We start from the raw sequence: 72,089 nt of genomic DNA, 5'->3' as shown, positions 1-72,089 counted from the left end.
AGAAACTCTGCATGTTACTACTCATTTTGAGCTACTGACTTTTTTAATCTGGTTTACATTAAACTGATTCTAATGTTTTTGCAATAGATTACTAATTATGCTTTGGTTTCGCACTACAGATTATGCTCCTCTTCTTCGTGTCTGCAGCCTATGCTAGCATATGGCGCAACAAGCCACTTATTTAAGAAGGGTAATGGAGTAACCATATATTATAAGCAATAAAAAACCGTCTGCTGTATGTTAAAATGCAAGTCACCTCGGATGCTATGACCTTATAAAGGAACTTGCTTTACGTCTCTTTCCTCTGTATCGTCACAGAACCCCTGGTGACTTGCAATATCCTTATCAAGTACAACAGGGCGTACTTTATTCAATATACAATGGAGCATATTATTTATAACTACATGAAGTATAGGGCTAAGAAGTCAAAGAGATACTAATCAGCCACACAAAGTTGGAAACAGGCACAAGTTAATTAGGAAGACGCCGAAAACTCATTTCTACGACCGTAAGCACCACTCTGTTAATTCCTAAATACCACAGAAATAAGGTGGCTGATGGTGAGGATATATCTCTACATATATGTCTGTACCACCCTATGCCCCTAGGATTAAGGTATTCACAAATTATTTTCTCTCACCTTTCCAAGCAGGCAGGCAGATGATTGAAATGAAATCTCCCGTCAGTTCTTGCAGATTTCTGCAAAAGGATGGCTTGAGCACTGATTTTCGTCCCTGAAAGCCGCAGCTCCAGAGATGTAAGGACGTTCACCCATCCGCTGATACCAGGTGCACCAGCTAGTACTGATTTCTTCTTGCAACATAGCAAACACATTTTAATATCTCTAGCGCGTGCGTAAGCACCCTGAGATTGGCCCAGTGTTATCTCATGCTGCCACGACGCCTAGACTTCCTCACACAACAAAAAGCCGCGTGCCAGCTGTTAGCTATTAATGAACAAGAATACATATTTATTTGCAATTGACTGCATATTTTCTAGAAGCAATGCTGGAATAGCCTCGGTTCCAGCCGGATTCCGGATGTAGCAACTATTTCTGACCCGGATGAGGATTCCGGGCAGATGGCAATAACTCGTCCCATCAGTGCCCTGATGCAGGATTCTGATACTGGGGTGGATGGTGCAAGTGCACGTTCACTATGTCCGTCACCATAGCCCCCAGAGGGATGCAAATACCTCCCTTAAAGGGGAGTCAACTTCTTTGTGTCTAAGCTGGGTGTTGGCTGGACCTCACTTCGAGCACAGCTGGGTCTAAACACATTTGCCATAAGCAAAACTTACATACACGGAACATGTCCTTTCAGAAATTGCCAAGAGACAAAATCTGATCGGAAGGTTTTTGTAGTCTAGTCTTTCCCCACTTGGCATTACATGTAAGTAATACATGTAAGACATGTAAGTCTATGCCTGCTTTGTCAGAATGGCAGTTATATGTGTCTATGAATATAAGCACAATTACAATAAACTAATTAGCGCCAAATTCACAAAGGAAAACAGAATTTAGTCTAAGTTTATTTCTTTTGGGTATTCAGAATGGTAAAGTTACGAATGGTAACTTTACGGGGGCGGAGTTTCTGACCCTATAAAGTTACTACTAGTAACTTTACCTTTGTGAATACCCCAAAATGGTAAACGTAGACTAAAGTCTTTGTGAATTGGACCCTCAGTGTTTAGTATTACCCCGCAGAGCACATTTTATCAACCACGAAATAACAAAGATTGACTTAATACCCACAAGGTTAACATGTCTTGAAAGTTACATGGAGGTGTTTGAAGTGGTACATTACCAGCTTTTTAAGTTGTGACCTGCAACACGATCATTCACCTACTGAGCTATCTTCCTTAGAGTACAAACATCTACCTACACATTACAAGCTCTGAATCAGGCATATTACCTCTCTATGATATTTTATGATGCATTTATGATGCTTCATACCTGGCACAATTGGTGATCTACATTTCATTCCAGCAAATTCATTAACCACCAGAGTGAACTTACCACTCTTATACCCTGAAACATGTTGGGTGTACATAGATCCCTGTAATAGTAGCCTTAACAGCCAGTGCGTTCAGTGGGTGATTCCTCCCGGTGCTGAGGCAAAAATAAATACTTGAAAGGAAGGTTTTTTTTCTGCTCTCTCCTCAACCTACCATAAAAATCAAGCAGCTTCGAAAATTTGATGAGTGACCATTGGCGCCTCCTCCACTAAGGCAGAGGAGCGCCAGCCCATTACTTTAAAACAGGGCAATGGAAAAAAATGATAATAACGGAAGTTATTGCCATTTTATTTTTTGCATTTTAGTTGCCGCCAGGTTAGTGTGGGGTGGGGCTGGGTTTCCATGACGTCGGGGAGTAGGAGTGGCTGATGCTGCACCTAAAATGCACATGAATGTTTGGCTGATCGTCTCGGGATGGCCAAACAGTCATGCACACTTTGCATGTTCTCCACCCAGGTTGATTACAGCTTGGGAGGAGAACATGCCCAGGCTCACTTTCCCTCTCTGAGCCCTGAACTATGATGCTCAGACCAATCACAGTGCTGCTATCAGCAGCATTGTGATTGGTCAAGGGATTCTGGAAGCCTGGTTGCTTCCTGTTCTTGGTTCCTGTGAGGAGAGGCGTCGGCTAACGACGGCGACCAGCTGTTAAGTTTTCTTTTTTAAACATCCTAACCCCCCACGACCCCCCCCCCCACAGTCCCCTACCAGCCACCATTCTGAATGACAGGCTTAGTGGTGACGCCTGGGGAAAGCGAGGAGGATGATCAGGGTCACCAGCAGAACTTGCAGAACTCGGATGATCAGGAGAACTAAGGCCTAGACGACAAGGACCAGAATGATGAGCACAACAAAGAGTAGGAGGACAAAGACCAGGAACATCAAGAACAGAGACAGGAGGAAGCATAGCCAGGAAGACTAAGAGGACCATGAGGACAAGGACCAAAGGTCCCAGGCTTGAGGAACAGGACCAGAGGACCAGGACAAGAACTCCTAGAGGCACCAGGATCTTTGGAGCCAGGAGGACCTGCATCAGGATGGCGAGGACTAAGAGGAGCAAGAGATGCAGGAACAAGGCTAGGACTCAAAAGGCTCGGCACAGGAGCACTGCCAGGAGGGCTGACCACAGAAACAGGACCATGAACAGGAAAACCAATATCTAGAGGACAAGAGGAGGGCAGGTCCTGGGAGGAGATCCGACATGAAGTATCTCTAGGGAAGTCTGGGAGGCCTCTCCGGCTTTACCGTTTCTGTAAACGTAAAAAGAAACTCTCGCTTACATCCACAGATATGTCTTGATACTGGGCACAAGAGAACAATTATTTCGGCGAGTACATCATCATGGACCTGTGTGATGCCTGCCCTGAAGTTAGCTCTCCTTCTCTGTGATTATCATGTTAAAATAGCCACTGTCATGAGTGGCCGAAGCATCGTTTAGCAACAAATGGTTGCCGTGCCGTTGGAGGAGGCGGATTGGATGACTTCAAAGGGAGAGGCCAGAAAACAAATTCTAGTGAGATACATCACGGCAACTCCACACCAGAATAATATTCTGGGCCAAGAACATGTTAGTGCAATCATTTATATGATGGACCTGCCTTCTGATAGGGAGGCTTGGAGTCCAGGTGCAGAGGTAGTGGCTGACTTGTAAGGTGAGCTATGCTGTGTCCAAGTGAGAGTTATCCCTCATTTTGAAGAGTGCTGCATGTGAGGCCATGGCTGGCCCCATTTGACCTGATAAGGATCAACCTCATGGCTCACAACTTTGTTGGTGGGTTATGAAGTCAGGGCCACAGCAGTGCGGATGGCTCAAAATTTCAAAAACAGATGTACTCTGATACTGGGTCTCTGAACTATTGCAATCATTTGACACTGTCTCTGAAGATTGTCTAAGCTATGTCAATATGTCAATAAATATATATGAACTATTCCCCTCTCCCAGAAATGGTTAACTGTCTGGAGGATTATTGTTTGTCAGCATTGGCAATATCAAGAGCGAAAGGAGTGAACCACAGTCTATTAAATACCTGCTTCAACTGGCGTGCCAAGGGGAGAATATAGAGCCTGCTGGGTCCCCAATATTTTCATTATATGCAAGGCAAAGCAAGATCATTCATCACTCTTTGGGGAGAGGATGTGGCCTAACGGCTAGGGCAGTTGTTGTATTCTCTTTACTTGTATTTTGCTGTATCGCTTTAAGACCCACATTCTATGTTTCTGATGTCATATGGTGCTTTGCTTTGTCTGGATTCTTCCTTGTCAGTTAGCTCCCTGGCTTTCTGATGGGAACACCAGTTATTCTCTGTAGTACTTAATAAATGTACTTTATCCATTACTACTTTGATATCCGCCTCTCTACTTCAATTACAACACATGGCGACGATGAGTGAAGGGAGCTGAACAACTACAGAGGGAGGAGAACTCCACTGGTGAGAAAAGAACCACGCAAGTTTAAATCGTTTACTTGGCTAAATTTCAAGCAGGGAGAAGCTGTGGCCAAGAAAAGAAAATTTCAAGCAGGGAGAAGCTGTGGCCAAGAAAAGGAAATTTCAAGTAGGGAGAAGCTGTGGCCAAGAAAAGGAAATTCTGTCGTCAAAACTTGGAAAAAAGCTACAATAGAAGTCTGTTTCTTACTCCAACAACTGGTGAGTTGGAGAAAATATTTGACTCTGCCTGCTTGTACCTTGAAGTGACTGATACCATAGTTTTATTTTCCTTTTGGATTTGACTGAAACTGTGAGCTTGTCTCTTTTGAAATTGGAAAAAGTGTAACTCGAGCAGAAGAAACAGAGATTGTGAGCTAAAGCGTCTTTTTCAGTTAAAAGAAAGTGTGGCTCAAATGTAAAGGGAACTGCAACAGGCTCAAATGTAAAGGGAACTGCAACAGTGAGTAAAAGTATCTTTTGAAATTGGCCCGTAGCTCGAGCAGAAAAAACGGAGACATCAAACCAAAGCGTCTTTTGAAATCTGAATCGAGCAGGGAAACGCAAGCCTACTCACCGTTGGAATCTTCTTGATGACATCTTCCGAATTGAGCCATTGATACTGGTAATTCTGTCGACACCAGGAAGCAGGAAGAGGAAGCGAGCGTCACCGCAGGAAGCGGCAGTGACGTAATGACGCTACGTGGCGGCCATTTTGGGACAGTGTTTTGTTACTAAGCAATCCGTTTTACCGGAGCAACGCGTCTTGAAGAGACATCGCGTACATCGTGTTTCAGTGAAGGAACACCTTTTTAATCAAAACGGGGTGAGTGGAGCGGTAACAAGTGCTGTTTACAAGAAGTAAGCAACGCGTTTTGGTGGAACAACACGTCTTGAGGAGACATAGTGTCTCAGTGAAGGAGCACGATTTTAAATCACAACTCGGTGAGTGAAGCGGTAACAAGTATTGTTTACAAGAAGTATCCTACGGGAAGCAGTGTGTACAACGCTGTGAAGAGTGCAAGACTTATTTCTTGATTGAAAAAAGGGAAAGTACCTTATATGAGGAGGTTACTCAAGTGTTTGCCTTAAAAAAAAATAAACTGGAAGCGTGTAAACAAGGGATAATATCTGTGGTATAACCTGAGGATTATTACTGTAGAAGACAAGAAAAACTGTAATTGCAATGGAGAACCATAATGTCATTATGCCGCCTATGTTCTTACAAACAAGCGGAGATCCACCCATTGAGTGGGACGAATGGATAGACATTTTCGAGAACTACATTGAAGTGCTGGATGGGAAGGATTTCAGTGCTACAAGAAAAAAAGCTCTTTTATTAAGTGCATTAGGGAAAGAGGGTCAGCATTCTTTCAAATATTTACCAGTGGGGCTAAACCAGGATGGTAGAATGATAACTAATGTTTACACTGAGGCAAAAGCACGAATGAAAAAACAATATTCAAAAGAGGTGAACATCATTATGGCGAGACACAAATTTTACACGCAACCGCAAGGAGCAGAAGAATCAGTTGACCAGTTTGTAACCAGATTGCGTGAACTGTCTATTAAATGCAATTTCGGGGAAATAAGAGATGAAATGATAAGAGACCAGTTAATAGTACAGTGTAGGAATAAAAAAATGCAGGAAAAATTATGGGCAGCAAAAAACCCTACCTTGCAGATGGCTATTGACATAGCAAAGGTAGTTGAGGAATCGAATGCATGCATGAAAGAGATGGAAAAAAAGGATAGTGTAAAGGAGAGTGGACAAGGAAATGGAGTTTCTTGTGTTGAACAGGAAGAGGTTGCTGCTGTGAATAGGAAAAGTGTAGACTCAGGAGAGAAAGGTGCAAGGAGATTTAATAGTGGGTATTCCAGTAGTGAGAGAAGTAGATATCAGGGAAGGATGTGCAGTAGGTGTGGGAGTACGTTTCATACCTCAGATTACAAAAAATGCTTTGCCTTAGATAAAGTGTGTAGGAAGTGTGGGAGGAAAGGCCATTTCTTTAAAATGTGTAAAGGAGTGAATAGCGAAAAAGTAGCAGTTGTGGAGAAGAGAGAGATAGGGAGAGGCGAGGATGGTGTTGAGGGCGCCAATAAGATATTGTGTTTGGGTGAAGATGGTACGTGTGAAGGAGAACGAGGCAGAAGGGAGAGGCCTAAAGCTCAGTTCTTTATTGATAAGAAGGAAGTCCAGTTAATGGTTGATCCCGGGTCGTTTTGGACTATCATTCCAAAAGAGATGTATTTAAAAAATTGGAAAGATGTACACTTGTTGGCCAGTGATATTAGCCCCTGTGGATATCAGGGAGAGAGTATAGAGTTGATTGGATACATGGTATGTGAAATATCATTTAAAGATCGCTCTGCAAAAGGGAAGGTTTATGTAGCCAAGTCAGGACCTGTGATTTTAGGTTGGGGACAACAGTATGACCTCAGTATTGTTATTAACCCTACGGCTGAACGGCAAGTGATGGTAGTGGACAACATAACTACTGAGTCAATAGTTGAAGGAATGACAGGTTTGTTTGATGAACACATTGGGGAATTGAAAGGTCACGTGCATAAGATTGTACTGCGTGATGATGCCGTACCTATGCAACACAGGGTTAGAAAGGTTCCGTTTATTGCAAGTGAGGAGGTGAAGAAAATGCTGAAGGAGATGTTAGATCAAGGGGTGATAGAGCAGATTGAGACTTCACCCTGGATTTCTCCGGTCGTTTTCACGACCAAATCCGACGGCAAATTCAGATTTTGTGTGGACCTTCGCACCTTGAACCAAAACATTGTTGTGGACAACTTCCCACTGCCGAATATCAACGAGTTAGTCTTGTCGCTAAAGGGTGGGAGGTATTTTTCTAAGCTGGACCTCCGCAGTGCTTATCACCAAATTAAATTGCACCAAGACTCTAAGGCATTGACTGCTTTCATAACAACTGAAGGAATTTATCAGTTCACTCGTATGCCTTTTGGACTTGCGTCTGCGGCAAGGGTCTTTCAACGAATGATGGGTGTTGTGTTAAAGGGGGTGAGCAATGTAGTGTATTTTCAGGACGATGTTTTGATTTTTGGAGAGACTGTAGAAGAACACAATTTAATTTTGAAAGCTGTTTTGGAAAGGATGGAACAGGCAGGGTTGACATTAAAGAAAGAGAAGTGTAAGTTTGCGGTAGAGGAAGTGGAGTACCTTGGCTATACTCTGTCTGTTAATGGGGTGAGACCAAAGAGAGATTTGTTGGAGTCCATTAGAAATGCACCAGCTCCGTGTGATAAAGACCAGTTGAGGTCTTTCCTTGGCCTCATCGAGTACTATGCGAAGTTCGTAAGGAATTTTGCAGGGAAAACTGAAAAGATTAAGGTGCTATTGAGGAAAGGGTGCAAGTTTGTGTGGGATGTGGAACAGGAAGATTGCTTCCAGAAGATCAAAAGAGAAATATGTGAAGCTGGTATCTTAACACCGTTTGATACCAATCGTAAGTCTGTTTTGACAGTGGATGCAAGTGCTGTGGGGGTTGGTGCGGTGTTAGCTCAGATGCATGACTCCGGGTTGAAGACAGTTGCTTTTGCGTCAAGAACTCTCACAACTGCAGAGAGGAATTATTCTATAATCGAGCGGGAGGCTCTAGCTGCAGCATGGGGTTGCGAGTATTATAGAATGTATCTGTTCAAGTTTACGTTGTTGACGGATCACAAACCTTTGGTTAAAATGTTATCACCTGGCGGGGCTGGAAAGGGATCAGCAAGGTTAGCTAGACTGGCTGCGAGAATTCAGGAGTACTTGTACACTGTAGAGTATATTCCTGGTTGGAGGAACAGCCAAGTTGATGGCCTTTCCAGACTTCCACTACCTTGGGAGATGGTGGATAAGTTGAGAGTTGAATCACTCAATTCAGAAGGGTCTGTGGCAGCTGTGGATGAGGTGGTGGATATGTGTGCTGGGGCGGTTAGTAGGAGTTGGTGCAATACCTGTATGGTGAAGGATGTGGTGTTGAGAGAGGTGAAGGATCTAATTGTGAAGGGTTCAAGGAGAGAGAGTTGTTTATCTCCTGCTCTTCGTCCATATCTGAAGGTTGTGGAGCATTTGTCTATCTTGGACGAAGAAGGTCTTATTATTCTGAAGGAAGATAAGTTTATTCCCCCACAGGAGGTGAGGTTCACTTTATTCAAGTTAGCTCACGAGGGTCACCTGGGGCAGTCTCTCACCAAGAGGAGAGTGAGGGAGCATCTTTGGTGGCCGGGCATGGATCTGGAGATTTCCGAGTGGGTGGAAAGGTGTACTGATTGTTTGGAGAGTGAGAAGAGGCTTAAGGTTGGTGGTCAGACTGGGTGTGGAACAATAGAAGAACCAGGCTGTCCGTGGCACACTATATGTCTTGATTTTATTGGTCCTTTTTATCAGTTGAGTCAGGATATGAGGTTTGGTTTGGTGGTTGTGGATGTTTCATCGAAGTGGTTGGTGGTTAAGTTTATGAAGGAAATCACTACGAGTAGCACGATTATTATGTTGAAGGATATTTTCAGGGAGGAAGGTTTTCCCATGAAGATCATCACTGATAATGGGACACAATTGACTTCTGTGGAGATGGCTAGTTTTTTGGAAAAGTGTGGTATTGTACATTCGAGGACGTCATTATACAACCCACAGGGTAATGGTATAGTTGAGAGGGCGAACCGAATGGTAAAAGGAGCAATCCAGATGGCCCTCTCATCTAGGGTGAATGTGAGAGAGTTAGTTAATGATCTGGTTTGGGCCTATAGAACTACTGAGAATGGTGTGACTGGGAAGATCCCCTTTTGTATGATGAGAGGGCGTTCAGCTGGTACCAAACTTGTTACGGCATGGATGAAAGAGTGTTTGGGTACTGGAGTCTTCGAGAAGCGTGAAGGTGAAAAAGAGGTGGTGAGTAAGTGTAATTTTGCGGTGAATGATTGGGTGAAGGTAAAACCTGGACGTGTTGGCGTTGGGTTGACGAAGTTCAGGGGCCTGTTCAAAGTCAAGTCTGTCCATAAGAGGTTTGTGACTCTATTTAATGGAGAGAGTTGGAACTTGAGGAGGGTGGCACTGTACAAGAAAGCCGAAGAAGGGGTTGATTTGTCTCAGTCTAACCGGGTGTTGGAATCAAACAAAAGTGGTTGTAATGGTGCTGGTAGAGGTCAGAGGGAAAGGAGACCTCCGAGTTATTTGCAGGATTTCGTTTGTGAGTGATGTTTGTTTGTGTAGTGGTGGGCATGAGCTTCTTCTTTTGTTTTTTTTAAATTTTTTTTATTATCATTCATTTTCTTTTATGCGAAGGGAAGAGGATATGTTGTATTCTCTTTACTTGTATTTTGCTGTATTGCTTTAAGGCCCACATTCTATGTTTTTGATGTCATATGGTGCTTTGCTTTGTCTGGATTCTTCCTTGTCAGTTAGCTCCCTGGCTTTCTGATGGGAACACCAGTTATTCTCTGTAGTACTTAATAAATGTACTTTATCCATTACTACTTTGATATCCGCCTCTCTACTTCAATTACAACAGCAGTCAACCTCAAATCTGGGAAACCGGGTTCGAGTCTCGGCAACAGCGCTCAACATCCTGTGATTCTGAGCAAATCACTTAATCTCCCCGTACCTAACAAAAATTAATGTGTCCTTATGTAAGGCAACTGGTGCTCATGTAAAGCACTCTGATACCTTCGTGGCAAGATTGCATTATATAAAACTTTGAAAAAAAAGTCCTCTTTTGCTCCTATATTTTTGGTATATACTAGAACTCCTCTTGGAAATATAAAACAGCCCTCACTCACATTTTGTGGCATACTTCAGTATAGGGCCTATATTTCTCATGACATCATTGTGTCGTGGAGGAAGATAGACCCCAAAAATAAGTACCAAAAATTGGGAGCTCTTGATAGGATATTGGGAGGCTGGGTCACTTTATTCAATATTAGAGAAAAGTCAAATGTTCTACTCTAACCTACATAGTAGTTTAATCGTGGTTGCTCTGGAAAGATGACAAACCTTCAAAAGAGTGGATGGTTGTAGGACTTAATTATCGTTATCGCAGGCAACACATTTTCAGCCACAGAGATAGCCCCTCTGGCCAGTAGGCCTTCATCAGGACTAAAATGAACCCTGTGTTTTTGTGCTGCCTCATTATTCTAGCATTCAGATATGCATGGGTAGGTGAACGAACAAACACAAAACATGCACTTGATAATCACTCAATTTCCTGTGCTGACAAATACAAAACATAGACAAAATAATGAATGTCCTTATCTATAGAATTGTAATCACACGCAGATAAGTGATACAAAGCAAACCACAATATTCTGCACTCAGCACTCTGCACTCTGGTGAAAGGGTTGCTTTCCATAAATCCTCATTGCATAAATGTATCAGTAACTTGAGACTTACTCTAGTGTCCTCACTGCTGGCTTGAGGCAGTGATTCACTCTGTGGTGTCTTAGACAAGATATGTGAGGCGACTCAAAGTCATGCAAGGTGACTTTGCGTGGCTTCATAAATGTGATTTAGAGTCCAGTATCACGCAAGTACCACTGATGGAGCAAGGATTCAGGAAAACGAAACTTGCTCAGAGCAATCCCTCATTAACAGTACTAATCATTTGAATTATAAATAAAATGAAAACGAATATACACGGAACATCAACATTTGGGGAAAAAAGCTTTTTGCATGCTTCACTAACGTGGAATAAAATGCAACGCGACTAAAACCCACTTTAAATGGGAAAACGCTTTTGCACATGTGCAAACCACAATTATGTAGATAGTAACGTGACTAACCCGGTTTGAGAAGGAAAATTCTCACGCACGTGCAAGAATTACTACCATTAGGTCTTGAGGAACCGCATTCCCGGCATATGCTTGTTTGAATTTAAAAGAGAGCTATTACTGCTAATGTTTCTGCTTCAATAAAAATTAATAACATGGGATTGAGGAGAAGTGGGTGGTGAACAGTGAAAATTATATATTCAAGAAATTAACATCTGTTTTTGATTCCTTTAATAATGGTGTACGTTTGGGCCTACTGATGCACGAAATGAAAGAAAAATGGTGACGAAAGAGAGGCAAGCTACGCATACGTGACAGCCTGCCAAGATTCAAGGTCGAGAGTTGTGTGAAAGAAGCCCTCAACTGTGGAACTGTATTGAGAAAATGTTATTTAATTTGCAACAATAGATTATGGGAATTAAGTAAAATAAATTTTGTAAATGAGATAAAGGGGAAGGGGTTTGCCAGACAAAGAAGGACTAATAAAAATGAATCTGTCAGCATGAGGTGACAAGAACTCCCCTCGCCCCGTCCAATCATATTCAGTATTCCATCAGTATTTGCAACTTTTGAGGGTGGGACATGTAAAATAAAGACTATAACTAGAGTGACTTAAGTTAGCAAAAATAGTTAAGGAAGGAGACATTGATGTTGAGAAAGAGAGAGAGGCGAAAGCTGCTAGAAGAAAGGAAGAGAAAGCAGACGGGGAAGATTCAGATCCAAATGATAACCTGACTAGATTTGAAGATTCCGGAAGAACATCGATGAGGGAGAGAGTGTAAGAGAGGGATGCGCCTCAGAGCCTCGATTTTAAAGAAAAGAATAGTAAGTATCTGTCCTGTCCTGATCCTGCCCTATAGTCTTTGTCACCTGATCCTAATTCAGGGGACCCCTACCATTCCTTTGGCCAGAGGGGTGGTTTTCAGTATTTCTTTAGGTAATTATCATTTGTCACAAATCCCATATTTCTTTGCAAATTTATTTTATCTATATTTCTTTTGTCTCTAAGGCCCAGATGTATCAAGATACCCTTCAGCGATTCTCAAATAGGGATTTTTAAGAAATCGCTATTTGAGAATTGCTAAATGGTATGTATCTAGAAATTCGCAATTTTTTAGAGATTTCTTAAAATTCCATAATTGTGATTAGCAAATTGCTAATAGCAATTAAGGAATAATTTCCCATTCATTTCTATGGGCCAGGAGGCCCATAGAAATGAATGGACAGTTATTCTCAATTAGCGAATTCGCAATTTGCTAATCGCAAATTGAGAATAATTTCAAGGGTGCAAGGGTGTATTATGGAGACCCTGCTGCACCCCTGAAATTGACATGTGTGCGCATATGGCCCACATACATGCCCTAAGGGCGTCACATGGCACCTTTAGACATTTCAAAAAGTGCTTTTTTAAAATAATTCGCAAATTACTACCAACTACAAGTTGGTGGTAATTTGCGATTTCTTAGCCTAAATTCGCAAAGCTTAAATGCTACATACATAGCATTTAAGGAATCGCAATTTGCGATTCATTAAATGCTTGCGCAAAATTAAGGAATTGCAAATTTTGCGATTCCTTAATTTTGCGGTGCGATTTTTTGATACATCCCATTTGCCGATTTTTTTGTTGCAAACGCTGCTTTTTTGCGATTCGCAGCGTTTGCGACAAAAAAACGGATGATACATCTGCCCCTATATCTATCCACTCTTTTGCATTTTGATTTGGTGAATGGATTTTGTATTAATGAATGTTCTTGCTAAATTAATTTTTCTCTCCCATGATAAGAATGATAGTGCTTGAGCTGTGAATCTGCAAATGAATGTTCGATTTTATGACTCAATTCTTGGATAAAGCTTATGAATCATAGCTTGAACCTGTGGTTATTTCACTGAGATCTGTGAATTAGTTAAATAGTTGACAATATCACCATCAACTAACTCAACTAATGGTCCATCGACCAAAGGAAGAGTGCTGATTCGTGAAGATACGTTAGGCATTGAGTTTCAGTTCTAAAGTAATATGTTTTCTCTGGAGGCTAACTGATCGGAACTTAAGTTAAATATAAAACTTGACCCCCGGCGGATTGGCCAGGGAGTTTGAATAAAACTTTCATATAAATGAATATGGGCCCATTGAAATCTTTGGTTTAGTGAATTTTCTAAACTAGGCCGTCCACTGGATCACCACTTTATGTGGTGCCAAAGTGATGCAGGCCCTAACCTTCCCATTTATTACATGTAAGACACCCCTAAAGTAGGCCCAAGGTCCCCTTGTGGGCAGGGTGCAGTGTATGTGAAAGGAAGGACATGTACAACATGTACTGGTGTGCGTGCCATGTCCTGATAGTGAAATACATGGCATTTCGTTGTTCACTACGGAAAGGCTATCTGTCAATTAGGATAGAATGGGAGTTGATTTATATTATATTATGAGTATAATTTCCCATTGGGACCAGATCGGAAGATGGAGTTTAGTATGCTTGACCTCAGAATATAAAAATGCATCTTTTAGTAAAGAGGATTTTTATATTGTGTGTTTTAAAATACCACTTTTAGAAAGTAGATATTTTCTTGCTTAGCCATTATGGGTGACTCTGCTGGTTTGTATTTTGACTGTCTGACTTTAGAGTGACAGGGGCTGGGGATGTGCATTCTCTCAGACAGTCACTGGGGCGGTTGAGGTGTGTGCTGCCTTTCCTGGATAAGTCAGGGCTGGGTTGCAAAGAGCTGCGCTGCATTTAGAGTAGCAAGAGGAGATTTTCTTGCACCTGAATAGGCCTGGTCTGCCTTCAACAATGCTGTCTCCACCTCCTGCCAGGAAGCTGGACCAGAGAGGACAGAACTGGTTTTGACTGAGCACAGAGCCTCTGTACGACAAGAGATCAAAGCGAAAGCTGCTAGAAGAAAGGAAGAGAAAGCAGACGGGGAAGATTCAGATCCAAATGATAACCTGACTAGATTTGAAGATTCCGGAAGAACATCGATGAGGGAGAGAGTGTAAGAGAGGGATGCGCCTCAGAGCCTCAATTTTAAAGAAAAGAATAGTAAGTATCTGTCCTGTCCTGATCCTGCCCTATAGTCTTTGTCACCTGATCCTAATTCAGGGGACCCCTACCATTCCTTTGGCCAGAGGGGTGGTTTTCAGTATTTCTTTAGGTAATTATCATTTGTCACAAATCCCATATTTCTTTGCAAATTTATTTTATCTATATTTCTTTTGTCTCTAAGGCCCAGATGTATCAAGATACCCTTTAGCGATTCTCAAATAGGGATTTTTAAGAAATCGCTATTTGAGAATTGCTAAATGGTATGTATCTAGAAATTCGCAATTTTTTAGAGATTTCTTAAAATTCCATAATTGTGATTAGCAAATTGCTAATAGCAATTAAGGAATAATTTCCCATTCATTTCTATGGGCCAGGAGGCCCATAGAAATGAATGGAAAGTTATTCTCAATTAGCGAATTCGCAATTTGCTAATCGCAAATTGAGAATAATTTCAAGGGTGCAAGGGTGTATTAAGGAGACCCTGCTGCACCCCTGAAATTGACATGTGTGCGCATATGGCCCACATACATGCCCTAAGGGCGTCACATGGCACCTTTAGAAATTTCAAAAAGTGCTTTTTTAAAATAATTCGCAAATTACTACCAACTACAAATTGGTGGTAATTTGCGATTTCTTAGCCTAAATTCGCAAAGCTTAAATGCTACATACATAGCATTTAAGGAATCGCAATTTGCGATTCATTAAATGCTTGCACAAAATTAAGGAATTGCAAATTTTGCGATTCCTTAATTTTGCGGTGCGATTTTTTGATACATCCCATTTGCCGATTTTTTTGTTGCAAACGCTGCTTTTTTGCGATTCGCAGCGTTTGCGACAAAAAAAACGGATGATACATCTGCCCCTATATCTATCCACTCTTTTGCATTTTGATTTGGTGAATGGATTTTGTATTAATGAATGTTCTTGCTAAATTAATTTTTCTCTCCCATGATAAGAATGATAGTGCTTGAGCTGTGAATCTGCAAATGAATGTTCGATTTTATGACTCAATTCTTGGATAAAGCTTATGAATCATAGCTTGAACCTGTGGTTATTTCACTGAGATCTGTGAATTAGTTAAATAGTTGACAATATCACCATCAACTAACTCAACTAATGGTCCATCGACCAAAGGAAGAGTGCTGATTCGTGAAGATACGTTAGGCATTGAGTTTCAGTTCTAAAGTAATATGTTTTCTCTGGAGGCTAACTGATCGGAACTTAAGTTAAATATAAAACTTGACCCCCGGCGGATTGGCCAGGGAGTTTGAATAAAACTTTCATATAAATGAATATGGGCCCATTGAAATCTTTGGTTTAGTGAATTTTCTAAACTAGGCCGTCCACTGGATCACCACTTTATGTGGTGCCAAAGTGATGCAGGCCCTAACCTTCCCATTTATTACATGTAAGACACCCCTAAAGTAGGCCCAAGGTCCCCTTGTGGGCAGGGTGCAGTGTATGTGAAAGGAAGGACATGTACAACATGTACTGGTGTGCGTGCCATGTCCTGATAGTGAAATACATGGCATTTCGTTGTTCACTACGGAAAGGCTATCTATCAATTAGGATAGAATGGGAGTTGATTTATATTATATTATGAGTATAATTTCCCATTGGGACCAGATCGGAAGATGGAGTTTAGTATGCTTGACCTCAGAATATAAAAATGCATCTTTTAGTAAAGAGGATTTTTATATTGTGTGTTTTAAAATACCACTTTTAGAAAGTAGATATTTTCTTGCTTAGCCATTATGGGTGACTCTGCTGGTTTGTGTTTTGACTGTCTGACTTTAGAGTGACAGGGGCTGGGGATGTGCATTCCCTCAGACAGTCACTGGGGCGGTTGAGGTGTGTGCTGCCTTTCCTGGATAAGTCAGGGCTGGGTTGCATAGAGCTGCGCTGCATTTAGAGTAGCGAGAGGAGATTTTCTTGCACCTGAATAGGCCTGGTCTGCCTTCAACAATGCTGTCTCCACCTCCTGCCAGGAAGCTGGACCAGAGAGGACAGAACTGGTTTTGACTGAGCACAAAGCCTCTGTACGACAAGAGATCAAAGAGAAATTCAGTATAAATATTGAGGCCCAGGCCAAAGAACTTTAGAATACTTCTGTACTCAAGAGGACGCTCTGCCAGCAGGAAAGCTGGAGGAGTATGAATGTCCCTTTGCTGTGTGCTGTCTGTGGTTGGCTTGCAGTGGTTGTTTCTGTCAAGGAGAAGACAAAGACTGTGCTGTGTGCTGTGTATCCTGCTTGATGAAGATCTCCAAGGGCTTAAAGTAGAGCTTGCCTCCTGTTCTGAAGTCTCAGGGACACGAAGACTTCACCACCAACTCCCCTGAACTCTATTGCTGGGAGTTCCGACCTGCCAAAAGGTGCATGTTACCGTGTTGGGCCTCTAGAGGTTGTTCCTGCTGCTCGGAGCTGAGAAAACTTGAAGCAACTAAAGAGCCTGGAACCAGCCATGCCGAGACGCCGAAACTGACAACGATAACCACAGCACTGTACCCACCTGTAACAAATACAACCAGGGACGGGTAGTTCTTGAAATACAAGAACGATTTCGGACAAGACCTACAAAGTCCACGATACAAAGAAAAGATAAGGGAAGAGAGATACTCCAAAGACTTTTAAAGAAATAGGCTGAAATAAAGAAATGACCCGAAGAATACCAGTGTGACTACAGAGGGACTGTACAAAAGACAACTTACCGGATATACTCGCAGCGCCCTGAAGAAACTCCTTGGTAGGGAGTGAAACGCGTTGGCTGATCTCACTACTTATTTTATTGATATGCCTTTTGTTGCTGAACAAAGATAAATAAAGAACATTTCTCTACTTACTTTATTTGGACTCTTACTTTGGTGCGCCCCCTTGAGTATCTAAACTGTTTAACTGATCTGGAGAGCACAGCGACGCCAAACAGCAGCTGGTGTCGGGGTTGGCAGCACAATATCGAACTGATTTGAACAGAAATCTATTGGCACTGGAGTTTAGGTGCGGCATTTTAAGGTCCGCTGCTGCTTTTTCGTACAAACAACTAAAGAAGTGTGATGCATCCACACCTGTTTCGGATGCAACACTGCCATGCAGGAAGAAGTTCCACGCATCGCTGGCGTGCCACTGAAGAAACCGACATAGCGCCTGTTCAAGGCTGGAGAATTCACACCTAGTCTTGAGCACCACCATCTGAAGTCCGAGCTCACCGCACCAACTCTGTGCAGCTGCAAGAACCGATGCATTGTGGAACCGCGTCTGGATAGATCAACATAGCACCGTTGCCACATTGAGACCCAAAGCCTCCCGGAATCCCCACACATTGCACTGGGGTGCCAAGTTTACAGCAATGTCAGGGCTGCATTAAGAAACTGATGCATCACCTCCCCGCACAGTAAAAACATGGCGCTACACCTCCTCTTCAGTAAGGAACCAGCGCATCACCTACACGGCGTGTCAGTAATGAACAGATGCATAACCTGCCCTGTGGCTGTTTCTGCTTATGATTTTGATGCATCAAGGTACTTTGTGTTGAAAGTGTCACATCTATAGTTCTACAGAACAGTTTTTGTCTTTTAAAAGTCATATCTTGATAATTGTATGTTGGTTTTTTGTAGGTTTAGTCTTGTTTGGTTTAGCGCCATGAAACCGCTTGATAAGTGTGCGCTTAATAAATACTTTAACATAACATAACATAACATAACATAACATAACATAACATAACATAACATTAGATAAAGATTACTTATTTTTCTAAACTGGTGTGGTGTCCATTTGTAGTGTTTTCACTGTTTGTGTGCAAAAATGCTTTACACACTCTGAGATAAGCCTGTATGCTCATGCCAAGCTACCCAGGGGGTGAGCAGGGGTTGTGTAAGGGCGTTACTCTCTTAACCTGACTGGAAGCAAGGAACCCTACGTGGACTAAGGTGCAAACCATTGCCAACTAGAGACCCCCATTTCTAACAGTTTCTCTTTTTTTTCTTCCTATTAGTGAGGTAAAGAAAAGTTATTTGTTTAATTGTATTGTGTTTGTTTTTTTAACAAAAACGGTTGAAAACAAAAATATGAAATACATTCTGTAATATTTTAACTAGCACCTACCTAGGTCTGCAAAGGTATCGTGGAAAGGCTACAGCTAGATCTTTCGCTGGAGATCGAAATAACAGAATACACTCATGATCAATCGGCAAGTGGGCTCACCGGTTGTTTAGTTTAGTTTAGTTTAGTTTATGGCATTTATTAAGCGCTTGGTTGCACAGAGAACAGTGCGTCCCCGCGCTGACAACCCTACCTACAACTCTTCGGCCGGGCTCAAGAGGCTGGACACAGGGGCAAGAGTACGCTATGCTGAGTTTAACCTGGGAAGAGATGGGTTTTCAACCTCTGTCTGAACCTGGTTTCAGAGGGCTCCATCCTCAGTTCGATAGGAAGGTTGTTCCAGTTGTTGCTGGCGTGGAGTCTGAAAGAGCGTCCTCCCATCCTTGCTCTGTGTATCCGAGGTACCACTAATTGCATGCTACCCATCGACCTCAGGGGGCGTGTAGGGCGATATACTGGAAGCAAGTCCTGGAGATATGGAGGTGCTTTTTTGTGGGCTATACGGTGGGTGATGCACATGGTTTTGAAAATGATTCTTTCCTTTATTGGGAGCCAATGAAGGGTGCGTAATGCATGTTTCCCCGAGGCTCTCCTAGGGAGGTTGAGGACCAGCCTCGCTGCAGCGTTCTGGACGCGTTGAAGCTGTGTTAAGCCCTTTTTACTAAGTCCACATAGTAGGGAGTTCCCATAATCTAACTGGGAAGTGACCAAGGCGTGTACCATGGTTTTTCTGGAGCTAGGGGGCAATAGGTCCAGGATTTTCCTTAGGACCTTCAAAAGTCCGTAGCATTTTCCCGCAACCTTACCCACATGATTGGTGTAGGCCAGGTTAGAGTCCAGATGAAAGCCAAGGTTCTTAACTGTGTCCACTGGGACCGGGACAGAGCCCAGTTCGATGGGCCACCAGGCAGAGGTCCAGATGGAAGGACGTGGACCTACAATAAGAACTTCCGTCTTGTTACCATTAAGGCGGAGACAGTTTTGTTTCATCCAGCCGTCTAGAGCCACAAGGCAAGCCGAGAAATTCTCAGCATCCACAACTGGATCACGGGACAAATTGATCACCAGTTGTGTGTCATCTGCATAGGAGACTATTGCCACACCATAAGACTCTACCAGTTTGGCAAGGGGTTCCATGTACAGGTTGAATAATGTAGGGCTCAAAATAGAGCCCTGAGGAACCCCTTGCCTGAGACATCTTACACTGGATTTGCATGGTGGGCAATGCACTTGAAATCTTCTGTTTTTCAGAAAGGATACCAGCCACTCATGAGCGGGACCGGTTATTCCCTTTTCCCTCAGTCGGTTCAGTTTGTTCAGTTTGTCAGTACAACGCATGCTTTTACCCCGCATGCCATTACAACGCGGGGATTACAACGCAAGTCGTTACAACGACTTGCGTTGGGGGGCGCTGGATAGTGGAATAGGTTAATTTTCTATTCCAACTCCAGTGCCCGCGGATAGTAGGGAAGGTGTTGTATAGAAAATTAAACTATTCCCTATCCAACAGCGCCCTCCAGCGAAAGTCGTTGTAACGACTTTCGTTGTAATCCCCGCGTTGTAATGGTAGTGCGGGGTAATAGTTGCGTCATAAAGGATGTTGCCCGGGCTCACCCATATCTGAAGCGATCATTTAGGTTCACATACAAGTTCTGATATTCCCATTAACTATTGAGGCTGTTCCGCTCCTCTGCTTATTTCTCATTAAGGTGGTTGACCCCTCTCTCTGAGGCACATTGACATATTATATTGGACATTCTCCGATTCCCCACAATAGGGCTCTGCTTGGATCCATAAAGTCTCACATCTCATAGCCCAGTTTCAATCTCCACTTACAGTCCTTTTCTGTGCCTCCAAATCGCAGTCTGCAAGAGCAATACTCGCGTCTTTCCACAGGGAGACATCTAGTCAGATGATAATATATTGCTTTAGCCTTCACCATCTACAGCTGTTTTGCTGCGCAGCAATCAATGACAAGGCATGATGTGCCTTGCTCTGCGTTAACGTTCTTCAAAAATTAACCATTAACTCTAGAGGGCGGTAATTTTATCACCGGGCTTGATAATATGGCCCTTGGTGTTTCATTTGTACTGCCTTTAAGAGTTTTCGAAAATGTATCAAACACGAAGATGTTTCTTATTGTTCTGGTACATTGTAAAACTTAGGTCAATTCACAAAGTCAAAAGCCAATTTTAGATACTTAAAAGTTAAATATATTGTTGCTTTTCTCAACATTACTTTTTAGAAAATTGATTGCAAATTATTCAGATCAACGATCTAATGTTCTAACTCGTCTGTGAAAAATGCAGCACAATGAGTCCGCATTTCGCCATGATTGTTTTCGGTTTAACAAGAGCCTTCTGGTCCAATCCAGCAGGGCTGTGGTGTGATACTTCACGGACACAACCCTCCCCCTTTTTACATCACCATAGAATTACATCACTTGTGCTCAAGGCAAGTGGATGAAGTATTTCCCATTCCCCACAGGCTGGGTGCCCACTCATCAGTTTCATCAAATAATATCGCTTTTAACAAGAAATCGGGGGCACACTTCTTGGAGCACTTTTGGACCATTGCTGCTTCTAAAATCTCATTAGGTTCAAATAGGGCCGGCTTGAAAATGAAAAAGAAATCCAGCACAAGATTTTGCATAATTTCTGTTATGAAAAAAAATACAGAAACACCAAAACCAATCATGTCCTATTATTCATGTATTGGATGAAGCTTCCTGGGTATGTATGTCACCTAATATAATTTTCCAAAATGTTTAATATTAACTGCTCATGCTGCTTCAAGTAGACTAGCCAACATTTGTTCCTGACATCTAATTTCTTGCCCTTGAACATTATCTTATAACAATATATGGGATTCTGCAATCAGTGTATGAGTTCAGGTGTCAAATTTCTTTATAATTGGTGACATGTGATTCACTCAGTCGTCGATTAAAGTCAGAAATCTGTAATACGGTATTACAGTCAAGTTCTGACTTCACAAATCATGCTGCCAGCAGCCAAAGTGAACAAAGGTCAGGTCATGGAGAAGCTGTTCAAAGCAACAAAAATGAAACATTGCATTTCTTTCTTCTGCTTTTTTCCTAGCTACAGTGACTAGTAGAAACATCTTGATTATTTTGTGCATTCTTTAGGTAATAATGGAAAAGTTTGAATCTGTCTTCATGTTTAGACAAATTCTGAGTTACTGCAGTTTTAAAAAAACTTACTTGTACAGAACTCATTCTAATTTCTTTTTGTAACAACTATCTAACAGGTTTTTGATGTGTTTAATTTTGCACTAGAGGTTCTATTTGTATTCTTCATATTTACAAACATGCTCTCTATTTCTGAAAGAGCTGCACAGCAGCTTGACATGGCAGTGGAAAATGTGCGCAGACACTGCCATGGCAGGTCTGAGACCCTTTTAAATGGCTGCCTGCCTGGGTGGCACAATCAGTGATGCAGGCCCACTAGCAGCATTTGATTTACAGGCCCTGGGCACATACAGTGCACTTTACTAGGGCATTAGTAGTATGTCAAATAAGACAATCATGGAAACATCAATCCATAAACACAATTTATATGGAAAGCAAATGCACTTTAGCACTGATCAGCAGGGGTAAAGTGCCCAGTCATACAACCAACAAAAACAGGTCAAAAACAGGAGGGAAAAAAGCAAAAAGTCTGGGTATTAACCCTTCAGTGCTGATGACAAAGCCAGCTCGTCATGGGCGTTACCTGCGCTACGCGCATGACGAGCTGGCTTTGTCACGTAATGCGCGATTTTCGAATCTTCAGTGCGCAGCGGGAAAACCCGCTAGCGCGCATGCGGTTAAACATGCTGAAAAAAACAGGTCTAACAGATACACATTAAAGACAATGTAGTAAAAGAAACTACCATCCAAACTGCATCTACTAACAGATAAATCTTTCCTGGGTCTCCTACCTACTACACAATGTTAAAGCTACCACTCACCAAACAAGAAACACTTACAGCTCGCTCTTTAATTCAACCTTGATTATCACAGTGAGAAGTAGGAGACTACTGTTAAGAAATTATAATGTTTGCCAACCCTGTGTTCAACACAACCTCTTTCGCATAATCTACAGCTAGCATAACCCTACACATTTATCATTTAGCATTTCTCTTCTCCTCTTCCTTGACACCTCTGCCCCACCCCATGCTCCTTTGGTACCTTAAACAGTTTAATGAAACCTGCTGCACTGTAATAATAATAATAATATTAGTATTAGTAATAATAATAATAATAATAATGCTGATATTCATGATAGTACAAATAAATCTCTCCAAATGATCACACTGTCCCTTCTTCCCACAGCTACCCAGACGTGAATCCTACATTTTCATAAAGAGAGAGAAAAGGGGTAGTGATGGGCTGGAAATGTACACCTTGATGGAAAATTGAAAGACTAAGCACTGTCGTACAGATTTCTACACGTGGAAAACAACCACATTTGCACCTGAGAGAAGACTACAAATCTGGTGCAAATTGAGGGAGTTAATCCAGTATTTTCAGTGGTGTGCTCCTGATAAACCCTGCAGAACAGAAGGGGCTTATTTATGAGAGGCTTAACCACCTGAGGGTCACTTATTTTGATGTTCCAGTAGCGCAATCCTCTCAATTATATTTTTGAGGCAAAGCAAAGCCTCTCTGCGTGGCTTTGCATGGCCTCATAGATATGGAGTAAAACAAAGCAGTGCAAATGGCTGCCTTTCCTTACTCTTCGTAAAGGAGGCGTTCTATGGGCGTTGTGGGTTTTCCCACCCAACACCCATGAATTTTGATGCTGCCCAGATTTACTTAATCGTGTAAACCTGGGACAGTGCAAAAACCTTACGACTCCTGAGAGCAGGCACAACGTGGAGAGATAAGTTTATTTGTCCTCATATTTTCCTCTTTCCTTGTGTGCAGCAGCACATGTAGAAAGAGGAAAAGGCCCTGGATTGTTTCTGTGTGGGGAGGTGCCCCTTCCTGCACATAAACAATCATGCCTGCAACTGAGGCACCCTTGCACCATGGTACATTGTAATTCAGGATGCATCTTCACTGACGGCCAAAGACACTGGTGGCACAATGAATTTACAAATTGCAAATCCAAATATGTGGTCTACGCTGTGACATGTTGTGCAAAAAGATATATATTGGAAAAATATCTCAAGAAGTGTGAAATCGTATTGTGCAACATCGTTCGCGATTGAAAAATAAGATCCTCACTGCCCCAATGGTTGAACATTTTACAAGTCTGAATCACAGATTCGATGACTTCACGTGGACTGTATTATCATTGATAAAAAGAACAACCAAAGTCGCGGCGTCCCCGATGTATTGCTGGCACAGAGGGAGGCATTCTTAATTATGAAATTTAACACAGCTCTGCACGGCCTTAATGAGTTGTCTGAAGTCACAAAACTCTAGAAGGCTACATTCTGAACCAACATGGACTACATGTCCCAGAATGCCCTGAGTCACCTGACCTTTCAGTTCCCTTTGCAGTTCGTATTAAGGAACCAGCCCTGTGATTGCTTCATAGCTGCCGGTTTGTCAGCAGAGGAGCAGGTTGGAGAGAGAAAGATCTACAGGCAAGTGACACGCTGCCACTGGGGGAGGAATAACTATACAAGAACGCTCAGAATCTTACCTTAACCTTGTTTACCTGTACCTTAGGAATCAGACATGATTTGGGAGCAGCTGTTAGGCTAAAAGCATCCAAACCAATTAAGGCATTTGCCGATTTTAAAGGTAACAATGTAGCAGAGTGAGTGTGTCAATGTCACGCTGCACTATGCACGCACATATTTCCTTTCACACGGAGCGTTTAAAGTCATTCCATTTATTGTTTACAGATAATGGTTTGACACTACTGAGTTTTCCTATACGCCATATTCATTTGAAAATGGGAGTTCCTCCCTTTGGTCCTCTGGTGTACTAAGAGCTGTCCCATTCAGTATGTTTTATTTCTAATTCCCTTATGTTTAACTTTTTGTAGCTTCGATTACATTAAAAGATTTGAAGCAACAATTTTGGACATCAATTCCAGTGGAACAACTCCACTCTTTAACTAAGGTACTTTAAATACTCTCTGTCCATAATGTGATGGGGGCACACAGGGGTGTCAGATTGAAGACCAACAACATTTCTTTTAATCTTGCAGAGCCCATATAGCAAGTTCAAGTCCTGAAGAGAATCCCATATGTATTAGGGATTCGAAAAGCGTTGGCTTTGAGTATGGGGGACTGTTGACGGGGTGTGTCACGAGGAATGTTAAATAATATTTCCCTCAGCATCTTTGGACAACACCCACTAGTATGTTTGGTATCCCTAACCTCTCACAGGCAGGACAAGAAACATGTGTTTCATAAATTATTAACTGTCCGTCTGGTGGTAATATGAATGTAGGGCTGGTTTAATTTTAGGCTGGCACACATGAGTTCTTGATGTTTGTCTTGTTATTATTGATTTGTTTTGTAATTTTTGTTCGCATTAACGTTCTGAATATTTGTGTTCACAAAAAATGTATGCACTACATAAATGTTGTATATAGCTCTACTACAAACGTTTTTGTATTGTGCGATTTACTAATGTGCTGTTTCTTTGAAAAGACATAGTCAATTGATTCATGAATGTCTTTGTTGAAATATCAAAAATAAGCTAAATAAAGCCTAAAAAACTTTGGAATTAATTGTTTAAGGTTTATCATGACTCCAATTAAAAGAAAAACTCAGACACTCTGTTTGCTAATTTCAATATTCAGGTGGTCTATTCTGGGGAGTTACGGACCCAAGCCTTGCTTGATCACACATTGGCACAAAGGCAACATATTGTGCGCCAGCACAAGGGGATAGAACAGGAATGCACTGTATTTCTTAAATACAGTGCATTCCTACAATTTCACATTGCCGTAAAACAGCGGCGCAAGAAGACCTAGAGTGCTGCCCTATACCAATTCCTCATAAATGAGGCCCTAAGGGTGCATATTGCACGGAATTATGCACCCATTCATTTCTGCATGCCACAGTAGCAGAAAGTAGCGGGTGCACAATTTGCACCAACGATTTGTGCATGCCCTGCAACCGGAGACAACATCTTTTTTTCTAGTCTTTCCCCCGCCAACCTCGTTTTCAATTTGAACAATGATGTCATGAATATTTGGGTCACATATTAAGTGGGTTTCTGCTACATTTCAATAATAAGTACTTTCTAACCCTAGTCATCCAGAAGGGTAAGAATTAGTTGCCTTCCCCTTTAGTTTAGTCCTCTGCGCAAATGTTTACCAACCAGAAGCAATCACAGACAAGAGGTTTCTCATTTCCAGCAAAAAATAAATGCAGAGATGCTTTTATCGAATTCTAATCTAGAAACATTTATTGTAAAGCACAGTTTGCCAAGCCTATAGACATTGAAGTATGTCTAATTTACTCTGTCGATCTAATTCACCTAGGAATAATAATGCAGGTGCTGAACCACAACAATTTAACCTGTTTTGTGGTAGGGTCGTTTGGGTAATGAGTGTGCATATTAACTAAGAATCCTGCAGGAACACAAACAAAAACACCCCCATCTATGGTGTGGGGCAATGCAATTTCTTTACTCCAAAAAACAACCACACCTTGAAATTCATATAGGTTAATAACATAACTTGTATTTGTAAAGTGCACGCTCACCAAAGGGTATCTTGGTGCTGAGTAACAGATATTTATTGTTCCCCAACTCAATAGCATTCATTTTACCAACCTCAGAAGGACAAAAGGCTGAATGCCCATTCCAGGGTTTGAATCTGTGACAGTGAGGTCGATTAAAAGCTCCTACAGTGGACGTATTAGTCTAGTAAGACACCAGACCTGGCTAATGACTTCCCTCCTCCCATCTATGCTGCCGCCTGAGAGAAACCACCATGAATTATCTAGTTATCCTGAACATTTTAATAGCATTATAATGTTGTTTGTGTGTGTGTGTCCCTGAAAGTTCAACCTCAGGCAGCTGTTTAAATAAACAAAATAATCACATCTGCAAGCACGATTTTGTAGAATCACACAACCTCTACCTAATCAAAACATGTACTCTGGCTGCCAACATGTGGGCATAGCCAAAGCCGCCAGTTGCGGCCCGTGGAGGAAGTTATGTGGGGTGGAAAGGCGGGGCGGGGGAGGGGCAGGGTTGGGGGTAGTAAACACCGGAATATTAGATGATTAGAGGTAAGTAAACAATTAAATAAATAAAACTAATTTCGTTGTGCGCCCTGCATCACAAAATGCGATGCAGGGCGCGCTATAATGCGATGCAGGGTGCACTACGAAATTTGTTTTATTTATTTAATTGTTTACTTACCTTCAATCATCCATATTCTCTTGTTTACTACTCCCTCCCCTGCCCCTCCCCCGCACTGCCTTTCCACCCATGGAACTCCCTCCACGGGCCGCAACTGAAAGCCGCTCTCTTGGTGGTTCTCACATAATTATTTGGTGACAGCTGCGATGTCAAAGTCAACAAAAAAGAGAGGGGGGACCAGGAGCTCGTTGAGGGTCACCCACTCAAAAAGAAAGGAAAGACATGGGGTAGAAAAGATTAGAAGAGGAGGTGGAAAAAGAGAGAGGCAGAGGTTCATCCCCAGTATCAAGGATCCAATCAGAAAGGGGAGAGCCAATTCTTGCCTCTTAGTTGCCCGCACACACCCAAAAGGAGGTCATGCTTCATCATCGGGCTTTTGCTCCTCTTCAGGTTGGCACTGCAATGCCCGACGGACCCCCGAATTGTCACTTTGACGGACATAATTTAAGAGAAAAGCCGTTTGGTGAGTGCGGGTGTGTGGGGTAGATCCGGTGAAAAAAAATGGTGAGATGCGTGCAGGGGTAGATAAAATTACCTAGGGGTATCCACAGGTGAATTCTTTAATAATGTGGTGCCCTTAGTAGGTTAAAAAACCAAAAGGTTGGTGAGTTACTATGAGGCCTGATGTGCCTGTGTAATTTAACAAAATGTTGACATGTTTCACGCCTTAGTTTTCTGACTGATCAATGGCGTTTCTTTAGGACCTAACTAATGCGGTTAATGTGCATGAAAGAGAAGGATGGGGTTCCAGAAGTGTGATGGTAACCCGCGTGGGTGAGAGGTGGCTTGGGGAAGGCCACAGGGGTAATTTCCCTATTTTGTGGTCTTCAATCCCAATATGTAGATATGCCCAAGCACAGAATTTTTTTAATTTTTTTTTTATTTTAGAAAAGTTGTTAAGCGCACAAATACCCGAGGGTGTCTCGGCGCTGGGTGTCCACTATGCTGTCCATGAAAAGATTACTGTTTAAAAAGCCAAGTTTTTATCTGTTTCCGAAAGGAAAGAAGAGAAGTGCAGGTTTTGATTTGGCTAGGAAGACTGTTCAAAAGTTAGGTGGCGGTCACTATAAAGGACCTGTCACCCCAGGAGACTTTCTTGGTCCTTGGGACCTGCACTAGACAAGCAGTAGATGAGCGGAGGGATCTTACAGGGGTGTAAGGGCAAAAGGCATCTTTTAAGAAAGCAGGTCCTAGGGAGTGAATTGCTTTATAGGCAATACAGAGTGCCTTAAATGTAGTTCTTTGCTTTACTGGCAACCAGTGAAGCTGTTCAATAGTGCTGGAAATAGGGGCAAACTTGGGGGACGCAGCGATCAATCTGGCCGCAGCATTCTGCACCAACTGTAGTTTTTTTATGACTCCTTCCTGAGTATTGACTAAGAGCATGTTACAGTAATCAATGCGAGATATCACTAATTCACTGACCAAAGTCCTGGCCATACTCATGGGAAGGTAAGTGAGGAGTTTTTTGATCATTCTCATAGTATAGAATGAGGATGACACCACAGCATTAACATGGTGCATGAGTGTAGGTTTAGTGTCCAGTATGACTTCCAGATTTCTTGCCTTGGCCACTGGAGATGGGGGTGGTCCAAGAACAGCAGGCCAGCAAGTGGGTGACCAAACTGGGGAGAGATTACCAAACACCATCACCTCCGTTTTATCGGAGTTAAGCTTCAGGCAATTTGTGGACATCCAGTCACTTATTGCTATCATTCACAAGACAGGGGAGCAATCTTCCAAGGCTAGTCATCGCTGGATGCCCGCACCCTATTGGGGTTGCATCGGGTGCCGGCTCCTAAGCACCTACCCTCTACCAACAGCTGCCTTCTTTTTGAGTGGGTGCCGCATTGCACCCCCTACACGGAACAGTGTCCCTTGTGATTTAACAGCTACAATGTCAAGCCAGGCTATAAAAAGGTAGCATTTATGGAGAGATGAAGACAATGGCATGGTTAGATTTTAACATTGCGTCTGCACACTTGAGAAAAGCTGCTCAGATGTGAGGACATCACACCAAGCACAGGTGAAAAAGGGGGTAATATCTTCAAACTATCGAAAAAGAATTATGTTGTTATAATTGCACAGTTTATTTGTACACATTTTGCAACAAGTGCCTCAGGTAGCAGAAGCACAGATGATCGTCAATATACATTCAGCAATTGGGGTGCTGTGGTGTATTGAACCTTCATGTCATCCACAACCTCCATCTTCTGGAATGTGGCGAAGGTTGCCAGGCAGTGGGATTGGAACTCCTGGTTTTGCCAGATAGCCCGAGTCGGTTACTGGATGGGGTCTCTGTATCTTCGTGTCTCAAATAAATGCCTTTTACTTCTGAACTACTTCTCTACAGTGTTTTATGAGGGGATCTACTTCCACATTTTGACGACGAGGCACAAGAAGGCTGCCCTGTACCATCCACAAAGTAATGGTGTTGTAAAATGGTTTATCAAGGAGTTTAAGGAGACCATGGAACAAGCCATTTCCTGTGGTGAAAGTTGGGAGTTAGCTGAAAGGAAAAAGGTCAGAGAATATAGATTCACTTCTCATTCCTCCACTAGTGAGTCCCCCTTTAACTTGTTTAAATGTAGGGTTGCCAAAGTGGAAGCTGTTCCATCATGGGTGACCTCCAAGAGGGCGTTGGTGGATAATGAGGTGGGCAGCATGGAGGACTGGAGAGAAAGAGAGAGAGAGTGAGGCAATGAGCAAAAGGAAGGTCTGGTATGATAAAAGAAGGGCGGTGAAGACCACCATGGTCAACATTGGTGACTCGTTTAAGATTAAATCTCTCAGGAAATGTGGGGGGTTCCAAATTGAGTCAGCCCTCTGAGGTGATTAAGGATTTCAAAAACGCTAAAAAGACCTTTGATCATATAATCGGGAATCTGGGCAGAGTAGTGAAGTGTCTAGCTAGATCTGCTCCTGATTCTGCCACTACTGATAGCCTGCCTCGAGTTCAGACGTAAAGGAGCCCATCGCATTTGATGGGAGATCTAGGTCATGTCACTTAAGGCATATTCCCCGCCGCTTACAAGATTGTGTTCCTTAAAATGTCTTCATGTGCTTTGTTTCCAGGAACACTGTTTCTTGCAAGTGAAGGGGGATCTAGGTCATGTCGCTTAGGGTTTTTTCCCCGCCGCTTGCAAGATTGTGTTTCTTAAAATGTCTTCATGTGCTTTGTTTTCAGGTACACTGTTTCTTTTCGTTTCTTTTCTTTCCTTGTGAGATTTGTTGGTCATATTGTACAAAGTTTGTAACTGTTCTTTGGAGTGCAAGGGGAGAGGAGATGTGGTGTCCTGAACCTTCCTGTCATCCACAACCTCCATGTTTTGAAATGCGGGGAAGGTTGCCAGGCAGTGGGATGGGAACTCCTGGTTTTGTCAGTCATTAGCCTCAGTCGGTTACTGGATAGGGTGTCTGTATCTCTGTGTCTCAAATAAACCCCGCTTACTTCTGAACTACATCTCTACAGAGTTTTATGAGGGGATCTACTTCCACATTTGCCAAAATCGTACCACTCAACAATAAACAAGCACTGGCAACGACAACCATTTTGGATGTAATGGGCATTGCACTGGTGACAGACATTGCATGCCTCAATGGGCCTAGAAACGAACACCAATTGTACCACACAGTGCATGTATCTATGACCTTAGCAATGAGTGTCAGCTGAAACACAAAGTGACTGCCTCAATGGGCTTGGGAATCAGTAGCAGTGGCCCTACCGTGCATGCATCAATCTGCTTAGTAATACACATTTGTGGGGTCCAAATTGCCTGTTTCATTGGGCCTGGTGCTATGCATTAGTGACCACATACATTGCTTCATCTAGGGGTCTGGTGACCAGTCTGAGTGTCCACAAACAGTGTCTGTGTCTGTGGGCCTTTCAATGCAGGCATGCATTAATGGGCTATGTAGCACACATCAGTAGCCCTACACAGTTCATGCAGCAGCAATGGGCCTAGGAATGAGCATTGGTGGCTGCACACAGTGCATGTATGGTCGTTGTCAGACATTATCAGGGGGCCATTGGGCAAACAGTGACTACTGGGTCTTAACCATGGGGGTTGATGTTGTATATTTATAATGTCACTGAGTAAGTCCTACTATGACTCTGCAAATCAGATTGAGTACAACCCTTACAGCACTTGGTACCATTGGAGAGCAGTCAAAAGCTTCTTAGGGAGGTAGTGTGGGGTGTTCGACCTCAGCTCTGAACAATCACACAGTAGTATAATAAATAATTGTCCAAAACAATGCTTGCCTTTAAAGAAGGAGAGTACTTTAATGCACACTTGAAATAAATACCAACCATAGGAAAATGTACATGATGCGATTTAGTGACCTGGTGCTAAAGGAGGTTGGCACCTCTTCCTGCTATTGATCCCGGTCCCCCACAGGGTTGAAGGTGCTCCCTCCCCTGATCTTTTTCTAGCATGATTAGGTTTCGACAGAGTACCCCACACTCTTGTGTTAGTCCACAGTTTTTTAAATCAATTTGCTGGTTCTCACCTGAGTCTCTTTCAGCCTGTAAATGGACTGGCACTTCTCGGTCAACCGTCTGGCTCTTCTGATGCTCGCTCACACTCTTCTGGACTGAGTGTGAGCCTTCATCAGCAGCTGAGTCTGTGTGATGTGGATGTGGTTAAGGATGCCTGCTCCAGGGGAGTGCTTGATCTTCTCACTGCCCATCAGGTGGGTCCCTGGTGCAGCCTCACTTGAGCTGTTTTGCCACGGATTGAAGCAGAGATGCATGAACATGTTCGATCCAGTGAAGTCTTGCAAGACCAATCAGCAGATTCTCTCAGCAAAAGGCCTAATCAAATGCCTCTAATACTCATCTTTTCAACTTCAGGTATCAAAAATACAATTTCACTGCTTGGAAAAACAATCCTTTCTCTGTTGTGCACAAAGCTAGATTTGGGGAATCCAAAATGGATCACTCAGGCTTCCTTTACTCAGGTTCACTTTACACACTATGCATGTACCACACTGGCAATACAGGCAATCGAGAACAACATATGTTTGGGATGTTTTATTTATTTATTTAAAGAGTTTTATATAGCGCTGGCTAGACCCGGAGGTATCAGGGCGCTTTACACGAGAATCAACAATGTACCAGAAAAAGTTTAACAATTACACAATAAATCCCAAAAAATAGGCAATACACTTCGGAGAGGAGAGAGAAAAGTAGTGGAGGGGGCAGGGGAGGTGAGAAAGGGAGGATAAGGGAAGAGACAGTATGGAGGGACGAAGCAAAGTCTGTCTAAAGACCGACTGGGTAGGTGAAGACCAAGGAAGGAATCCACGGCCCATCTGACCTATAACTAAACTAGGTAGCTCCATCGGGTGTTAGACAGAAAGGTTCAGTCGCAATACAATGAGAGAGGGGAGAAGTAGAGACATAAATAGGGGAAGGACGCGGGAGGAGACGACAGGAGGGACAAAAGGAAGTGCAACAATGTGGTTTAACAACATACCAGAAAAAGATCTACAATTACTCGTTACATCAAACAATCAGTAATACATTTGAAGAGGAGAGAAAATAGAGAGAAAAGAAGTGGGGGTAGGTGAGGTGAGAACGTGAGGATAAGAGAAGAGACAACCGTGGAGATGAGAGGAAGTCTGTTTAAAGACCGACTAGGTAGGTGACGACCAAGAAGGGAATCCATGGTCCGTCTTCCCTATAGCTAAACCAGGTAGCTCCATTGGACATCAGACAAAGTAGTTCGGTCTCAGGTGTCAAGGGATGAGGTTCGCAGAAACAGGATGGGAGGGAGAAACGGCAGAAAGACGAAGGAAAGTCTGCCCAAAGACCGGCTGGGTAGGTGATGGTCGAGGGGGAAGTCCCAAAGCCCATCTCCTCTATAGCTATCAGGTAGCTCCACCGGGCTTTGGTCAAATAGCTAGGTCTAAATGGGAAACAACTAAATAACATTGAGGGCAAAATAAATGGAGTGTGGAGGGGTGGGAACAGGGAAAGTGAGAAAGGGAGGGTAGGGGAAGAGACAAACAAAGAGAGATAAAATGAAATCTGTCTAAAGGCTGACTGGGTAGGTGACGACCAAGGAGGGAATCCACGGCCCATCTCCCCTATAGCTAAACCAGGTAGCTCCATTGGGCATCAGACAGAATAGTTCAGTCTCAATACATTGAGAGAGGAGAGAAGTAGAGATATATATGGAGGGAAGGAGCGGGAAGAGACGACGGGAGAGACAATAGGAAGTCTGGCTAAAGACCGACTGGCTAGGTGACATCCAAGGAGGTAATCCCCGACCTGTCTCGCCTATAGCTAAACCAGGTAGCTCCATCTGGCATCAGACAAAATAGCTGGATGATGCTGGAAATTCACAGGTAAGCAGGGTGGGGACTAGGGCAAGGACAGGTGAGGGCAGAGGTTAGTAGCAGGGAAGAGAAGAGGAGTAGAGCAGGGAGGGGTAGGGGATAGGTAGTTCGGTATGGTTCCCATGGATCTGCTGCAAGGCATTCAAAAAGCAGGTCAGTTTCTTCACAGGCGCCACTATGGAGTTTTCCGAGCGGTGCCGCTGAGCGGGGTCCGGGTCCTAATACCGTAGGACACTGGCGGGGCATCTCATCACAGTCAGGGGATTGCCAGAGGATAAAATACCCCCCCAAAATCAAACTGGTGGATGGCGCCGCTATCACGTCCCCCGCGGGCGCTATGTTAGAGTCAGGCACCGCTGAATTACAAATCCTTCCCAGGGTAAAGGAAGTAGTGCTCACGGGCCGCAAGGGGGTCTCAGTCAGCAAGGAAAGCCCTCTGCAGCGCCTCCCGCTGCCACCAGACATCATAATTTCTCTCCGACAAGCCTCCGCTCGCCTCACCAGTTGCTCCACGATGCCAGGAAATGGCGGCTGCCGCGTCTTCTGCCTCGCGTCACAGTCCCTCCCGCGATTACCTCGCTCTGCCCAAGGCTCAACGCCACAACCGCAGTGCAGCTCCACAACGCGGCTGATGAGGCAGTAATCGGCTCTGGGGCGGTTCGGACCCTCGATAGAAGGAGTCACATACGGGCACCATTTTCAGGTCAGGCATGCCAATGATAGAACCTCCATAAACGCACAGTCTATCATCTAATCTTTTAACGTTGGGAGGGAAAGATGACCGCAGATGGAGTGCGGAGCTCTCTGGGGAACCTTACTTGTGGAACGTTTCAGCCCCCATCTCGTTCACCGATGTTGCGGTGAGCTGGCCGCCATTTCGGTTGAAGGCAGCAGGGAAGCCGTAGCGATGCTCTAGTATCGCATCTCGCTTTCGCTGTGTTTTCAGGCTGATTTCGTGCTCGCAGAGCGGGGCATCTTCCAATCGCCACCTTACGAGTAACGCCGCAGGTTTTCACATCTCGTTGTAACCCCTCATTCATCCCGATTCCTCAGCATATCAGGGCGTTGCCATTTTGCGTCCTCCCGGCTCCGTCCCGCGCCCAGCCGTCACACTCGTTTTTGCTGCATTAGACCCTTGCTAGCAGGTAAGCGAACAATGCATATTATAGCCAAGACATTCCAATGATCATTTCAGTGGGCTGCAGCTGGGTCAGAGTCTGCAAAACGCTGGAAATCGGCGCGGATTCAACCTGACCGGCGGAGCTGTTAATGATCTCTTTAATGATCTCCACACACCTCAGTGTGGACCTCAGCACATAAAAGTGGAACTTTACACGAGTGGCCCAGTAGGCCTTGTCTCCAGTGACACAGATAAATAGGTATGCTCACAACTACTGATTCACAATCACAGTTGCTGCCACCAGCACGCTATGTACTAAACCCATGACATGAATAATAGTTCCCTGTCTTAACAGTGCAGTCACGCTTGGTGTGCCACTCCAGGTCAAAAGGACAGGACCGAGACTTCACTCATGTCAAAGGACAGCTCCTCCACTCAGACTAGATTAGTGTGAGGTTAGGGCCAAAATAAATTAAATAGGTACCAGATGGATGCAGCCAGGCACTCACGGCAGAGGAACATGACTGTACACCATGAAGGGGAAATACCTTTCCCAACAGTCCTGGTGGTGGGAATCAGAGGCCACAAAGATCGCACACAACACTGGACCTAGTAATGCAAATAACTGCTCCACAGTGCACGAGCATCAATATGTCTAGTAATGCACAACAATGACACCACACTGTGAATGCATCAATGTTGTGCTAAGGACTAAAACGGAAGATGTTAATCAATTAAAGAGAGGATGTGGCGTAACGGTTAGGACGGCCACTTTGAAACTGGGGAACCAGGTTCTAGTCTGGCAGGGAGCCTCAAACTTCCAGTGATTATGGGCAAATCACGTAATCTCCCTCTGCCTAAAACAGTGTCCATCTGTAATGCAAGTGGTGCTCATGTAAAGTGCTCTGTTACCTTCGGGTCGAGTTCACCCTATATAAAAATGAAAAAAACAAATTAAATTACGTTGTATTTTCTTTGAGAACAGCTCGAAGTCTCAGTTTCATTTTCCTGCTACTGGAAGGTACTCAGCAGCTAGAGCAGCACCTTCGATTCTTGCCAGTTTCCCAACCATCTCATCAGTATGGAGTAAGCCAGGTCTTTGGTCACTCAGCACGCTGGAGCAAAGAAAGGAGAGTTATTCACTGCTATGTGCTGTGCACTTGGGTGCAGTGACCACTGCATACCTCCTGCTCAAACAGGATATCATTCCATTCTGCACTGCAATTTCTTTGGGGAAAGTGCGCGTTTGTTCTTCAGGAGAAATTTGCTTTTCTAGAGAAGTGTGTTTAATACTCTTCCTGGCAGACAAGAACATTTACCTTCACACCCTACCTAAAAATTTGGTAGCAAATAAATGCTACGTTATTCGCGATGCTACTAAGTTTTCCAGCAGAAATCTCTTCAAAGAAGACGACCCCTCCCGGGGGCGAGCCTTTCTCCCCCTCCCTGTTCCCAAAAATTGCATCATTCCCCTTAATCATTCCAGTGACAACAGGATTTGGAGTGTAGAAATGTCACAGTTTATTCAAACATGACATGGTTGTACATTTCACAATATATTTGGTCATTCATAAACATCCATGTCGTTGTATACCCATCATTGAAATTGTAACATTACTAGTAGTTATTCGCCTGCTGACAGCACAGTCTTTTTCATTTGCGGTGCCCCTTTGCCAGGCCTCTGTGTTTGCGATTCCAGGCTTCCCTTGCTACTGATTCCTGTCGGTGTCTGTTAGGACCTGCCCGGCTGCAAGTGCCGTTCCGCTTGCCCTGGACCCTTTGTTGGCCACTCGCCTGCTCCTCAGTGCCCCTGCCTTGTGGCATTCCAAGGACCCTGTGTCAGCATCTCATCTACTCTGCCTGTGGCTGTGTGCTGCCACTAGCTCCTACAGTGCCCCTGCCATGAGGCATCCTAAGGACACTGTGTGAGCCGCCCATCTACCTCTAGTAATTTTCTCTGTTGTTTACTTTTTCTGGGTTTCTACCGCCCCTCACCTCAATTCAGCGGCTGCGATGCCTACTTCCTTTGGCTTGGGTGGGTCAGCTGTGGGGGGAGGGGTAGAATGCTGAAACTGGGCCCTGTGTCCCTTCTTTACCTTTCCGGCTGCTTGCCGTCTTATTCCCTGATTGGGGGGCCAGAGGCTACTTTGGGGCAACCAATCCAGTGCGTCCCCTTTTCCCGGGCTTCTTGTGTCCCAGGGGCCTAATTTATGAGGCCGTGCGTCACTTTTTCGCCACTGGTGCGTCACTTTTTGTGACGCACCAGTGGCGTAAAAAATGCGCCTTGTTGCGCCATATTTACAAAGTGACGCATCTAGTTAGATGCGTCACTTTGTAAACCCCTGCGCCACATTATACCTGCGCCAGGTATAATGTATGCAAGGGGGGCGTATTGACGCAAGGAAGGGTCGTAGAAGTGACGCAGTGAAATATATAAGATTTCACTGCGTCACTTTTAGGACGCCGTTGCGTCAAAATCTTGCGCCTGACTCACAGCAGGCATAAGACTGACGCAGGCGCTTTCACATGGGGCTTGCCCCATGGGAAAGGACGCATTGCTGGAGTTGCGTCTCTTTTGTGACAGACTCCAGCAATGCGTCACTTTTGCGCTTACAGATACGTCAGAAATACTGACGTATCTGTAACTCCTTGCGACATGATGCGCCATACTGTAAATATGACGCATCAGGAATGTCGCAAGGAGTGCGCACTGAGAAGTGACGCATTGCTGCTTTCACGCAGCGATGCGTCATTTCTCATAAATGAGGCCCCTGGTTTCAATTATAGTGTCATCATTTTTTTTTAAATACTGCAACTGTTACATTGTCGAAAGAGTCAGGAAAAGGAAATAAAAGCAACTCCCGCAAATATGCCACCTCCTTGATAGCTCATTTTAGCTTGTAAAAGAGGAGATCTGTTCTAGCGTGGCCTGTACCTTCAGTGCATTGTGACATCACTTGTCACCTAAAATATTCTGGGGAATGTTGTATGAGGCCTTTTCATGTCAAACCAAGTTCCTATGTCACAACATGTTTTTAATACGAAAATAAATGAAGGGTGTTTACAGAGTTATTATGATCTTTTGTGTTATGCCATGTTACATTACATCATGTCACGTCATGCTTTGTCATATTATATCACATTAGTGGTGTTTGTATAGTGCGCTTTCTTGCACTGTTATGCTCTGGAAACGCATCTGGTGACACAGTGGCATTGTACATGGTCCTGAGGTTACACTCTCAGAGCATCTTCTGATTTCGCTTGTGATGCTGCATTGCTGGTCCACTCTGGCTGGTTTTCATTTGATGTTGATGCCTGAAATGTAATTGAACAGTTAATTATTACATGGTCCAAAGTGTAAGGGGGAAATGAGAAGCAAACATTTACATGTGAAGTGTAGAAACTACTTTATTGAGTGCCATAAAAAGTAATTCACATCTGTCAACAAGAAATTCATAGGTAAGAATGGCATGCCCACTACCAATCAATAACACAGGTTTCGACTGTGCCATCATTTCCGACTGAATCTAGAAATGCAATAGTATATTCATTTACACAAAGAGTATACACGGCAGGCAGCTTTCCGGCAACCTCAAGCGGCAATGTGTGTGGTGTGCCCTATCATATTTCATTTTCATTTCAGTTAATCCTGATGCTATGCAATATAGTGACACCTCCATGATTGTATTTGCCACAAACATGCACCTAGTGATGGTACTCCCCTGGCGGCCATCACTGAGTAGTTATAGTTAGGTCATCTGTTTCGTAGGAAAATCATTTTTTGTGTTATTAATAACTTTGGCGTGTTTTCTAAATCTCCACGAAACTCTATAAAAAGGTGCTATTGTTTGACTAGTTTCGGGGTGACCCTTTAAGCAGGGACCAAGAAAAAAGGGGTCCCAAAAAACAAAATCCCCATGCATTTTCCATAGACTTCTTTTAGCAGACCTTCAGGAAAAACTGAAAACGGAATTATAACCAAATTTGGTTGGAAGCTAGATCTTAGTCAACAGATTTAGCTTTTTATGATTTGGTGTAAATGTGTTGAGTAGTTCTTTTTTAGAAATTATGGGTGAACAATATTTGTATATCTAGACAGTTGGGTTAGCAAGAGGCTCGAGGGACTCTTGCTTGAGTGCCAATTCAAAAATATAACATTCTGATTGGCCCAGGGATCTTTATTTCCCTTGGACCAATTCGCTCGCATGGGAGATGGATTTCTGCAGCAGCGAGTGCTCTCATTGGCCACCAGCAACATCAGAAAACCTTTGCTGGCTGCCATTAGAGGACTCTGGTACTTAGTCCCATCTCCTGAAGTTAAACAAAAGTAGTGAAATGAGGGGCATAGTAGGGATACCCTGCCCCTTTATCCCCCATGGAAGGGGAACCCAGAAGCACTCCTCCTGGGGCAAACATACAAAACAAATCAGAAGTTTTTGGCACTATGCTAAAAACTAAGTTCCAAAACGATGTTCCAAAAAGGGGAGAGCGACTGCGCATTCCCCCTACCTGAGCCTTTGGAAGTCACTTGGGACACCATCTTCAAGGGCTGCTCTTTCAGTTAAAAGGGAGGGGGTCATGGGCCCCCTCCATGAGCCTTCTATGGGCAGGGGACCCCAGCCCGAGGGATTAGTTCACATGCTGTGTCCTGGGGAGCTCACCCCAAGATACAGCAGTTTCCCTGACTGGACCGGTGCGGGCAGGAAAACTTGTGTCTGCTCTGGCCTGGTGGGACTATATTTCAAACTTCTGCCAAACTGGAACAAACACAAAGTCTTCTCCCAGCGTGCAGGAGCTTTAGAAATACTCCGGCCGTCTGGGAGCAGTCTTTTAATTTGTTTCCCTGCACGTACTGATGTGGTTAGGGAAACAGATCAAGATATTGCTCCTGCTGTATGGGAGCAGCATAATATAGCACTATATATAAAATGTATGCTCTGGGGCTCCCCCCACAACCCCCAACCTGATGCATGGTGGGTGCCATAGGCCCTCGGCCCTAGAGGAATGAGTCCCCAACTGCAGAATAGGCTCGGGGAGAGGAACCCAAAACACAGACATTTATCAGTTATACTTAGCATAGCTAACTATAACCTGTGCCCAACCATGCACTGCTCATGACCTCACATAATACATCACTCATGACATGTTCAATGACATCACAAATTACATAATTGATGACATCATTGCCAACATCACTGATGACATCGTCCAAGCTTGTTTTGTACACATTTCTCTACAAACTACTATGGCATTAGAGGCCTGAAAGTAAGTATAATATAGCTCAGAATAATATGAAGCATTATTATTGCCATCACATACACTACTTCCTTAAGTGTAGCAAGAATGTGTCCTGAGCAACCCTGAACCTATACCACACACTTCACTGATACCCAAGTTCACATTCACAATCAACCACAGATATATGGGAAACGCGCATTGCACACAGTTTTCAATATGTATACGACTGTTCAGAGAAAGCCAAGTTACTTAAGATATTCAGCATCTGTTCCAAAATTAATGCCCAAATACAGACAGCTTTTATCTGTGTAACACACCTGACAGTCAATGAACATACATTGAAAAATTAGGTTGATATAAGTAAAACAACTCTCATGGGACCTGCACCACAAAGAATTAAAAGTATCTACAAAGAACAGTGTACAGTCTAGGCAACACTCGCCAAAAAAGACAATATTCACATAGAATAACAACGGTATGAATGTGGTAAAGATCATGTGCAGCTTTCATACTGTGGTGCAAACTTTACAGATAGCTCATGTTCTGAAGCAAAAGAAGCACATGTACATAGATTAGTAACGGGTGCACAAAGTATTCTATGTTATGTAGAAATTGTCATACTGAGACAATTCTGTCTAACTACTCAAGGCCGCTTACAATACTTAGTATCTACTACTTAAAATTTCTGATGCAGAAACTTTTTCTGCAAGGCCAAAAAGCTTGTGTGGAACATACTGGACACAAGTCCTCAACTGTAATCTGCACACAGAGTTACTCTTCAATGCAAAGATTCATAACGTGTTCAATACATCTACACCCCTATGTTGCGTTAGAAGCACATTTGTTTTGTAAACAGTTATGCCCATTAGCTAAACATAGGCTGCACAAAATTAGGTAGAAAAGTAATATGAAAGTTACCTGTCACTATGTAAACTATAAAACAAAATAACAAAATCATTGTATGATGTCAGCAGTGATGTCAGCAGTGATGTCAACTGGGATGTCATCAGGGATGTCATAAATGAGAGCATCACTGAAGTATACAAAGAAGTGATGGGTTGGATGATTAAATTAATCTTGCCTACTGGTAATTATTCGGGACACATCCCAGTAAATCAGTATTTTGCTCACCATGCCACCTCAGTTTCCACACAACCATATGCAAATCATTCTTGACCCTGCTCCTGTAGGAACAGCTCAGTGTGAAATGCCAAGCCAGGACCTCACTGATGTGGAGAGCAAGCCATCCAAAACAGGTTTCACTTTAGCTGTAGCTCTTCATTTGGTTGCAGCTTGGTTCCAGTGGCAAAGACAGCATGGGACCAACATCGGGGCATACACGTCACAGGTAAGATGTTGCACTGAAGTGAACAAAAGAGTGATGGGTGGGGTGGTTGAATTAATCACAGCCACTGCTAATTACTAGGGTATACATTCCATGCTACACCAGACTTAAGAGCCTCAAACATGGTGACTGCACCTGATCGAAAAAGCCCAACTAAGACGAAGGTGATTTTGAGAGGCTTACATTCTGGTTCAGAGATAACCAGGCTTACACTGTTGATATTGGAGCAGAATCAAGTCCGATCTGCAAATAGTTGGGTCTAACATGAGGTGGCATAATGGGCAACATAGTGATGGACTGGGATGCAGTCAGAATAATTATCAATGACTGAGATTAATTCATCAGTTTCATGTTTACTTTAAAATGTTGGGGTGGCAGAATTCCTCCCGAAGGTATTACTCCATATGAAATTGAGCCATTCATAATTAGTGCTTTAATGAGGAATTTTAAATAAGACCCCTTTAAGGAGCGCAGGTCAAATTACTGCTCAGTTCTTCCAAGTATACTAGCCTTATAATCAGTGGGAGCAGGCACAGGTAATAGCTGTGGGCAAGGATGGCTTGGGGGGAGGTGACTTCCTCCCCGCCCGCACGCCCCGCCACACCACCCTACCGCTCTTAGCTGTGGCGGCCGCCACTGCTTTTAATTTACCAGTAATGTAAATTAAAGACCTAATTTTAGGTCTCCCAGGCTGTCCATCACAACAAACATGTCCAGTCTGCCAACAGGAGGATGGTATTTCAGATATCCATCAACTTTGGTTGAATTCATACGTTTTTTTAGTCCTCATATGTAACGAATTGCAAAGGCATATAATCAGGTGTTATATAGTTCTGGCACCCCGAGCCAGCAGCCTGTCGGGCACATTTGCTCCGGATGTACCTTCCTGCGCCAATTGCAAGTGGTAACGGCATCACCCTCCCAAGCTGTCTCTGGAGGCCTGTGTCTTAATCATTGGACCAATTCCTTCCTGTTAGTATTATATGTGTGCTTGTTCCAACATGTATGTGACTAGAGGCTCCCAATTTTTTATTCTATTTGGTCACCGACTTACGCAGTCTAGTCTACCAATGTGTTCAGCGGCTGTTAAACATTTTGTGCAAGAGAGAGATATGCGTGAAACCCACTTAATACAGAATTCTCTAAATGCGATGATTATCAAGGTAAGTAAAAGTTGTCTTGGAGCTTCCTAGCTCTTTCCACAAGGTCATTATTTTCTAGTACCCCAAAGATAATCAGTGTTAAGCTTACCTCTATTCTTCTTTCCATAAGGATAGTCAATACCTTACCCACATCCTGCCAATAAGAATGAATTTCTGACCATTTCCAGAACATGTGGATCTCATCTGCCTTCTCCTCATCGCACTTTGGGCAGTGCTTAATTTCCTCTCCTATTTTAGGCAATTTCAGGGGGTACCAATATACTCTATGGGAAGTAAACAGATGTTTTTTACTTAATCAGGCATACCTGACAAAAGACCAAAGAGTAGCCATAGATACTTGCCACAGAGATGGTATATCTGCTGCAGGGAGAACGTTCTTCTATCTTTCGTCTGATAGGGAGTTAGGGCAATCTTTTATGTGAATCAGCATCCAGTACCAGGTTGAGATCTCTTATTTTTACGCGCTGGTGTTGCAGATTATTTTTACCCAGTCCATAGCACGACCTGCATCTGGTTGTTCACGAGCCCAACTTGTTAATTGTAAATATTTAAACCTTGACATTGTATTGTTTGTTTCTTGAGCAAGGATGTCCCATGAAATTATATTCTCTTCCCCTGCCCAAATTTGAATAAAAAGTGAGCTCTTTGCTATGCCAGGTCTTCAGTTAAGGCTCCAAAGCAGGACAGCCCCATTTGAAAATGAACTGTTAGCAGAGTTTTGAAGAGTTTTAATTGGAAGGCCCAACAGTATATGTGGAAATCTAGCAAGGTCACACCAACATCGATTTTTTTTTCTGAAGCTTCTTCCAGGATATTCTGATGGCCTTATTGTCCCAAATAAAACTATTTGGCTCACCCTGTACCTTCCTCATCCTCTTAGCCTGAAAATGATGGGGTAACACATTAAACAGAAAGGTACATTTTGGGAGAAGCGTCATTTTGATTAGGTTAGTTCTGCCAATAATCGATAAGGGGAGGTGGGACTAGAGTTTTAGGAACTTTCTGGTTTCTTTCGTGATTTTTGACCAGTTGGTCCCTGAAAATATATCTATATCTTTCGGCACTTGTACACTTAAGTACTTGATCTTGTTTGTTTCTAGCTTTTTCAAGGTTGTGTCTAAAGGTGTGTTTCATGCCATAATCTCAGTTTTCCAAAACTTTCCCAAAATCTGTTAATATTTCCATAATGATGGGATAGGCACCTATGTGTGTATATCATTAAGTCACCTGCCTAGAGGGCCTATTTCTTGGTCCATTCTAGATATTGGAATGGTGTGATTTGCTGTTCCTTCCTGATTCTTCTGGCTAAAGGTTCAATGTATAAGTTATACAGTAATGGAGATAGGGGCAGCCTTTCCGGGTGCCTCTGCCTATCTCCATCACAGATGTAAGCATACCATTAACCAGGATCCTTGCCTTTTGGGATCTACATATATTTTGAATTACATGTAGGAAGTTGTTGCCTATCATTAAATCTTATGACTTCATATAGGAAATGCCAGCTCACCCTATCAAATGCCTTAGCGGCGTCCACCATCATTATGGCTAAGGGAAGTTGTTGGACAGTGGCTAAATCAATTGCACAGACCAGGTCGTTTACCAACTCATGTAGATGTCTGTTCGTCATGAACCCTTTTTGTGAAGTGTTGTCTTGTTGTCCCAAAACTCCACCCAGTCTTTTCACCAGAATATATTCGGGAACAGCTATTAATCAGTGTTGAGTAGTGAAATTGGCCTATATGATTCACATTTTTTGTCGTTTTTGTTTGGTTTAAGGATTATAATGATTGTAGCATCGTTCCATGTATCAGGTATGGGATATGGGATAATATATATGTAAACAAGATTAAATAACAAGGTCAACTCTGAAGGTATATCCTCCGCTAGGACTTTGTATATCTCGGACGGAATAACATCTGGGCCAGGGGCTTTCCTCTCTTTTACATGCATATTTCTGAAGAGGTATGGTCCTCTTTCATTTTGAAGCTCTATGCTGGGAATGACACACTGGTTGAAGATAGTGAGCTTGTTCAAACACCTGTTGGTCCTATTAACTTCCCAACAGAGAAAACCATAGAAATGGCCATAAAGAACATGCGCCCCTCCGGAGCAATGGGACCTGACGAGCTACCTATGACGGTTCTGAAGCAGGAGCCCTCTTTATGGAGTAAGATACTTTATCCATTGTTTAGATCGTGCTTTGTCACTAAAATGGTTCCTGCTTCTTGGAGGGGAAGTATATTGATCCCAATTTTTAAGAAGGGAGCTAGGGACAACCCCATGAATTACCGTCTGATAGCTCTCCTTGACTCGATCGGAAAGGTTTTGCAAAATGTATTTTAACATTACTTAACGAATGGGTCGAAAAGAATAACATCTTACCATTAGAACAAACAGGTTTCCGTAGGGGGCACGGTACATTAGATAATCTCACCGCCCTACAGGTGATCTCGGACAAATACACACATGTCCGAGGGGGGGTGGTGTTTGCTGCGTTTATTGATTTCTCCACAGCGTTCGACAAAGTAGATTGTCGTACGCTGTGGAGAAAATTAGCAGCATTAGGTTTACCATCTTACCTATTGGATCTTGTACGTGCCCTTCACACGGATACTTGGTGTCGTGTGCTCCAAGGTGGAGAAAGGAGTCTTTCGCAATTAATTCCATCTTTGAACAGCCTTAAACAAGGTTGCCTCTTGGCTCCATTATTGTTTTCCCTGTACACTGTAGATCTCCCTGCTTCCTTGTCTGCTTGTGTGGGCATAGCTCCGGTGGTGGGGGGGTTCCCTATCTCTTGTCTGATGTATGCAGACGATATCCTCGTCCTAGATTTAACACCTAAGGGCCTGGCCAATCGTCTGCAGGCTTTACATGCATTCGCTGACTCTCATTTTATGAAGATTAATACATCTAAAAGTAAAATTATGTGTATTGCAGGGAAAAAGAAGTGTCGATCTGAAAATTTTGGATGGTCCATAGGCGGCCAGAAAATAGAGGTTGTCAAATCCTACACTTTTTTGGGTAAAATAATTGCGGCCAATTTGAGTGAGAAGCCCCATATCGAGCATAGTTCACGTAAAGCCCTCGCTCATGGCAAAGGTTTGAATTCCCTTTATCTCGCCACTGGTAAAAGACACTTCTCCTGTCTTCTTGAGGTGTATAGGGCAAAGATTCCTGCTACGATATTATACGGAATAGAACTTGTCGAGCTAAAGCACTGGGGTTTCTGCCACACAATTGAAGGGAAACTCCTAAGATCCTTATCTACCCTCAACACCGCGTGCTCCCTGGCCGCATGTAGGCTCGACTTTGGCCTCAGGAGCAGCTGGGTTCAGGGACTATGTGCTTTGATAAGATGGGTGGCATGTTTGGCCAGAGCTTTACCGGGATCGCTGAGAGCTCTTCTTAAAGGAGAATTGTTGGGCAACTTTAAAGAGTTCTCCCGAATAGTAAGGAACTTCAGAAGAGCTGTGTCACTTCTAGAGTTAGATGAAAGTGTTTTATTCTTACATTCGCCGGCCCAGCTAAAAACCCTGCTGAAACAGGCATCGTGGGAACTCTGTTTTAAAATAGATAAGAATGCATTACAAGAAAAGGGGGGTTGTGATCTCCTTCTTAATTCTTATTCCATGAAGTCTGCCCAACCCTATGGGACATGGAATATTCCACATGGTGTCCGTAGATTGTGGTTTCTTTTAAGATATGATCTATTGCCTCTAAATGTACTCTTATCCAAATGGTATGGATCCTCTCGGATGTGTAATCTCTGTAATATGAGTGTTCAGGATCGAACTCATGTGCTGCTGATATGCCCTGCACTCCGCTTATTGCGGTTGAAATGGTTAAAGCCAATATGTCTCCAACTAGGCATTTCCAATGTAAATATCTTCCTGCAAGCTTTGTATTGCCCCCCAAATAAAATGTTTTGCTTCCATATTTTTAATTTTTTTAAAGGTTTTTTAGCTATTTATTAAGGTGACATGGAGGTGTTTGGTGTTGATGATTCTTGTCTATTGTCAATCGATGCAGTTAGTCTTGTGATTGTTGTACTGAATTCTTTCTTTTGTATGTAATTTGTATTGTGTATTTTATGTGGCCCTCGTTGAGAGCCAAAACATAATAAAATAAAAATAAAAATTGAATTGCATGCTTAATAGCTTTAAAAACATCCTCGAAGGTTATTTCTTTGTTGAGATATTACTCTCTGTCTAGTACGAGTTTTGAGAATGAGTCCAGACGTAGCCAACTCTCGATCTGGATTTTTGTGGCACGACAGTCCTCCCTGTACAGGTTTTGAAAAAAGTAGTGACGGCCCTCCCAATATCTTGATTATTCTGGCAAATTGCCCTGTTTCTTCAACTTCAACTTCTTTTATTGTGTTTCTGGTCATAGCCCCTCTTGCCTTTCAAGCCAGTAGCTTCCCACAGCCCCCCCCGTATTCATAATATGCAAGTTGGCTAGCGTTCCATTTTTGTTGTATAATCTCATCTAGATATTCTGAGAGAGCCTTTTTAGCTTTGTCTAATTGTTTTGGGATTCTGGTGACCGCTCATCGGTCAACTGCATTATTTAGATCTGAGAGCCCAGCAGCTATTACCCTCTTGTGCCCGGTTATTCTATGGTTGGCTTCCCTTCTCCTATGTGTAGCATAGCTTATCAGTTTCCCCCGCAAAAAGGCCTTATACGTATCCTAGATTATATCTGGATGAGCAGAAGTTTTATTTATGTCAAAGAACTCTAGGGTGTCTAGTTTTAGACTCTTTATAATCTTCTGGATCTATCTAGAGTCCACGGAGGAGTAGGTGTATCACTATCTAGAGTTAAAACGAGTCTGACTGCGGAGTGATCTGACAGGTGTTCAGGTGGTAAACAGTCAAAATATCGAGTAAAAAATATCGAATAGACAAAATATCGAATGGACAGAATATAGACATCAAAAATATCGTTTTTGAGGTAAGTAATGTAATATCGAATGTTAAAAATATAGATAGTTAAAATATCGAAGTATATAATATAGGTTATTAAAGTTATCGAATTTCTAATAATATCGAAATTTTGTAGTGTATTTTATGTTATTATATGTGTAAAAAGTGTGTATTTATGTTATAATGAATTTTGTTTTTTTTAATTTTTTGCGTAATTTAATTCTGTAGCGGGTTGTGGGTTTATAGGGAAATAGGGTGGGAAGTAATTTAATTATAATTAATTAAATATGTAAATTTATTTCTTGGTATTCATTTTTAATTAATCATTAATTAATTTATATTTGGTAATTAATTACATTTTAATTGGCAATTAATTTTAATTAATTGATTATTTGCTAATTATGTTAATTTTACTAATTTATTTTCTGTAGCGGGTTGTGAGTTTATAGGGGAATTGGGTGGGAAGTAATTTATTCATAATTAATTAAATATGTAAAATTATTTATTGGTATTCATTTTTAATAAATTGTTAATTAATTTATATTTGGTAATTAATTAAATTTTATTCGGCAATTAATTTGTGTTATTTGATTAATTGCTAATTATGTTAATTTTACTAATTTATTTCCTGTAGCGGGTTGTGGGTTTATAGGGGAATTGGGTGGGAAGTAATCTATTTATAATTAATTAAATATGTAAAATTATTTATTGGTATTTATTTAGAATTAATTGTTAATTCATTTTTTATGGGTAATTAATTACATTTTAATTGCCAAATAATTGTATTTAACTGATTAATTGCTAATTATGTTAATTTTACTAATTTATTTTCTGTAGTGGGTTGCGGGTTTATAGGGGAATAGGGTGGGAAGTAATTTATTTATAGTTAATTAAATAATTCAATTTATTTAATTGTATTTAATTTGAATTAATTGTTAATTGGTTGTTAATTGATTTTTAATTGTTAATTAATTAATTGGTAATTGGTAATTAATTTGTATTATTAGGTAACTAATTGTAATAATTAAATTCAATTTGTAATTTTAATTGATTAATTATTATATCATATTAAATTGGTAATTACTTTTAATTAATTTTTTATAGATATTAATTTAATTTTTTTAAATTATATATGAAGTATTGACTTTCCCTACTGTTGCACTCTCTGGAGTGGGAATAGTAATTTTTACCCCTACGCTATCCAACGCTTTCCCTACTGTTGCACTCTTTGGAGTGGGAATAGTAATTTTAACCCCTATGCTATCCACACTTTCCCTACTGTTGCACTCTTTGGAGTGGGAATAGTAATTTATAACCCTACGCTATTCAACGCTTTCCCTACTGTTGCACTCACTGGAGTGGGAATAGTAATTTTTACCCCTACACTATCCAATGCTGTCCCTACTGTTGCACTCTTGGAGTGGGAATAGTAATTTTAACCTCTACGCTATCCAATGCTTTCCCTACTGTTGCACTCTTTGGAGTGGGAATAGTAATTTTTACCCGTACGCTATTCATCGCTTTCCCTACTGTTGCACTCTTTGGAGTTGGAATAGTAATTTTTACCCCTGCGCCATCCAACGCTTTCCCTACTGTTGTACCCACTGGAGTGGGAATAGTAATTTTTACCCCTACGCTATCCAACGCTTTTCCTACTGTTGCACCCACTGGAGTGGGAATAGTAATTTTTACCCCTACGCTATCCAACACTTTCCCTACTGATGCACTCACTGGAGTGGGAATAGTAATTCTTACCCCTACGCTATCCAACGCTTTCCCTACTGTTGCACCCACTGGAGTGGGAATAGTAATTTTTACCCCAATGCTATCCAACGCTTTCCCTACTGTTGCACTCACTGGAGTGGGAATAGTAATTTTGACCCTCCCGCTATCCAACGCTTTCCCTACTGTTGCACTCACTGGAGTGGGAATAGTAATTTTGACCCTCCCGCTATCAAACGCTTTCCCTACTGATGCACTCACTGGAGTGGGAATAGTAATTTTTACCCCTACGCTATCCAACGCTTTCCCTACTGTTGCACTCTTTGGAGTGGGAATAGTAATGTTTACCCCTACACTATCCAACGCTTTCCCTAATGTTGCACTCACTGGAGTGGGAATAGTAATTTTTACCCCTACGCTATCCAACGCTTTCCCTACTGTTGCACTCTTTGGAGTGAGAATAGTAATTTTTACCCTTACGCTATCCAACGCTTTCCCTACTGTTGCACTCATTGGAGTGGGAATAGTAATTTTACCGCTACGCTGTCCAACGCTTTCCCTACTGTTGCACTTATTGGAGTGGGAATAGTAATTTTAACACTCTTGCTATGCTACGGTAATAATATTGTATATTTTTGAATAATAATATGTTAATATATATATATATTTTAACAAATCAAATTGTATTATTTTTTTTATAACTTAAATTAATTATTTAATAATTTTAAGGTTATTTTAAGTATATTTTAGTTATTTATTTTTAATATGTATTTAATTTTACATTAATTTTAATACATTCTGTATTTTTATAAAGTACATATTTTTAAACAATATTTTTGATTCGATATTTTTGTACTTACCTGTTTGTAGATAGGACTTCGATATTTTTGTAGTCGATATTTTGTAGTCGATATTTTAAATGCCTATATTTTTGTAGTCGATATCATGTCAGTGATCCCTTCAGGTTGATGAATGATTGCTGCAACCTTGTTGCCTAACCTGATATCGATTAGAAAATAATCTGCCTGTATTTCTTATTATGGTATGTGTAGCCTTTGTTGCTCAAAGCTTTACGCCTCCAGGGATCCATCAACCCCATATTCTTCATTAGATTTTGTATGACATTCCTCATTTTTAGGATATTCACCATTGGTCGTGTAGAGGATTTGTCTAGAACAGGTAGAGTAATGTGTTGAAGTCACCAGCCATTAAAATAATGTTTTCGTTGTCTAGCAGTAGTTGGAATAGATCCTGCAGGGAGGAAGGATCATCTACATTTGGACCAAAATAGGTGATCAGGAAATATTTAATGCTGTTGATGTTAACAATGGCTATCAACCATCTCCCCTTAGGGTCTGCAATAACCTCTAGTATTTTAGCCTGCACTGTATTTTTTATGAAGACTGCAAACCCCTTTACATTACAATTTTGATTTGTACATGCATACTGGTTGATCCAGCTCTGGCCTTTGATAATTCCTGCCCACTCTGCATGTCGAAGGTGTGTCTCTGGCAACATTAATATATAATTTTTTGATTGTTTTAAAAACAATAAAATTCTCCTTCTTCTGGCTGGCAACCTTAACCCATGTATATTCCAACTTAGTATCCTCAGGCTATGGGTGTTGTTGGAATTAGTTATTTTGAGGGGAACACCGTTTCTTTGTACTGTTCAATCTCAATATAGTTGCCACAAGTAAGGACCTTCATTTTTTAATTTTCTCCCACTGCTCCCCACCCAGTGAATTATTTACATTGATGTATTTATAGTTACTCCTTCCCCCCCGAGGAACCCTCCCTTTGATCAATCTTGGCATTTCCATTATGCCCTTTGCTCTCACCTCTCCCAGTTGGGTATGAATGATACATTACAGTGTCCCAAACTTTAATCAAATTCAAAACTTTGTCAGCATTTTTTAGGTTAAACATCTTGTTACTCCACCTTATTCTTAATGTAGCAGGGAATTCAGGTGGGCTGTGGCACCTAATGATCTGAGCTCCTGTATGTGTTTACCTAGTTCCCACTGACAATTCTGGTCTCCCTGACTCTGTCCGACCGAATGCAGAAGAACCATTTGTCTTTTCTGAATGTGCTCACCTTTAGACCCTCCGCCAGTATCTTTTTTTTTCTATTAAATACGTTTTTTAATTTAGCAGGTCTTTTCTGAGCTTAGCTATGTTCAGGTTCTTCCTAAACGCGTCCCTGTGTACCCGTTGTGTGTCCTGGTGAAGGTCTAGTGTCCTAAAAGAAGGTATAAACTCTTTTATCAAGGTTATCACAAACTCTTTTAGGTCTCACCCCATTTTCCCTCTGGGATATTTAGGATTCTTAAATAATTTTTCCTAGAGTGATTGTCTAGCACTTCTACCTTTTCCTGCAGTAGTTTCTCACAAGCCTTAAGATCCGCAATGTCTCTGCTGTTCCCTGCTGATTTCTCCCGCACTGTCTCCAATGCTACTTCTAGGCTCCCTATTCTTCTGAGAGGCCTGTAAGTTTATTTTCTAGACTTTCACAAACATCTCTGATTTTTGCTTAGTTTGCCTCAGATGATGTGATCATAGTTCTAATCTCTTCAGAGAGAACAAGCAATAGGCCTCCTGTGTCTTGCGCTGCGGGTGGCGGGAGGGGGTGGGGTGTTCTCCTCCTTTACCGTTGCTGTTGCAGGTGCTCCTATTTCTGTCTCAGATTTAGTTTTGTGGTGTGTTGTACCCTCCCCCAGAGCTTAAAAACTGTTAGAAAGAGGGAACCCCTCCTGATCTCTGTGGTCTGTTTTTAGAGATGCCATTCCTCTTGGGTGGTTGTGTGAGGCAGGGTGGTGAGCTTGATGTTTTCCTCCCTCCCTTGAACCTTAATATACGATTTCAAAGAGGGAGTAATTTTAGTTTTCCTAGACAGGGGGTCTAAAGAGGGCCCTCCACCCTTTTTCCTTTGTTTACGTTCAGGTAGGGAGTTTTTAACTAGCGGAGTCACTATGATAGTTTGGGGCAGTTGGGTGGGCAATACAGTAGGTGTAAATATAGGAAAAATTATTGGGGGAGATGTGCCAGGACCCTCACCTTTAGACAACCCAGAGCTGAAATCTACATGTGAATTTCCTAATGGGTACCGTGAAATACCTTGAGGTTTCCTTCTGCAGATGGAGTAAGTCCGGTCTTGTCCGCCTTCTTGGTTATCCTAATAGGTTTCCCCTGTACTTTCTCCTTCAAGCCTGGCAGAGGAGTCCTTTTGGGGTACATGGAGTGTGGAAAAATTGATGCCTCTAAAGAGGGTAGACGTACCCGGAGACTTGTGCTGACACTGCAGCCAGGGACCTGGTGGTGACACTGGGCTGAAGCTCGCCGATCCCGACATAGCTGCGATGTGGCCAGAAACTACCGGTCCCCGCGGGAGACTGGCAGCTGTGTGGAAAATTCCTGAGCAATGCAGCTTCATGTGCTCCTGGGCCATTCTGCCTCCCCTTCGAGTAGATATGTAGTGCTCAAACGAGCTGCGTCTCATGCGGTGACCCGGTTAGCCTCAGAACGATTCAGAGTGGCTCAGTGCGGCTAGATGGATCAGGATTCTTAGGGCTCCGGAGAGGTGAGTAGCAGCCGCCCGCTGTTAGCTGGCTGCCATGTTCCTCTCAATGACAAGCTTTGAAACCTATTTTTTGGTTGAATTTTTGTAACGCCCTCTGCCAAATTAGGCCCAAAATCCTGAATTTCCTTCATTTTCTTTGCATAGTAGAGCGCAGAATGAATGGAGGGCTTAGCTCTTCTGCATGCCAAATGTTAAGGTGTACATATGTGAGAACATGTATACAATGGGATAAAGAAACCTTATCTGAAGTCATAGAATGACGTACATGGGGAAGAAAGTATACACAGGACCCCATTTTTAATGTAGGATTCCTGAAGAGCTACTCAAAAACGTCAGAGGGTCCCTGAATACAGTCGATACCAGGAAAGGGAGGCAGGGAATAAAGTAGAACAAGAACAAAACCTCTGCTAGATATCACATCAATATATCGATAATATATCCTTCATTGAATATATATCAACATTGCCCCACAGCATAACTTATTCCTTTTTTTTATTGTTGTAATTTTCTGACATAAAAGATATAATCATAGCACAATAATGTTATCAACATATTCATTCTATATATACAGTATTTTCAAAAATATATACAATAACCCTAAAAAAGAATAGCAACAAATAATATCATTCATTCATCTAATCACACCAAGCATCCAAGCATTCATCCAAAACTACCTAGCACAACTAAACCACAGTGAAGCAATTGAGACAAAACATGACAGTGAAAAATTACATATGTGTAAATATATTTATATAGCGCAAATCATCGACCCGGTATCTAAGCGCTTGCTTAGGGAACCCTTCCTGGTATTCCCTGTGAGATAGCCCTGGCAGGGTATCCACAAGGTGAAAGCCAGGCATCCCACCGCGAGGGGCCGTTGTGGAGATTAAGCAAGCTATTGCCCAGAGTCGCAGAGTGTGAATCCGTGAATCGAGTAGGCACCAGAGCGAGAATTGTCAAGTCCGTGGACATTTTAGGACTCAAGAACCCGCCGAGCCGGGAATTGTACCCTGGTCCCGGGCTGACCTCTGCTTCCAGGTCTGCCTTCTCTAACCAGTGAGCCACACTTCTTCACATACATTTTACACATACAACAAAGCAACAAAGAGAAGGCGCCGACGTGTGTTTTGGAAAAGGATCCGTGTCCACAGTTCCTTCGTCAGGGCGCAGTAGATACATTTCTTATTTGACGTTACTTGTCCTTTAAGTATTGGAAAATAGATCAAAATAATAGAACAACAACAAGGGGACTCAATCTTGAACTTGTACCAAATATGATAATATCATCATGCGTTCCGCTGGCATCCAAAAATATATAAAGGCGAAAGGCTTGAACCACACAGACTGGTATTACTGGGTATCATAATCATAAAAACTTGTGCCAAAACCTATCAAAGACGTATCCAAGGTGGGATTGAGGGTAGAGCCAATAACCCAGCAGATCGCAGATCGGATGTTTTCCTAATATGCTACAGGAATAGCTGACAATAATGGCCCAGGCACACAACTTCAAAGTAGACTGGCTGGGTCCAAAGTCCAACCTCCGTAGAATTTCGTAATCACTGAATGCAAAACGCAGATCCTCATATGACTCGACGTCCTCAAGCGGCGTGAATGGTTCCTGATGATGAGCTAAACGTATTGACGACTTATTTTTTGAGCAGTCCGACTTTGCTTTTTTGGACCCGTCCCTCCATTCCATCCAGTATTCCAGAGATAAAACCGGTAATTATTAATATTTCTTGCTGAAACAAGAAATAACCACATAAGCTCAGACATACCTGGTCACTTTCTGTGTGGTTCTTTCATTTTTCAGGTATGGAGTTTGCTGTACTGATATTTCCAGGCCAGAAGACACTTGGAATTGGTGGTGTTTATGGGTTTTTGGCACTAAGCAAATCTGATTTGATTTGCATTTATTTGATGGCGGAGGAGGAGGAATTACAACTAAGGCTGCGGCGTGCTCACATTGGAAATCTTCTTTTTTCAATTGAAGGATTCAACATAGCATTATACCCGACTGCTGAGGCCTATACCAGTTGCTAAAGGCCCTGTACTTGAGTTATACTCCAGGGTGCAGACCAAGTCATATAACAAGGGAGGCGACCTATAACAACCACTGTATCCCAAGGCAGGAGGGGTATAATGCTGCTAGACATTCCACTTGCTGAGGATGGAATGTTCTAGATTTAAAGGGTAGAAAAAAACCAAAAGTTGAATGTCTCTATCAGCCATTATCGGCTCTCTGAATCTCCATTGTCTTCTATAGGTTTCCAAACGTCCAATGTTTTAATATAGCCTTATAGCCCGCCGTAGTGGGCTATACCGGCTATTAGAGGCCCTCTACCGCGTTAAAGGCCTGAGCCGAAGGCGAGAGACTTTAACAAGGTAGCAGGACTGATCCCAGCGTAGTAATATATGATTTGCGCTGCCAAAATTAATAAAAAAGGTTACAAGAATTCCATCCTAATCCTCTTATGCCAAACAAACGGCCCTGTATAGAAAAAATATATCCATCCATAAAGATGTAGGGGCTTATTTATGAAAACTGTTGCATTGCTGCATGAATTCAGCAATGCAACAGTTTTCACTGCGCCCTCCTTGCGACATTATGGATGCGCTGTATTTAGTGTACGGTACTTCATGTCGCAAGAAGTTACATATATGTCAGTATTTCTGACGTATTTGTAGGCACAAAAGTGGTGCATTGCTGTGGTGTGTCTGAAAAAACACCCAACTTCAGCAATGTATCCTGCAAGCCCCATGTGAAAGGGCCTACATCAGTCTTATATCTGCTGTGAGGCAGGTGTAAGATATTGACTCAGTAACGTCCTAGAAGTGTCGCAGTGAAATCTCAGACATTTCACTGTGCCACTTCTACAACCCTTTATTGTGGAGGAACGCTCTGCATCCATATAACTGATGCAGGACTATTGCATCGGAGGGATTTCTGCGTAGATGCATCACTTTGTAAATATGGAGCAACATGGCACAATATTTATGCCGCTGCAGTGTCACAAAAATGAACGCAACAACTTCATAAATAAAGGACCGCATAGTGTTGCTTTTGGTGATAGACAGCTCGCTGGCTAGTGTCATATGACTCTCCCTTCCAGACCAGTTTGATGCTTACCATCAATCTTTCATTTGCAGCCCTCTCAGAGCAAACGAAAATCTTGTATATTGTATTCCAATCAAGTACAAGTTGTTGTTCAGTTCATCTGCTTCAGCATCCATTGGCCGGAACGAGTCCTCTATGAAGGAATCTCATCTGCACCCCTTGAAGACACAGCAGCCTGCAGACTGGTCGGCGTCCTCTGACAACTTGATCAGAAAGTTGGTAGTCTGTGGAAATTCAGGTACATGCGCAGCACACATCGTAAAGTATGCTAAATGAATGAGAAATTATGTATTTGGGGTGAACACGTACCTTTAACTTGATATGGCTGTTATTTTAGCATGCGGCAGAGCCAAACACAACACTGCATTACAACGTGCTTTATTAAGAAGAATGCCCTTTGGCAAGAGCGCCTCATATTTCACTGAAGCCTTCCAAGGCCCGCCAGAGCAGGTTAATGATTCCTTGATTCTTGTGATTCATTACTTCTCCTGTGGGACATAACTGCACAGCCTACGGTTTCCATGGGAAAAATAGCATAACAGAGTATTCCTGCCAGCACGTCACAGGAGCCCCAGGGAGGACAATGCAGCAGCAGAGCAGCGAAGATGACAATACACGAAAAATGGCAGCATCTCTTAATGTGCTTTATCGTGAAGTAATGGTCTCATCTTTAGGATTGACCAGGAGCCGCCCTGATCCCCAATGTTGGTCACTGGCTCCATAGCCGGTGAAGTATGGGTGAATATGGTGATGTTATCTCTTGCTGTCTTTCTTTATTTTCTGCAGACTAGGATATGTTATGTTATGTTATGTTATGTTAACATTATTTATACAGCGCACAGCTGCCCCAGCAAAGGGGCGTCTTGGCGCTTGAACAAGTGTTAAAACACAACACGCAGAAAGAAGGAAAAAGACGGCTAACCAAGTACAGAGAACAGGAAAGTTTTGATAGCACGCCTAAAGATGGACAAATTATCCAGAGCTCGAATGTGCACCGGGAGAGAATTCCATAACCCAGCGGCAAGCACTCGGTAGGAGCGGCCACCCATCCTGCTGAGTTTAAAACGGGGGCAGACCGCGAGATGAAGAGCCTCCGATCTCAAGGATCTCGAAGGAACATACGGGGTGAGCAAGTTAGCAAGTGCAGGCGGCGAGGAGAGCTTCATAATTTTAAAGGCCAAACAAAGCACCTATAACCTATATTAGATATTCACCAGTATCATATTCTATACATGATGAAATTACAAGCATTGTAAGTAGATGCAAGAGAGAAGGCATAGGTAAATGGTGGTATAACACAATATCGAGAATAACAATATCAGGAAAGATAATCGTTCACAAAAATATCCTCACCCTATACGTGTACAAAAAAAACAGCAATCCTCTACTAAAATAACCCAGTGAAAAATATCATAAACACCCGAATATTAAAAAATAAAGAAAGAAATGCACAATATCAGTACGTAACTATAGAAAATAATACCCAAATATCAAAACTATAGATATCGACAAATAAAATATAATTGACAATAAATAAAAAAATCTATAATCAAAATCCATTAAATTACTAATTTTAAATGTTGTAAATTGCTAAATAGCACATTAAAATATTTTAAAATTTCTATTTAGACACAAAAATAAATATTTAAAACAAAAAATTAAATCTATCAAAGTAACATTAAACTAAATGAAAAAAAATGAACATTCAATAAAAATGATTAATTTAAATCAACCAATACAACACCTATAAAAATATTATATATTAAAACAATAATTCTACGTAATCTTTTTTTTAATATATCTTTAACTCGTTCGGTGCTGAGGACGGCCACTGGCCATACCAAGTGACGGTGTGCGGAGGATGGCTGGGCCGTCCAAACCCCACCCACTGATTAAAACGCCCACACCATGGCGGAATTCGCACCAGGGTCAATGGAGCCTCCAGTATGCGCCAGGGGGCTGCATTGCCGAGAGGTGTAATGAGACCACACCCTTTTTTACACCTCTCTGCAACGCAGCCCCGTGCATATTTGAAGAGGGGGAACTAATTGCCCTTGCATACTAGGGATCCCTGGGGCCCAACTAGCCCACCTCGAACCTCCAGTATGCGCCAGGGGGCTGCATTGCACAGAGGTGTAATGAAGGGTGTGTTACTGCTACAACGCATCTTTTACAACGTAATGCTGTTACAACGCAGCTATTACATCGCAAATACCATTACAATGCATGCCATTACAACGCGTGGCATTACATAGCAGATGCTAATACAACGCATACTATTACATCGTAAGTATTGGTAAGTATTTAATTTTTTATTTTTTTTATTTAATATTTTATAATTGATGTAATTATTATTAATTATAAAAAAATATTTATTTCGTTTTTAAATATTATAAATTAAATATATTATTTTAAGTAATTTTTTAAATAAGTATGAGTATAGGAGTATATGTTTTGGGGTACTGATGTATAGGTTTTGGGGTGTTTGGGTATTTTTAGGTTTTAGGGCAGGGTTTGGGTTTTGGGGTACAGGGGTGTTTTTAGGTTTTAGGGCAGGGTTTGGGTTTTGGGGTACAGGGGTGTTTTTAGGTTTTAGGGTAGGGTTTGGGTTTTGGGGTACAGGGGTGTTTTTAGGTTTTAGGGCAGGGTTTGGGTTTTGGGGTACAGGGGTGTTTTTAGGTTTTAGGGCAGGGTTTGGGTTTTGGGGTACAGGGGTGTTTTTAGGTTTTAGGGCAGGGTTTGAGTTTTGGGGTACAGGGGTGTTTTTAGGTTTTAGGGCAGGGTTTGGGTTTTGGGGTACAGGGGTGTTTTTAGGTTTTAGGGCAGGGTTTGGGTTTTGGGGTACAGGGGTGTTTTTAGGTTTTAGGGCTGGGTTTGGGTTTTGGGGTACAGGGGTGTTTTTAGGTTTTAGGGCAGGGTTTGGGTTTTGGGGTACAGGGGTGTTTTTAGGTTATAGGGCAGGGTTTGGGTTTTGGGGTACAGGGGTGTTTTTAGGTTTTAGGTCAGGGTTTGGGTTTTGGGGTACAGGGGTGTTTTTAGGTTTTAGGGTAGGGTTTGGGTTTTGGGGTACAGGGGTGTTTTTAGGTTTTAGGGCAGGGTTTGGGTTTTGGGGTACAGGGGTGTTTTTAGGTTTTAGGGCAGGGTTTGGGTTTTGGGGTACAGGGGTGTTTTTAGGTTTTAGGGCAGGGTTTGGGTTTTGGGGTACAGGGGTGTTTTTAGGTTTTAGGGCAGGGTTTGGGTTTTGGGGTACAGGGGTGTTTTTAGGTTTTAGGGCAGGGTTTGGGTTTTGGGGTACAGGGGTGTTTTTAGGTTTTAGGGCAGGGTTTGGGTTTTGGGGTACAGGGGTGTTTTTCGGTTTTAGGGCTCGGTTTGTTTTTTGGGGTACAGGGGTATTACGACTTTATATAAATTAAATAAATTAAATTAATTTTATTTAATTTAATTACATTAATAACTATATTTACAATTATTAATTTAATTGTATTAATAAACGATTATATTTAAATTACATTATTTAAAAATGTTTAATTAATTAAATTCTTTTAAATATATTAAATATAATTATATTATGTATTATTTATAATTTAATTAAATTATAATTATATTTATTGTAATTAATTACATTATATTATTTACTATTTATACATTTTTTATATTTCATTAATTATATTATTTTAAATATATTAAATTAATATCAATTTTAATATTAATTAAATTACTATAATTAAATTAATTACTGTTTTAAAAATGTTATATTATTTTTATTAATTTAAATTAATTTAATTAACTTTATTACATTTTTTTTAAAAAAAGATATACTTACCTATACTTACGATGTAATGGCATGCGTTGTAAAAGTATCTGCTATGTAATGCCATGCGTTGTAATGGCATGCATTGTAATGGTTTTTGCGATGTAAAAATCGCGTTGTAACGGAATACGTTGTAAAATAACGCGTTGTACTGACACCAATCCGTAATGAAGCTATGCCCCTTTTTACATCTCTCTGCAACGCAGGCCACTGGCGATCTTGCAGAGGGGGGACTAATTCCCCTTGCATACTGGGGGTCCCTGGGTCATATCTGCCCAAACACCGATATTCTGAACGATTGAAAATGACTTTTCTTGAGAAACATTTGGATTTGGATTATCATGTCCTATACTTTGGAATTTTTGAAAGACTGACTTTGAGGATGCTATAAATTACTCAAGTCTGCCCGAATTGTGTGGGTAAAATTGATACCCAGTCACTTTGAATAAGAATGTACTTACGTCTCGTCTAACATTTGGAAGAAATATCTAGTTATATGACAACAGGATACCGACATAACTTGAAGGAAATAAGAACGCCCTGAAGAAGTTCTGTTGTTCAGAATGAAATGTTTCGGCTGGCTGTGGTACATAAACTTAAGGAAAATAAAAGCATTTGAATATACACCAAGATTCAGCGCTTCAATAAGGACACTAAGTGATATGATTTGATTGGACTTATTGTGCAAGTGGTGCTGTGCCAAACTTTGGAATATTCTCCACTACTCTCTACTACTTACTCTCTCCTACTCCACTACTCTCAAATACTCACTCTCTACTACTCATTCTCTACTACTCTACTGCTCTCTACTACTCTCTCTCAACTACTCACTCCCTACTACTCACTATCTACTACTCTCTACTACTCACTCTCTACTACTCTCTCTCTACTACTCATGCTTTACTACTCACTCTCTACTACTCTCTACTACTCACTCTACTACTCACTCTCTACTACTCTCTACTACTCACTCTCTACTACTCTCTCTCTACTAGTCTCTACTACTCACTCTACTACTCACTCTCTACTACTCTCTACTATTCTCTCTCTCTCTGCTACTACCTCTCTACTACTCTCTACTACTCACTCTCTACTACTCACTGTCTACTACTCTCTACTACTCACTCTTTACTACTCTCTACTACTCACTCTCTACTGCTCTCTACTACTCACTCTACTACTTACTCTCTACTACTCACTCTCTACTACTCACTCTCTACTACTCTCTACTACTCACTCTACTATTCACTCTACTACTCTCTACTACTCACTCTCTGCTAATCTCTCTACTGCTCTCTACTACTCTCTACTACTCACTCTCTACTCTCTATTACTCACTCTCTACTCTCTACCTCTCTACTTCTCTCTACTTCTCTCTCTACTAGTCTCTACCTCCCTACCGCTACCTCTCTACCTCTACCTCTCTACCTCTACACCTCAACCTCTCTACCTCTCTCTACACACACACATATGCACATATATATGCATATATATGCATATGCATTTATATATTTGTATGTATATATATATATATATATATATACATACATATATAAACATATATAATCTGTATATCTATATAAATACAAATATAAATGCATGCATACATATACATATATGCATACAGATGCATGTTATTTACATGAAAGTTTAAAAACACTAATAAAATCAAAGCTAAAGAGCCACCTCATTACAAACAGAATGGCTTTAACTTAAACGAGGGCGAGATCTATTGCATTTTCAATGCTTGTTTACTTTGGTTCCATCAAGAAGGCATTCAGATGTGTCACACATTTGCCATGAATTCTGAATTTTAGCACTCTAGTTGCTCATTAGATCACTGTAGTAAAGCTACTGCTCACCAGGGAAGTCTGCTGCTGGTATTCAAAGTGCATTTTCAGTCTGCATGTCAGAATTTTTTTATGAAATAGAAGAGGATTTGAGAAGTCACTCAAAATGATCCCTAATTTTTCTTTATGAAGCACTAATCATACTTTCTATGGCAAAATGAACCCCTCATTTTGTTCCTTTTTAAATTAAATGTTTTCAGACTTACCACTTAATTCCAATCAAGATGGCTTCTGGTGTGCCATACTTTTGTCATAAGTAAGACTGTTAGCGCTCTAGTTGTTCTTTAGAACACTCTGGGACATTCTGTCATTGGGCTATACTTGGGCTACATCTGGGTGATATTTGGAGTACATTTAGGCTCTTTTCTCTCTGGTGGCCATCATGGGAGACTGCATGTCAGAATGTTTTAATGAAATTGAAGAGGATTTGAGAAGTCACTCAAAATGTGCCCTAATTTTTCTTTCTGCAGCACTAATCATCCTTTCTATGGCAACATATACCCCCTCATTTTGTTCCTTTTTAAATTAAATGTTTTAAGAGTTACCACTTTATTCCCATCACAATGGCTTCAGGTGTGCTATACCTTTGTACACCTTTGTAATAAGTAGGACTGTTAGCGCTCTAGTTGTTCTTTAGAACACTCTAGGAGGCTGCAGTAGAACACAAAGGAATCAACTGACAGTCTCAGTCCTTGTTGGATGTACATGTTTTACTGAGAATGTCAGACTTCATTCTCACATGACTGAGAAAGATAATGTGAATTTACAGAAAATATGCTTTCAGTTTAGCTTATAGATCCCCTTCCAAACCACTGTGGGAAAATCATGAGATATCAGTTTTCTTTCAAACATGGTTCATGATATCAGAGCAGAAGGCTTTTTCACATGGTAAAATCACCTTAGAACACACCACAATTCCTAAAATGAGTATGGTACCATCAACAAATGATTTATATTGTAACTAAAGTCCTAAAACCCTCTATTAACTACAATGCTTTTTAATGAGGTGCTATCATGTATATTGGTCCCAAGATGGCTGCCAACACTTCTTGGATGAAGTGCTGACAGCCAATCAGATCAGATGTGTGGTTAAGCTCCGCCCAGATATATATATTTTTTTGAACCTAAATCACTCAAAATCCACTTGAGCACATATCTTGAGACATAGCAAAGGCACATCGGGCTACCAGTCCCTACAATTTTGCCAAGTTCTGTGGAAATCCATTCAGCCGTTCGGGCTAAAAGTGAGTCCAACTGCCCTATGGAAATTAACATGGGGAAAACACGTTTTGGGACCCCCCTTTTATCTCGGCCCCCGCTTGACGGATCCCCCCAAACTTTCAGGGAAGGAGCGGAGCGCAGCGAGGCAAATTTAAGGACAGTTACAGGCAGATTCCTCAACCAGCGCCAAAGTTATTCCCAATAGAATGTTGCAGATTTCCTATAGAAAACAATCCTAACTATAACTACCTACTGGCGACCGCCAGTAGGTAATATATATATATATATATATATATATATATATATATATATATATATATATATATATATACAAATCCTTCCCGGTGCATGGAAAATCACGGCTCGGGCATGGACTCCAAATTATGTGAAAGGCTTTATGAAATGACATGGTCCACATGACGCATTTCGGCCGCTGGCCTGCAGCCTTGCTCAAATAGCGCCTACGTACAAGTGGCAAGTTTATATAAGGTACAGTTTTTTTACCCTTTCGTCATTCTCAACGTGAATTTGCACTGGTGAGAGAACTTATGCCTTCCCATAGGTCATATACCACATGGTAGTGATAAGTTGGTCATAGACATCATGGACAGACTCACATACCAACCAGTTACATCAGCATTAAAGACATGTTCATTGTTTTTAGGTAAAAGCTGAATCATGTTTATATTAACTCACAATTGACTCAAGCTGGAAACAAGTAGTTTGCTAAATGGTGAAAGTAAAGAAACATAGAAAAAACACAAATATTCTATTCTGAGGACACTCAATAATACATCTATGCATAAAGCAATATGTGAAAAAAACATGTATCTCTGAACACATAGCTCTGTAATGCTGTTAAGCAACCTGTATGGTGAATCAGGACAACTAGAAGGTGTTTGGTGAGTCAATATAAGATAAAAGTCTGGCTATTAAGAGTTGACCCGGGTAGGTAAAGAGGTGCTGGGTGTGCAAAGTGTTAAATAGAAGAAGCATGTTCTGCTGGAACTTGCATTTAATGCAAAATTAATGTGCAAAGGTCAAACAAGTGTAGAAAAGGTAACATACTGATGATATATACAGTGTGAGGTGTACATGCTAAATGTGCTGTCGTCTAGGTGACCAGAGACTGATACAATGGGAGCCGGAGGCCACCATCTCCACCAGAGGTGGGAAATGTGGAATAACTTAAGCAGAGTTCAACCAGATACTCTTTAAAGAATAGAAGACTAGCTATCAAAATTATCATAGACATTAGCCAAGGTTATTGAGATCATGTAAGTACATAGATTATGATCATACCAAAGTGTAGCATGGTGATGCATCAGTGCATGAAATTTAACATAGTTGCATGATGCTAAATCAAATAGCTAGCTAAGATGCCTGGAACAGACAATCATCACTCTAGTAACCCAGAGAACAGGAAAAAGAAAATGAAAAGGAAAGAGAAAAAAATAGGGAAGAAGATGATAGGGAAGAAAATGATTATAGAACAGTGTTTCTGCCACATATATTAGTGGATTTGACAGAAGTCTGAACACAAGTTCATTATAAGAAAGTGTAAAGATCTTCACTCATGCTAAGACCCCTCTGTGTCTTGGTTTTAAGATGTAATATGTAACGTGACTCCAGTTGTCTAAGAAGTTTTTACCGGATACAACCTCTTCTTGATACAGGCACATTGCCAATAACAAAAATATTTGAGGTGTTGAAGGTTATTGTTATGAACCTCTTTGAAATGCCTCGCCACTAGATCCGTTTGGTCTTTGTTAGCAATGGCCCTGAGGTGTTGTAGAATCCTCAAATGGACTTAAAGTCTGGTGATATATATATATATATATATATATATATATATATATATATATATATATATATATATATATATATATATATATATATATATATATATATATATATATATATATATATATATGTTCACTGAAAAAACCATTGGTTTTAGGGGTGTTATAGTTAGTTGGACATTTCACTCATACAAAATCATTGAAATTCCTCTGTTATAGTTAGTTGTACTAACTATAACTCACGTTCCCGCGATCCACTGCTGATGATGTCATATATTACATCATTCATGACATGGTCAGTGACATCACTGATGACATCACTGATGACATCTCAAATTACATCACTGATGACATCACTGATGACATCATCCAGTGAATGTGGTTTGATTCGATATTTAAATAAATATTATATATATATATAGCAATCTGCCTTGAAGACTGAGCGGATGTATAAGTGTCTGAATGGAGGATTTAGTAGCAATGTGATTGACTGTCTAAGTGACGAATTTAAAGTGTCTCACGAAATATATTGGATAGTGATTTAACTGTGTGAATACCTGCATCACTCTACCTCTTGTTGTGTAAACTACTACATAAGTTGGTAACTAGTCATGTGAAAGTCTTTATTAGGTATTAATTAGTTAAGTGAGTATTTGTATGGGATAGTGAATGAATGTGTGTGTGGTTAGGTGGGAGATGTGTAAATAGTTGATTTAGTAGGTATATGAGGTTAAGACTGTATGTGGAAACAGTTGTTTGGGTGAGTGAATCTCTTTATGGTTGTGGTGATGAGTAAATTATTTCTCAATGATACATGTCCAACAAACTAGAAATATAAAAGGCAGTGTATGTGACAGTTGTATATAAATGAGTATACATACGACTAAGTGATTGTATGAGTGACTGTATGGATAACTGTATACTTGTAATAGTGATTTTATAACACACTACGTATGAGTTTCTATCTATATGAATAAATAAAGTGGTGTTTGTATAAGTGTGTAGCTTAGTAAATATAAGTATGATCAATTGTTTGCATAAGTGAGTAGGATGACTGCATAAGTGAATAGGATGTGGGCTGGTGTGTAATGTTGATGTAGGTGTATAAGTATATTTAATAGTGTTCTATCGATCTTTGTTAGCATGTATGAGTGAATCTATAGGTAAGTGTTTAGATCTGTGTGTAGATGTAGGAATCACTGAGTGGGTTTTTATAAACTTGTGTTGGTGTGTCAATCGTTTCAAATAAGGTACTCCATATTTATAATGAGTGTTGAAAGGTTAAACTAGTGTATGATAAGATGTATTAGATTGTCACGTGGATGATGTCATAACTGATGTCATTTGCGATGTCATCTGTGATGTCGCTGATCATGTCATGAGTGATGTGATACGTGACATCATCAGCAGTGGATTGCGGGCGCGCGAGTTCGGAGGAATTTCAATGGATTTGTTCGAGTGAAATGTCCAACTAACTATAACACCCCTAAAACTTATGTTTTTTTCAGTGAATTTCTAAGGTTTTTTAAATGCTAATTCCTAACTATAACATGTCTGAAACCTATGGTTTTTATCAGTGAATTTCAGAGGTTTTGTAAATGACAAGTTTTTAATGTGTTAATTAACCCCTTCGGGGCTGATGACGAGCTGGGCTCGTCATGGCGTAGCCTCCTCGCACGCTGATGCCGAGCCCAGCTCGTCATGAATAATGGGATTTACTAAATCTGAGCATGCGAGCGGAATTCCGCTCGCACGCATGTGGTTAATATATTTAATTTTTTGATACTGATTTACTACATTTTTCTAAACTATTTATTTTTAGATATTTTATTTTTCAAATTACATTATAATTACATTATACATTACATTACAAAATATATTTTCTCAGAATGAATTACTTTAGTTTAAATACTTTGCAAATAGGCAATAGACTTTTAAGTACAGTAGTTAACAGTTGTTGCAATGGGCAACACAATTTCAAACACAATGCAACATTGAGCTGAATGGGAATTTCTAGTTTAATGCAAATAGTTACTTTATGGATTACTTTTCTAACCACAGGACTGGATCCTAGATTCAGTCTTGGGACATCTCCTGTTAACAGTTGAGTAAAAGCTTTTTGGTTGCAGTAGTGATTTTTAAGGAAAATTATTGTATTTTAAAAGTTGACACTTAGAAACTTTTTAACATAGAATCACCAATGTTATCCTATAGGAGGAAATTCACTTAGCAAGTAAGTAGTGTTATCGTTACTTTTTCTTATTCAGTGGTGGATCCTGGATCCAGTCTAACCCAGGGTGGTGTGGAGTGCAAAAAAACGATGGATTTGGTCCCAGATCTTTTGACTGGGGGAGTGTGTGACATTGATCCACATTCAGTCCATCACTTGTTGTTTTTGCAATTGCCGCCCTAAGTGCGCTGGGGATGCCCAGACGTGGGTCCCAGGCACTCCACACCACTTGGAGTCAAGCTAGGCGGGCTGATGAGAGGTGTTACCTCGAAACCGGTCCGGTCCTCGGATGCTTGATTACGTTCTGGGAAGGACATGGCTTTTGTAGTTCGGACTGGACTGTTCCCATGGGGCAACAGGGTCAGAGCTGATCTGCATATCGCCATTGTCTAACCCAGGGTGGTGTGGAGTGCAAAAAAACGATGGATTTGGGCCCAGATCTTTTGACTGGGGGAGTGTGTGACATTGATCCACATTCAGCCCATCACTTGTTGTTTTTGCAATTGCCGCCCTAAGTGCGCTGGGGATGCCCAGACGTGGGTCCCAGGCACTCCACACCACTTAGAGTCAAGCTAGCCGGGCTGATGAGAGGTGTTACCTCGAAACCGGTCCGGTCCTCGGATGCTTGATTCTGTTCTGGGAAGGACATGGCTTTTGTAGTTCGGACTGGACTGTTCCCATGGGGCAACAGGGTCAGAGCTGATTTGCATATCGCCATTGTCTAACCCAGGGTGGTGTGGAGTGCAAAAAAAGGATGGATTTGGGCCCAGATCTTTTGACTGGGGGAGTGTGTGACATTGATCCACATTCAGTCCATCACTTGTTGTTTTTGCAATTGCCGCCCTAAGTGCGCTGGAGATGCCCAGACGTGGGTCCCAGGCACTCCACACCACTTGGAGTCAAGCTAGCCGGGCTGATGAGAGGTGTTACCTCGAAACCGGTCCGGTCCTCGGATGCTTGATTCCGTTCTGAGAAGGACATGGCTTTTGTAGTTCGGACTGGACTGTTCCCATGGGGCAACAGGGTCAGAGCTGATTTGCATATCGCCATTGTCTAACCCAGGGTGGTGTGGAGTGCAAAAAAACGATGGATTTGGGCCCAGATCTTTTGACTGGGGGAGTGTGTGACATTGATCCACATTCAGTCCATCACTTGTTGTTTTTGCAATTGCCGCCCTAAGTGCGCTGGGGATGCCCAGACGTGGGTCCCAGGCACTCCACACCACTTGGAGTCAAGATAGCCGGGCTGATGAGAGGTGTTACCTCGAAACCGGTCCGGTCCTCGGATGCTTGATTCCGTTCTGGGAAGGACATGGCTTTTGTAGTTCGGACTGGACTGTTCCCATGGGGCAACAGGGTCAGAGCTGATTTGCATATCGCCATTGTCTAACCCAGGGTGGTGTGGAGTGCAAAAAAACGATGGATTTGGGCCCAGATCTTTTGACTGGGGGAGTATGTGACATTGATCCACATTCAGTCCATCACTTGTTGTTTTTGCAATTGCCACCCTAAGTGCGCTGGGGATGCCCAGACGTGGGTCCCAGGCACTCCACACCACTTGGAGTCAAGCTAGCCGGGCTGATGAGAGGTGTTACCTCGAAACCGGTCCGGTCCTCGGATGCTTGATTCCGTTCTGGGAAGGACATGGCTTTTGTAGTTCGGACTGGACTGTTCCCATGGGGCAACAGGGTCAGAGCTGATTTGCATATCGCCATTGTCTAACCCAGGGTGGTGTGGAGTACAAAAAAACGATGGATTTGGGCCCAGATCTTTTGACTGGGGGAGTGTGTGACATTGATCCACATTCAGTCCATCACTTGTTGTTTTTGCAATTGCCGCCCTAAGTGCGCTGGGGATGCCCAGACGTGGGTCCCAGGCACTCCACACCACTTGGAGTCAAGCTATCCGGGCTGATGAGAGGTGTTACCTCGAAACCGGTCCGGTCCTCGGATGCTTGATTCCGTTCTGGGAAGGACATGGCTTTTGTAGTTTGGACTGGACTGTTCCCATGGGGCAACAGGGTCAGAGCTGATTTGCATATCGCCATTGTCTAACCCAGGGTGGTGTGGAGTGCAAAAAAACGATGGATTTGGGCCCAGATCTTTTGACTGGGGGAGTGTGTGACATTGATCCACATTCAGTCCATCACTTGTTGTTTTTGCAATTGCCGCCCTAAGTGCGCTGGGGATGCCCAGACGTGGGTCCCAGGCACTCAACACCACTTGGAGTCAAGCTAGCCGGGCTGATGAGAGGTGTTACCTCGAAACCGGTCCGGTCCTCGGATGCTTGATTCCGTTCTGGGAAGGACATGGCTTTTGTAGTTCGGACTGGACTGTTCCCATGGGGCAACAGGGTCAGAGCTGATTTGCATATCGCCATTGTCTAACCCAGGGTGGTGTGGAGTGCAAAAAAACGATGGATTTGGGCCCAGATCTTTTGGCTGGGGGAGTGTGTGACATTGATCCACATTCAGTCCATCACTTGTTGTTTTTGCAATTGCCGCCCTAAGTGCGCTGGGGATGCCCAGACGTGGGTCCCAGGCACTCCACACCACTTGGAGTCAAGCTAGCCGGGCTGATGAGAGGTGTTACCTCGAAACCGGTCCGGTCCTCGGATGCTTGATTCCGTTCTGGGAAGGACATGGCTTTTGTAGTTCGGACTGGACTGTTCCCATGGGGCAACAGGGTCAGAGCTGATTTGCATATCGCCATTGTCTAACCCAGGGTGGTGTGGAGTGCAAAAAAACAATGGATTTGGGCCCAGATCTTTTGACTGGGGGAGTTATGTTATGTTATGTTAAATTAAATTTATTAAGCGCACGTACGCCCGTAGGCTTCATGGCGCTGTGGAAGACTAGCAAAACATAACATGTGACAGAAAGAAAGAAAATTTAACTAAGGATAAGCTTGCTTAAAGAGCCAAGTTTTAAAAGCCTGTCTAAAGGCTAACAGATCTTCGTGGAGTGTGTGACATTGATCCACATTCAGTCCATCACTTGTTGTTTTTGCAATTGCCGCCCTAAGTGCGCTGGGGATGCCCAGACGTGGGTCCCAGGCACTCCACACCACTTGGAGTCAAGCTAGCCGGGCTGATGAGAGGTGTTACCTCGAAACCGGTCCGGTCCTCGGATGCTTGATTCCGTTCTGGGAAGGACATGGCTTTTGTAGTTCGGACTGGACTGTTCCCATGGGGCAACAGGGTCAGAGCTGATTTGCATATCGCCATTGTCTAACCCAGGGTGGTGTGGAGTGCAAAAAAACGATGGATTTGGGCCCAGATCTTTTGACTGGGGGAGTGTGTGACATTGATCCACATTCAGTCCATCACTTGTTGTTTTTGCAATTGCCGCCCTAAGTGCGCTGGGGATGCCCAGACGTGGGTCCCAGGCACTCCACACCACTTGGAGTCAAGCTAGCCCGGCTGATGAGAGGTGTTACCTTGAAACCGGTCCGGTCCTCGGATGCTTGATTCCGTTCTGGGAAGGACATGGCTTTTGTAGTTTGGACTGGACTGTTCCCATGGGGCAACAGGGTCAGAGCTGATTTGCATATCGCCATTGTCTAACCCAGGGTGGTGTGGAGTGCAAAAAAACGATGGATTTGTGCCCAGATCATTTGACTGGGGGAGTGTGTGACATTGATCCACATTCAGTCCATCACTTGTTGTTTTTGCAATTGGATCCTGGATCCAGCACTGGGGCATCTCCTGTAAACAGTTGAAAGAATGCATTTAAGTCATAAAGGCGATTTTTTTCCGGAATATTTGTAATTTGTGAAAATAGACACACAAACGTTTCTGGTGAAAACCAGACAAAGGATTCCTATGGAAGGAAGTACAAGTTACAGGTAAGTATGGTTAGAATTACTTTTCAGGGTCAGTGCTGGGCTTAAAGATGCAGCACTGAGTTCTCTCCTGATAACAGGTGAGTCAATCTGAATTTGTTGTTCGGATGATTTTAGGTGAATATTTAAAAGTTCCAAAACCCCAAGAATTTCCAAGTGAAACCAGTCAATGTTAGCCTATAGAAGGAAATTCACGTTACCTGTAAGTATGGTTACAATATGGTTAGAATTACTTTTCAGGATCAGTACTGTGCTCAAAGATGCTGCAATGAGGTCTCTCCTGATAACAGGTGAGTGAATCGGAATTGGTAGTACATCCAGTAAGCGCCACAGAGCTGCGTAGCAAAAAGATGTAAAAAGGGGCATGGCCAGCACCACCTCTCTGCAACACAGCGCAGTGGCGCTTCCTGGAAGTACTTGGTGGGCTACTTGGCCCCCATGGACCCTCAGGTTTGACGTGGAATTTTTTCCCCAACTTAAAACGTGCCACAGGGCGTGTTTGCAGACATGTCACCTCAGGCCCGCCCCCTTCCTTCACCATTGTGCACACGCGACCTGTGGTGCATTTTCAATCTTAAGGGTCCCTGGGGGCCTACAGGTCAACTGGGCCTTGGGGGTCCTTGTGGGACCCCCTGAGCAGGCCTAGGGGGTCATGGTGTTTCTACCCCGCCCGCTTTTCACATTTTGCGATGTTTTTTTAATAGGTTTCTTGTGCCTCGGTTCTACCGAAGCACAAGATGGCTGCCAACATTGGAGTGTTGACAGCCACTTAAAATACAGCTTGTGCACGGCAGGGTGCGCTCAGGCTAAGCTTAGGGTACGCGGATCCTCCGAGCCCATAGATATATATATATACTTTTAAATGTCATTTTCTCAGGAACTACTGAACGGATTTACATTGTTTAAGCAAAAGGCACGAGTATGAACTAAAGACTACATCTTTGCCAAATTTAGTGTAATTCCGTTCAGCAGTTCGGGCTGTGGCTGCGGCTAAATGTCCTATGGGAAATTGCTTGGGGAAAACGCGTTTTGGGACCCCCTTTTTTTCTCGGCCCCCACTTGACAAATCACCGTGAAACTTTCAGGATAGGAGCGGACCGGAGATTGCCAAAAGTTTTTGAAAAATTTGCAAAGATTCGTCAACCGGCATCAAAGTTATTCTAAAGTAGAATGTTGCAGATAATAGGTCCTAATTATAACTACATATTATATATATATATATATATATATATATATATATATATATATATATATATATATATATATATATATATATATATATATATCTGCCACTCCACTCCACAAGCAGGATGCAGGCGCTCTATACATATATATATATATATATATATATATATATATATATATATATATATATATATATATATATATATATATATATTCACTGAAAAAACCATAGGTTTTAGCCCATATATAGTTAGGGATTAGCATTAACAAAACCTTAATTTACTCGCACAAAACCATAGAAATTTGCATATATAGTTAGATGCAATAACTACATATCGCGCACCCGCAACCCACTGCTGATGATGTCACATATTACATCATTCATGACATGGTCAGTGACATCACTGATGACATCACTGATGACATCTCAAATGACATCACTGATGACATCACTGATGACATCTCATTTGACATCACTGATCACATCACTGATGATATCATTCATGTGATAATACGATCAACCTCTTCAGACTCTAATATAACCTTAGATATAATCAGTGTAAACAGACTCTCACAGACTGTCACTCATCCATGGAGTTACTCACACACCTAGTCAGTCATGCAAAGAATCAATCACACCTCCATTTCCTCAACTATACAGTTATACACACCTTACTTAATCAAACATATACTAACACATATTTACTCTCTTATACAATCCCTGATACAAGTTCACAATGATCCATACAGCCACTCACACATTCACTGACTCTTATGCACAGTTATTTATATATGTCAACTCTTACATGTACTGTGTTTTACATATGTACTTACTTTGACATGTATCACTGAGAAATCCAATTACTCACCAATGCACTCATGCAGATAGTCAAC

This window comes from Lissotriton vulgaris, chromosome 3_1, assembly GCF_964263255.1.
Source record: "Lissotriton vulgaris chromosome 3_1, aLisVul1.2, whole genome shotgun sequence".
In the NCBI taxonomy this organism is placed as follows: Eukaryota; Metazoa; Chordata; class Amphibia; order Caudata; family Salamandridae; genus Lissotriton; species Lissotriton vulgaris.
Note: the sequence above shows the minus strand (reverse complement) of the source record.